This window comes from Diadema setosum, chromosome 21 (genome assembly GCF_964275005.1).
Source record: "Diadema setosum chromosome 21, eeDiaSeto1, whole genome shotgun sequence".
NCBI classification, from domain to species: domain Eukaryota; kingdom Metazoa; phylum Echinodermata; class Echinoidea; order Diadematoida; family Diadematidae; genus Diadema; species Diadema setosum.
The window spans coordinates 25,925,801-25,995,629 of NC_092705.1; the positions used below are offsets into that span (position 1 = coordinate 25,925,801).

At 40.0% G+C, this 69,829-nt stretch overlaps 2 protein-coding genes across 2 annotated transcripts; both read left to right on the top strand.

Annotated features, from left to right (window-relative positions):
* Positions 1-8,460: 8,460 nt before the first annotated feature.
* LOC140244604 (uncharacterized) lies at positions 8,461-24,569 on the top strand. The gene is made up of 5 exons (XM_072324226.1): positions 8,461-8,676; positions 9,195-9,335; positions 10,985-11,154; positions 11,852-12,072; positions 22,375-24,569. Exons 1-5 carry the CDS (start codon positions 8,618-8,620, stop codon positions 22,744-22,746), a joined length of 963 nt encoding a protein of 320 aa, XP_072180327.1. The 5' UTR covers positions 8,461-8,617; the 3' UTR covers positions 22,747-24,569.
* Positions 24,570-58,815: 34,246 nt separating this feature from the next.
* Positions 58,816-61,848, top strand: LOC140244666 (uncharacterized). The gene has a single exon (XM_072324286.1). It carries the CDS (start codon positions 58,816-58,818, stop codon positions 61,228-61,230), a length of 2,415 nt encoding a protein of 804 aa, XP_072180387.1. The 3' UTR covers positions 61,231-61,848.
* The last annotated feature ends 7,981 nt before the right edge of the window (positions 61,849-69,829 follow it).

Consider the following 69,829-nt stretch of genomic DNA (forward strand, 5'->3'; position numbering starts at 1 on the left):
ACTCTTCTTCAAAGTTCATTTGTAACCCTGCACCACAAAACAAACAAAAAGTTGTCAGACATGAATTTTTAGTTAAGGACAGATTCTGAAAGAGCAGACTCTAAGCTTTAACATGATGTATAACTCAATTGAAATGGACTCTCCTAACCTATCCAAATATTGGAAAGAAAGCGCACACTCTGGAAAAGTGTGAACCGAGAAAAGAGGCTTTGAAGTACAGGGTCTATAGATCTGTCTATTCAAGTGCTTAATCTTTACCAAACCGCGCTAGCTGTGTGATGAATGGGACAAAAGACAGGATGTAAACCACTGGAGCAACAACAATGAAGGGATTATCAGATTAAATTGAAATTGAGCATGCTCTATTAACACATTCTGTCCATGATTAATACCAGCTTTCAAAGCAGTTAGCGTTATCCCGTCAAAAAGTTATCAGACTTGAAAGTGAAGAGTGTGCAAGGGGTTATCATGAAAAAAGGCCTCCAAGACATACCTGATCTCACTACTCTACAAAAACAGGGTTGTAGAAAAACTACTGAAAATGCACTTTCCCATTCGTTTTATGACCTCAAACTTAAGAATAATGTAGAAGAAGGACAGCTCTTTAAGAAAATATGAAAAACTAAATATTGACTTTGTTGACAAATTCCACCTTTTTTGAGTCCTCACGTGAAATCAAGGGGTGTGACTTTTTGTTCGTTTTGCGATGCACGTTCACATTTGATAGTGACACTGCCAAGTAAGAAAATCCCAAACTGGTTCCTTCTCATTCACTCCGTCACTTACAGTGCATTTCTATTGTAATGAACACAGAACTTTATAATGAAATTTTGTGATGACAAAGTAAGAATTCAGGTCCTTAAATTATTACAAGAGTTGCCTGTATCATCTAGATGGAGTAAGTACTCTTACTGAGAGCTAATTATACAAAAATCATCCACATTCATGAACTGGTTTGAGGATCATACTTTAGTAGGAAATCATTTGTTACAGAAATATAAATCTGAATAGATGAGAAAGCACTGAAAAAGATGTCAAATTTCCCTAAAAACCTAGAATTGTTACTACTAATACTAGTGTCGAAGTTAACTTCAGATCCACTTAATCATCTAATCATGGAAAAAAATACACAAAATGCAACTTGTGTATCGTGATTTCACATGAAATTAGACACATTTGTCTTCAAAGACAAACTGATATTTAACATACATGTACACCGAGTGTTATACAGATTATACAAAGATACAGAGTGACAATGTGCGGCAATTGAGAAAATAGCATTTGATGCACAAATGTATTAATTAACACAAATTATGCTTCAGTTCTAGGCAGGATTCATGCCAACAAATTGCTGTCAGCTAAACAGTAAACAATTCAAGGTCCAATGTTTAAGCTGTCACCATGTAGACCTCGTGAAAATTCAAGATACAGTTACACCTCACATGCTTCACTCTACACTCTAATGCATGCTTATCCTTGGGTTTACTGGGAAAAAGAATATCACGTTTAATAGGCTAGTAATAGGCTGCAAAAATCATGTAACAGAATGCTTGTCAATTCTGGTTGTCATCTCATGTACAGACAAGGGAAAATAGTGGAAATTGTGCATCTTAAAAACTGAAACACGAAAAGCGGCCTACCTGTGAAGCCGCGGAAGAAGAGAGCGAGCGGGACAGTCGTGAGCTGCTCCTCTTGCGGGGACTCCTTGGGCTGACGGAGATTGTCGGGGGTGGGGAGCAGGGCGGGGTCGATGACGAGGGGGATGCGCTCCGCAAGAGCGGGGAGGCGGGGCTCCCACCGTGGGCGCGGAACTGGAAGCTGTTCGGAACAGGGGAGGTAAGGACCGCGTCCCCCTGCACCACAGAACGCAGGTCATCACGTAGGCTCTTCTGAGTGTCCGGCTCACTGAGCCAACGGAGAAAGAGCTCGTCAACCTTCAGCTTTAGGACTGGCCGCAGCGATGACATGGCTACCACTTGTACAACCATGGAGTTTCGGTAACGGTGTTTAGCAGCCGGAGTATTTGAAGAGTGAGTTCTTTTTAACACATGTGCTCATAGGTAATGTCCATATACTTGTCATCCTCTTACACTTCAAAATAGTTTAATATTTTCATCTCACTGGCTTTAACTGCCAGACGCTACTCACAATGGGGAGTTGCAATTCCTTGAGCAGTCTTGTTCCCTGTTTTCAAGGAGCAGCACAACAGTAATCTGTAAAACAATAGGAATACATGTGATGAGTAACATTCTCACAATGATCATGTGTGAAGCAAGTTTTGAATGCTGTCTGACACCCCATTTACACAGGGTAATTAGAGTGCTATACGAGTACTCCTACACAGCCCTAAACTCTGTATAAACAAACTTGCTCTGAAGCGTTCTAAGATTATATTCATGCTCCTCTTGAGGATAGGTTCAGGAGTGCTCCTGCAGTGCTCTATTCCCCTGTATAAAAGGTCTCCAACATTTCTAGTGCTCTGGAAGTAGTATGCAGCGCAAGCTGTGATACATAGTGTTCAAAGTTCCCATCAGTGCAAAAGTTTCCATGATAGTAATCCCTCTCTCTGCCTCTCCATGTGATTCTCTGTATGAACAAACTCAAAGGGGAATAAGTTGAAGCATTTAAAGAGCACTCCTGTGCCTGACTTCGTGTATGAATGGGGCATGAGTCCTGCTGTACTATTGATAAAGCTCACCTCTTTAACCTGTTTGTGTACTGTAAAATGAGGAATGTTTGTGTGCATTTTAATTTTTGCGAATTTCGTGAGAGCCAAGATTCACAAAATTAAAATGCACATGAAAGTTCTTGTCTACACTATACGCATTAAATGTTAGCGGCAACTCGCAAAAAGTTCATGCCACGAAAATGGCAGTTGGATCCAATTCACAAAAATTTCATGCCATGAAAAATATCATGTTTTAGAGGTTTTAACTTCTTGGGACATGTCCTCATCAGATTATGTATACAACTATGTTCCATGTAAATGTATCTTTGTGAATGATCTGATCTGAATGGAAAAAAATGTATTTGAATTGAACTGAATTTGAATTAAATTGCCATCAGCAGCTTGTTTGTACACGTGTTAATGGCATTTTGAGTTTAGTGTGGGCCTGATCATGAGAATGATAAGAGTTCAATGGGAAACATACAATGTAGTAGAAGGGCTCAAAATGCATTTTCCACCATTTGGAATTTGCTTGCAATATATCGAAAGGGTCTACCACGATGCTTTTCTGGCTAATGCAATTTGCTGGGATAATAATGAATAGTTTTAGAGTATTTTGAGATCAAAAGCATCGAATCATTTTGACTGTAAAGTAGCTATACAACTTTTATTCCCTGAAGAGCCCTTTCCATGAAGTACCGGTATTGGGTAGTCCTGTAGAACCTTACATGAAGATCGATTGCACCCTAAGCTCAGTAACGCAAACTGCCCATGATTCAAATTCAAATGCCATCCAAATTTTGACCACCTGCTACATGTAGAAACCTATATACTTTTGTGCTTGGTTGAACCTTGGCATGCACGGGGGTGGGGTGGGGGGGGGGGTGAGCCTTGTGCAGGTGCCAATATATTCCCTAAGTGTACACCACCATCAATTTTGACATGCTACAGTACCACTTAGTATTTCCCAGCAGCAAGCTGCGTGCAGTTCATTGTTCACTCTCGTGTGGAGGACTGACTGATACTGCTATGGGCCACGATGGCCCAATTTGCTGATTTATGGATCGAATATCAATTGTAACATTGAAAATCAAAACATTGTTGTACGTAGCAGCCACAATTGGGCATGTTCACATCACAATAACAGCTGGATTGCAATGCTGTCGGTCTAACTTTTTGGCTATTGTTTAGACAGAAAAATCTGTCTGTAGTGTTTGGAGGAGTCTTTTTTTTTTTTTTGACGTTATCACTCTCCTCAGTAGACAGACAGAAGGTTGTCCCATACCTCGCTGTAGTGAAGGTCTTAACCACTGTCTCCAAGGAGAATTGGGTGAGGTACGCATGTACCTCATCCTTCTTGATTGCGTCTAAATTCACAGCCCTAGATTGGCAAATTTAACTTGTATACACGAGTAGCAAAATCAACATTTCAAGAATGCATTGCACCCACCAGTTTAATGAATTATCCAACATTTCGGTAGAATTTTAATGAAAAAAGACACAACTACCACCCTGTTGATACAGTCGTAACATCTTCAACATGCATACATTGAATGAATCCATTAGCCCATCACATGTGAGGGAGATTTCTACGTGTTTTATTAATACACGTACCTCACATGTGATTGGCTAAGGGATTCAAAATGGCGACTTACAGCTAGCGAAAAGCAATGTTGCGATATGGATACAAATTTCTGCGATCTAACCTACAAATTGTAGTTACTGTATTTCGATTTCACAATATGACTTGTGAGAAAGTTACCCAAAAATTGCTGCATGTCATGTCAACAAACTTGTTTGAATGTAAAAAAGCTGTAAATGAAATTGGGTTTATTGTAACGTTTGGTCTGTGCGTGACCACTGGCACAGCATCAATACAGCCTACAGGAGCCAAGCCAGTATGATAGCCTCTGGTCAGTATAGGAGGGGATCCGTGAAGCCAGACGCAGTCTCCGCAGAACATAAACTTTACAGCATTATCGTGAAATTTGTCACCAGTGACAAATTTCCACGGCAGGACAATTTCGCCTTTGACAGCTCGCGTATTCTGCGAGAGAGTGACTCGCACAATCGTAGTTGATCGCTGGAGGTCGCAGCGATCCACGACTGTTTCCCTGGTTCTTTTCGCTGTTTTGTCACATATCACTTCCGAACAAAATAAATCGTAATTAACCTGTTTATTTTCCATCAACCCCACTTTTCCCTTCTCTTCAAGACCACGACTCTACCACTTTTAGAATGTTATCTTATCCAACATGAAAAAAATATAGATCACAACCCACGACTTATTTAGTGTAAATTTAAGGAGACTTGGTAAACTCTCTATATACTGATAGTGGAATTTGTCACCAGCCCGTGTTAACTGCAGCCAAAATCCCATAGGTGGTGACAAATTCCACGATCAGTATATAGAGAGTTTGCCGAGAGTTTCCTATATATACTGATCGTGGAATTTGTCACCACCTATGGGATTTTGGCTGCAGTTAACACGGGCTGGTGACAAATTCCACGATCAGTATAAGAGAGTTTCCTGTGAGAATTATTATTTATACATAGTATTACAAGTTAAAGTGTCTGAGCATTCATCGTCCCGCCAGGAGAAAGTGTATCAATAGGTAAATGTGTGGTGGAAATCTGTCACCGCTTGCCTCTTGTGTGAGGAGAGCTTCGCACGCACCGAACAAAAGCTTTCATTCAAAATCAAGGAAGCGTGCAAGCGGTCTGATATTCGGGTACGTGTTAGAAGATGTCACCAGTGACAGAAAACACGATATGGCCAACTTTACTTTGTCTTTTAACCGAATATCCACGACGACCAGATAACACAACAGACCAATCTTTCGGTCAACATGGATGGTCAAGCTATGTTTTGCATTTTCATCACTTCCAAACTAGAATCGTGTTCATACTGTCATCACTGCATATTTCCACACATTTCTCATGCACATAGACCGTGGCGTGCAACCAGGCAGTCGGTTGTTGTGCTGTTGTGCTCACCACAAGACTCTACAAAGTCTCTACATCATGCATCACGACATTCGTGCACGTACGCACCCGTGGAGCGATGGTGGAATGGAACCCGGCACAAGTAACGAAGGATACTACGAGTGGGACTAAAGGCAACCGCCTCTCGCTGCGGGTCACTGAACTCGCAAATACGGCTTACTGAAACCTACAAAAGCGAGGTATGAATACCATATAACTCTCTCTATATTCGTTACAAGAAATTCTTCGTACGGATACGTTATTTTCCTTTTCTTTTAAGTTGTGCAAATTAGATTCATACAAATCTAGCGGTCAAAATCTTACCGTCTGTTGAAGTGTTTGCAGAACGTTCATGTTTGTATTTGGCAACCGGAAGCTGTATCGGTATGCCGCATAAATGTTGGATTATGGCAATTGTCGGCTGCTAATGCTTGTTTCTGGTAGTCACTGATCTCTACGGAAATATCATAGAGACCAGTGTTGTTAGTACACTCAGCAAAAAAAAAAAAAAAAAAGAAAGTAAACACTTTTTCAAGTTTATCTTTCTCATAGACTATATGGCTAAAAATTGTATTTTATATACAATGTTAAAGGTAATTTAATTAGCTATCAACCTAGTAGGTCAATGAAAATGTTAACTTTACGCATGAGCGAACACATTTGTTTTTCTCTTCCAAGGCACAAAAGTAAAAATTGCAAAATGGACAAGTTGTTATTCAAGCATATTTGCTCTTCCCTTTGATAATGAGAACTAAAGACAAATTCAACACAATAAAAATGCAAATAAATTTGCAAAGAGGCCTCATCGCTATGGGCCAGGCACAGTCGCACTTCGTGAGATTCGCCGCTGCCGGAAGAGCACCGAACTTCTCATCCGCAATGATCTCAATAATGTCTCTGTAACCCTCCAAAGATAAGAAAGGCAGAAAACAATGGAGGAAAATGAAGAATCTTCAGTCAAATCCGCAGTCAAAAGACATAAGAGAAAATTATGGTAACAAAGAAAGTTAAATTTGAAACGTTATTCCAAATTAAGAAAATTTAAAATAATATTTGGTTCTTGAATTTGTCTCGTGCATTCTTAAATTCCTTAATTAAAAGGCAAATGAAGAAGTTCTGTCGATTTTATCACCTTTACGGCTTACTCCTATGTCATTTAAAGTTTGAATTGATGGAAAATACATATGTTCCACCGTTCAGTTTCCCCACTATTTTTTGTTTTTAATATAAAGGGAAACAAGGGAACGGAAACTTTTTTCTGCTGTTTCATTCATGTCTCTCATTGCGTTAAATTGGTCTTTTGTTATCATTTGCCATCTTGGAGGGCAGTTGCAAATGAATTTCAATATGTCCAATTCTGCAATTTTTACTTTTGTACTTTGGAGGACAAAAATGAATGTGTTCACTCATGTGTAAAATTTCCCATTGTATAAACCTACCAGGTTGATAGCCCATTAGATAATCTTTGATGTGGTATATAGCACACTGATTTTTATCAAATCTTCTTTGAAAAATATTAACTGGAAAAAGTGTTTACTTTCTTTTTTGGCTGAGTGTATATTGCAGTAGTAATTAATTGAAGAAAATAATTTACCTGCAGTAGAGCAATGAACATGTACATTGTATAATGTTGTACTGTTTTTCCTCGTCTAAAAATGGATGGAAAGATAGATAGACAGACAGACAAACAGACAGACATACATACAGACAGACAGACCGATAGATAGATAGATAGATAGATAGATAGATAGATAGATAGATAGACGATATAGATATATCTGCTGCTTCGACTCTTGAAACGTTTGTGTTAAGGATCAGCAAATAATCAACCAATCAATAATCAATAATCAACGGTCTCATATTCAAGTAATGTGCAGATTAATGCCCCGTCACTGACCAGTCACGCTAACCTGGAAACATTAAACTGCACATTACTTGAATATAAGACCATTCTGAAGCAAATAATTTTCACACAACAATAGATATATAATGTACTCTTACATGAATCCCACAAGGATTGGAACAATCATCCTCCAGCATTCCCACTGATTCCCACTGATCAGTTACTAGCCATCCCCCTTTAAGGGGGATTCGGCGACTCCTGAAGTAAGTAAGCTCTGGGATTCAATGTTTCATTAATTATCTTCATGAAACAGTACTACTGATCGCAATCACGTAGGCCTACAGCAAGACAAGTTAGCTTTGGTTGTGATAGGGTGTAAGTTTAGTTTGAGGTATTAGGATAAGGGTTAGGGTTATGCTTGTGGGTAGAATTTATGTTTGGCTTTTAGCGTGCAGGTATTTCATGGGAGCATTTGTCGCAGAAGCAAATGTCATAAAATCTCCACAGATATAATATTATGGACATTCTTTTTTACATTATTTTGTGAGGATTCTATATTCAACAGACATCTCAGTATGGCTTAAGGAAAGCTATTAGGTTGACTTGCGCTTAAATCCTTCAACTAACCCTATAAGTGAATTGCATTTGTGATACAAAATTAATGTTACTGCATACAATCCTTGCATCTGATTGGCTGAGAGCAAATTTGTCATAGAAATGTGGCAGTTGTCACTGATAACAAGCTTTATGAAACGGGTCAGGTACACGCTCGTACAATAGAAGTCACGACTCTACCTGGCTAGTGCATGCTGGCTAGGCTGTATGAAATATTGCGCGTTAACATTATGACGTTTTATAACATTGGTGCGCGTCACCCTTGGAAACAGGAAGTTGTACCAGTAACCACGCCTGACGCGCATTTGGATCAAAACAAAGCGGCATGCATGGATCAGTCTGTGTTACTTGACTCAAACTCCACTGAACCTACACTATCATTATCAGTGGTTGTTTCCCTCTGTGGGTTCGTTTAATCGCAAATCTTCTTGCTCGCTCATTTGTTTTCACAAGAAGGTGCAAAAAGTACGGTAGTGACTGGCTTGAAGCGAGTCTTTCTCGAAGGCATGTTGGCTGCTTTTCATCTTTTGGAATTCTACCGCTTCAAGAAGAAGACGGACTTGAGGTGAGGTTGCTGTTAGTTCCCCTTTATAGCATTCTTCCGATTCAAGTTTCCTATGATTTGCCTGATTTAAAAAGAAGCCTGAGTGATAAAAGTTAAGCGACTTATATGCAAGACGATAAAAGGAGGAACAATTGACAGTAAAATAATTCTCTTCTTTTTATTTCCTTAATTCAAGATGTCAAAGTGAATTATGTTCTACTCATCACTATATGGAACAACTTTTTTTGTTTATTTTTTTTTTCGTCATTAATATGCTCAAGATCCCTTTTACGCCGATTTACAAGTCGCTCGCAAGTAGCCAATGTGAGCATCTTTACTAGGCCTATATTATGACGGCCATTTGGAAAATGATAATAATTATTGTTTACCGGCGTTGTTTTCTGGCATAAGAATATAGAATCTGACATTTTTACCGTTGAAAAACCGTCGGTATATAAAGCGCAGTCGTGAATTCATACTGTTCATGATTATGTTCATGATTATGTTCATGATTATGATGCCCCGTTTTCTTCGAACAGGTATGCGATATCGACGCTGGTACAAGGTCTGTATGAGGACAATTTAGACGACTATGAGTATGACCACGAGTCTGTGATCGATCAGCTCCAATCCGTCGTCAGGACCAGGGGAAGACGAGGTCAAGCGCTCAACAAATACAGGTAAAGGGAAGTTTATTACGGATGACAAAACCGCTGTACAGAGACACACAGCTAGAATCGTTTAATCTATCATACCTCTCTCCCCCTCTCCCTCTTAATCTCTCTCTCTCTCTCTATCTATCTATCTATCTATCTATCTATCTCTTCTTCTACCTATCCCTCTCCCTCTTTCTTTATTTCTTCCTTTCTTCCTTTCTCTTCCTCTCTCCTCTCACCTTTCTTTTTTTTTTTTTTTTTTTGAAGACGACCTTTTGTTTGGATTAAGGAGAACAATGAAGTTAAATCTGTCTGTCTGTCCGTATACCTGTCTGTGTCTTTTTCTCTCTTTGCGTATTTAATTTTTAATGTGTCTGTGTGTCATGGTCACTGCTGCATTGAGGCCTTGGGCATTCCAATTTATTGGATGTGTAGCGCGGGTGCTGTTCGTTATTCCGAAGGTTCGCTATTCCGAAGGGTCGTTATTCCGAAGGGTCGTTAATCCGAAACACGCAATTCCCTATACCAAGAGGTTCGTTAATCCGAAAATGAAAAAGGGTTCGTTAATCCGAAAATTTGTGGCGTTATTCCGAAGGTTCGTTATTCCGAAGATTGGTTAATCCGAAAACAAAATTCGGAACAATGAACCTTCGGAATAACGAATCTTAGGAATAAAGAGCCTTCGGAATAACGAACCTTCGGAATAACGAGCTGTAACCGTGTAGCGCAGACTGGAATTCAAACGTTGTTCTCTCACTTAATCTTGAGAGTTACATTAAAATAATGATAGTCAATGTACTAGAGGCCTTACGCAAAATATCAGTGTATATCAAAACAAAAAGAATAGCAAAATAGGCCTTATGAAATACAGTAATAGTAAACATATAGGGATGTGCCGTTATAGCATTAATGTATAGTCCTATATTATCTAGGCCTAGTAGTAGTGAATAGAAATGAAATAGGTGCAGCTGAATGGTCAGTAGCTAGGCCTACTTGCGAATAGGACAGTCAGTCGTGTGGATATTGAGGCATTCTCAATCAACTTATTGCAACTTTTGTAAAAGTTTATGAGAAAAATGCAATCCTGTACTTGTGTAGAGATAAACATTAAGAAGTTAGCCTCCATATTAGTACATTGAGAATAGGCCAAGCGTTGCTTCTCCCTGTCTGTGATGTTGAGGGCGCTGTTCGAGGTACAACACTATTATTACAATGTGCCATTCCAGTCACTGGAGCTAAATCCTGCCAATCTACAAACGAACTATTCCCTGCTGGCCAGAATTACAAGCAGCTCTGCGCAGCCTCTTTTCGGTGCACATATCCTTTATCCAACCAGGGAGGTGCATGTGAGAGACACCTCTCCCCGATCCAACCAGGGAGGCATCACCTTAATCCAATTATGGAGTTATCATGATATATTATCCACCAGCACCCTCAACTTTCCTCTTTCTACTACTTTCCTCCCACCTTAACAGAAGAGCGTCTTTCCCCAGAACACGATTTTGTCATGACTGGAGGCTCGAACCCTCCACCTCCTCACTTAGAGTTGCAGAGCTAAGACGACAAGACCACGGTACCTAAACCATTATGCATTATATTAGCAAAGTGTTGACAAACGAAGGTGTGAATGGAATTTCAAAGGAGTTGGCAAATCTTTTCCCCATTTATGTTAGGTTTATCAGAGATCAACTTCAGCTGGCAATCGAACGGCTGGCGACAGAGAGAGAACTTTTATTATTAGAGCGCCATCTACTGGCCGTGGCCGAAGAGCGCGAACGAGCGCGGAAGGAGCGTCGATTTTCTGCCCGAGCGCTGCATGGTATACTCCAAGCCAAACTACAAGGTACCAAGGACACATCATTTTTTCCCCCTGAATGACGTAAATTACAAAAGGATAGACTAATAAATAACTAATCCCCAACCCCCGTCGAGAGAAAACAAAACTATTCAACTGTCTGAACTGGTGTTTTGACGATGGCGATCGGCATTTTTTTGTCCACACGTAATCAAAGTTCGTCTAAGAAATCAGCGGGTTTTTTTTATGTTTCTTCCTCTCTCGTGATGCCATGAAGAAGCAAGACTTCACCCCAACATTGTATAAAACTAGTCATATTTGTGTCGACTTTTCAAATGACAGTAATTAGTGGTGATGAAGAAGGGATTGAACAGGAGAATGTGAAATAAGCCTCATTGCAAATCGATTGCCCGCGGTGTTATTCAGGAGAGCGCAGAATAACATTAAATCACTTTCGTATATAGTTGTACTGCATTTCTTCAACTCTCGCTGTAAGTCTAGACCATGCACAAACTTGCGAATATGTGTCTCAAATGGGTTTAGTAAATTAACGTTTATCAAACACAGACAAATTAAAAGATCTGTACAGTCTTGCAAGAATGCAAGAGGTTAACCATTATATATCGACATGAATTCTTTTTTCGTTCTTTTCGTCTGCACCTACGATATCATACATACTGACCGAAAATGGTTACTAAAATTTAATGACGCGCTATTTTCGATGATTAATCGCGTCTTATGAAAGGAAGACCGTCGGACCCGTCGATATACGAAGCCCTGGACGATGTCGACAACAATAACAATGAGATGTCGCTGTCCTCGTCGTCCGATATGAACCCCAGCCGAGAATTTCACAGCAACGTCCTTCTCGAAGATCGTCTGCATCAGCACTTCCCAAAACTTCTGAATCGATCGCGGAGTTTGTCCAGTCTCGAGGATGCCAGGGACTTACAACAGGACATCAAAGTGAGTGAAGATGTATAAGGAGATCGATTATAATGATATAGGTATGGTGAGGTACCCGTGCGCACCTCGCCAGGGCCCCTACTACGGGCCGCCACCCTGCGTAAAATGACTACAATCGAACTGAACAAAATGAACCCGCGGGACCGGGTGCATTAATGCCTGAAACTTGCACAGGGTTGATACCACAACCAAGCAAACTTTTTTAGCGCACAACTAAATGGCACCGTTGGCGTTTCACGCCGTGATAGCTACGAAATTCGGCATCGATCGCTAAAACTTGTGATTCCTTTAGAATGTTGAGCATCTTTTCTTGGTATGAGTAGAATTTCAGAATTTCATTGAAGCATTCTCTTCTTCTTCTCTGATTAAATCTGCCTCCTTCAAGAGGCGAAAATAGGCCAGTTGTTGTTGCTGTTTTTTTTTTTTTTAATCTTTTTTTTTTAATTTATTTAATTTATTTTTTAATTTATAGAAATGCATGTTAGGCTCTAGGTGTGCTTTGTCTATGGGGGTGCGGGATGGCGAGGGCGCCCCCCTTTTTTTAGCGCACAACTAAATGGCACCGTTGGCGTTTCACGCCGTGATAGCTACGAAATTCGGCATCGATCGCTAAAACTTGTGATTCCTTTAGAATGTTGAGCATCTTTTCTTGGTATGAGTAGAATTTCAGAATTTCATTGAAGCATTCTTCTTCTTCTTCTGATTAAATCTGCCTCCTTCAATAGATTGAAGATTCTTGCAGACTACGTTAAAAAGAAAGAAAAAAAAAAACACTTCTAACTATGGCGATGTGTGGGTCACCAAAATAATGTAGGAAGGTGGATGGAGAAAGGGAAAGGGGGGGGGGGGGGAGATGCCTCTTGTTACAATCACTTTTTACGCTTCAAAGATTTCTTGGCAAAGAGCTATGCTCGAGTAGTCAAACTCAAACCATTGTTTCTCGTGTTTTCATCGACCTGTTTACTTTCATTGTAATTGAAAATGCTTATTTGTCACAGATGTTCATATAGATGAGAGATAGATTCGTGAATAGATATAGAGTATAGAAGGAAAGGTGAACACAAAAACAATCACGATAGGAATATAGTTAGATAATGTACACATATAGGTAGATGAATATAAGTAAATGGACGTACCAATCAAAAGATGAATGAATCATCAACATTATCAAGATAGGACACAGATAGAGGTCGATCGACTGACAATAGATAAAAGATAAATGGATTGACAAGAGACAGGTGTTGGTGTATCTAAATAAACAAACACAATTCATGAGATGATAGGAAATTTGGAATCTTTCATCAATGGGCCCCACGTAATGACACATAAGTCCAATACCTACAGCTACTCAAACAACTAACTGTGGATAAAATTCTAAGATATTAAGCCGTTGTATATAATTACGAAGAGTTTTGTTGCAAAATGAGCTTAGTGCCATTTTTTAACATTTCAAAGTAAGTCCATCACCAGATAGAGTAAAATTAAACATTTCCAGTAATACCTCACTTGTGACATAACAGGGAATATTCTATTCTTTTACTTAAAATATTTTACATTTTCTTATTGTGATGGATTCGTATGCAATCTCTTCAGATGGACACGTTGTTGCAATAAAGAACAAAGAAATCCTCGGTTTAACGTGATGTGGGTTCTTTATTCTGTTACACAGCATGTATCGGCGATGTGTAACTGTGCATATACTGCAAACTTGCGCTTGCTAGTGTGATACGTAGTTATATATATATATTCAACAACTGTGTTGGAATGAGTGGTTCCTGTAAGATACAAACAAGAAGAAAATTATTCATATAGCACGCCATACAAATCAGTATACTCTATTTCAATTCTACACAGAAATAGTAAGACGATAATGAATATTTTCTTTCTTTCTTTTCTTAAAGAAGCAATTTTGGCCAGAATATTCAAACAACATTTATATCCATTTTTACTAACTCAATGAGGGTGACTGTGTTAACTATCATCATGAGTATTGCCATTATGTATCTGGTGTAATCTACAAGCAGAATAAACATAATGAACTTTCAATATTCTGTCTAAGTCAGACAAATCATCGTCGGTTAATAAACTTATTTAACACAATCAATATATCTTGAATCTTATGATTGTAAACGCTCAATGCCACATCTCACAACAATGTCACTATAAGACGTCCTGTAGCAAATTGTGCATTAACAACAACGAGCATTAGATTCTCCCTAGCAACGCTTTTTGTGGTCTTAAATGAGACTATCACAGAATCTACAGCTAGACATATCACTATAACTTCAACTTTAATATCCCTCCGCGTGCATGAACTTCGTGCGTGGAGCGTTCCTAACACAACTATCGTAATGATATACATACGCGAAAAGATATAATCCAACTTATACGTTTTAACGTGAGCAATACATAATACCAGAAAACCCGTTTGAAACTCCACGGATTCACATTCACAATACTATCATTTCGGACCGTTCTCCGATAGGGAGAGGTCTTTACAAAGACCGTCCAAAACGTTCAACGTATTCGCATTAACACTTTCCACACCGCGGACCATGCACCACGCACGCTACACTGAACGTTAATGCAATTGAACAATACACGGAACAATAGACGCTTATACGTAGTACAGCGTATACGGCGATGACCTTGACCTTGACCTTGAACATACATAATCTTATTTCTCATTTACGGTTTTTCCTCTTAACTCCCTGACCATGGAAGCTTTGTTTGTTCCTTAAATGGTGCACAAATCATAAAAGAACGATTTTTGACATACCTTGGATTGTTGGACTTCGTCAGATTGTCCAAGAAAACCAAACTATAAGCAAACTGCTGTGGCCAACTGCTGAGCAAACTGCTGCTCTTGTGGAACGATTGACCGGAACTCTTTGCTAACAGTCTATAATTCAGACCCTAATTTTGAGACTCGTAATATACTGTATCATTCCATGACATCCTGCCCCCTTGAACGTGACGGAAGTCACTTTATAAACACTCAAAACGTGTACAATAATGCGATTATTTACACAACAACGAACAGATAACTGCTCTAAGGTCGAGACCTAAATAGATCTAAAGTGAAATTCAAACCAGTTGACAAACGAACACTCAAATAGAATGTTTTCTAATGTCCAAACAGAGTAAAATTAAGTTTCACCGCCTCCATTAAGGCAAGAAATTGCTTGTTCGAGTTAATAACCAAATTCAAGAACTTAGTAGCCCAAAATGTTCTGATCAAACGAGGAAAGCCAAACAAAGGCTACACTGAATCCTTTCTTCAGATGAACGCGATTATTTACTCAGTCCTTCAGTTACACTTTAAATGTCCACTCTCTCGGTTCTCTTCATGAGAAGAATCAGTTTGGTGACAGGTCTCTTTGCGACTGACTTGTCTGCGTATCTAAGCTCGACGACGCGAACCAGCTCATCGTCTCCAGGGAAGGTCTGCACGATTTCAGCCATTCGCCAAGTGCCGCGCCTCTTGTCTTCTCCGATGACGAGCACAACGTCACCCGCTTGTAGGTTCTCTGCTGCACGTTGGTTTTTCGAGCGCGGTGAGAGCTTCTGTATGCAGTCCATCCAACGCTTCCAGAACTTGTCGACCATTGCGTTGCACAGCTCTCTCCGCTTCTTGAAGTCTCCATTGTACTGCGCACAGGGAACATCTGGGCTCGGAAGATCTCCTCTCCCGATGAGGAAATGATTCGGAGCAAGAGGGGGATGATCAAGTGGTGAAGATGACACAGCTGTAATCGGTCGACTGTTGATCAACCCCGAAATCTGGCAGAAGACTGTTTCCCATTCAGGGAAAGGCAAACGATCGGCTTTCACAAGATGCTTCATGGCTTTCTTGACTTCTTGCACCATGCGTTCGACAGCGCCCTGATGGTGGGGTCCACCAGGAGGCCCAAATTTCCACTGCACCTTGAAGCTACTACAGTGTTCCCTCAGTTCTGTCTGGTCCAGTCGTAGATTGAGCGTGTTGATCGTGTTGTAAGCACCACGGAAGCAGGTCCCGTTATCACTGATGATGGTGGCCGGTGCACCCCTGATGCTGATGAAGCGATCCAGGGCTTGCAGGAAAGCTTGTGTCGAAAGGTCTTGGACACAAGTGAGATGAACAGCCCTGGTAGCCGCACATGTGAACACAGCACAGTAACCCTTGGCAGTAATGTTGCGGCTGACCTTCACGTTTATCGGCCCGAGATAATCCACGAGCGTTGTCTGAAATGGCGGTGAGAAGGGCTTCACACGACACTCTGGGAGGTCCGCCATTTTCTGTTCGACTGGTCTCCCTCTATGCCTGCGGCACACGATGCATTCCTTCACCACGCGTTTGGAGAGCCTTGTGTCACCGACAACCCAATACCTTCTCCTCACTTCTGCCGCAGTCCTGAGTTGTCCTCCATGGAGAGCAAGGGAGTGTCCATCTCTGACAATCAGTAGACTGATGTGGCTTTCCCTTGGGAGGAGATAGGGATGACGAATGTCGTATGATATCGGAGCATGGCGAATGCGACCTCCAACGCGATACACTTTTTCTTCTTCGTCGAAGAACGGATCGAGGCGCATTATGTTGGCATCTTGAAAGTTGATGTCCTTCTGCGCTTGACGTATCCAGTACAACTCGGCCTCCTTCAGGAGTTTGGCAGACGGCCACTGCGAAATCTGCTGAGTAAGCTTCTTGAACCACTCTTTCTTTGGAACATCTTTCACAGATAACACTCGAGCTGTGACCATCTTCAGCCTTTGCCAATTCGAGAAGCTGGTGGGATCAACGATTGCGGTAGTGTGAGCCACTGCATTGACTTTCAGCGCTAGTGTCTTCGCATTTCGAACGTGGAATTTCTTCCTCTCTGGATCCGAAGTGTCTTCCTGGATGTTCTGCGGTGTCTTTGGCCAGGACTCAGGTGGTTGCTTCAGGTAAGTTGGTCCCTTGATGACCTCAAGCATTCCTTCCGCTGTGGTGCCTCTGGAGACGACGTCAATGACATTCTGATCAGTCGGCACGTAGGCAATGTCCTGGTGAGGGTCGAACTCTGAGGTGATTTCGCCCACTCTGTATGCGACAAACGAGCGAAAGGACTTGGACTGTCCCCGCAGCCACCTTACTACAGTCAAACTATCCGTCCACATCTTCGAATAGGAGATGTTGAAACGAAGGGCATCTTTCAGGGCAACCATCAGTCTTGACAGGAGGAGAATGGCCTGAAGCTCCTTCCTTGGCATGCTTGTTTGTTTGAGTGGAGTGAGTCGGGCTCTTGCAGCGACGAAGGACAACTGCACTTCCGTTTGTTCAGTCTCTGACCACCTCAACCAGACGCCGATGCCCATGGCATCTTCAGATGCATCACTGGCTCCGTGTAGAGAAACCTCTGGCAATGGCCTTTTCCCTCGCAATGTCTCAGGAATGAGACATCGTGGGATCTCTATGGTAGATGCTGCTTCCAAATCCACCTTGATCTCCCTGACGATTCGACAGAGCTCAGGTCTGTCGTTGAGTGGCGTGTCCCAGTCGACATTTAACTGCCACAGTTGCTGGAGTAGAATCTTCGGCCGGATCAACATTCCAGAAAGCATACCAAACACATCATAGTATGATGCGGTGTGAGCCAACAACTTGCGTTTGGTTAGGACAACATCTTCCATTGGCTTGACTTTTTTCACACTAAGTGTGTCAGTCGAAAGGTTCCATTTTGTTCCTAACACAGATGCGGTCTGAGTGTCCTCCTCAGAGTCGCACACTTCCTGTGCGTTCGACTGCCACTTGCGAATGTCAAACTTGCCCTTAGCAAGCGCTTCTACAAGCTTGGCTTTCAGATTGACGGCTTCCTCGACATTGGTGACAGATTCACTCAGGTCGTCCATGTAGAATTGATCGGTGACGACTTTCTTCAGTTGCTCATCATCGGGTGCGTGTCGATCTATGACGTGCCTGAGTGTGACAATTGCTGCCGTTGGAGAAGGCCTGTCTCCGAATGTCACAGTAGTGAGTTCATAGACTTGAATGGGTTGGTTCGGGTTTTCTCGAAAGACGTACCGATGGAACCTTGCATCTTCCGGGCGGATCTTGATTGCCTGAAACATTTTTCTGATATCAGCGATGACGCCTACTTCGTTCTCTCTGAAACGCAGAGCCACGTTGAACAGATCAGCATTCAGGTCTTCACCCTTCACGAGGTACTCGTTCAAAGAATGACCTTGGAATCTTGCCTTTGCGTCGTAGACGATCCTGACTGGGGTAGTTGCTGAATCTTTCTTTACCGCAAAATGTGGCAAGAACCACATTTTTCTCCCAGCTTCTCTGTCTTGTCGAATTTCTGCGTCACTGACACGACGTGAGACACCTCTGTGTTGCAAGTCCCTCATCTGCTTGCAGTACACGTCCCACTCTTCAGGCCTGTCTCTGAACTGTCTCTCTAAGCCATGCAACCTCTTAACGGCGTAGTCGTAGTTGTCTGGCAAACTGTCAGGAGACTTCTTCCACGGCAATCTGACTTCGTACGAGCCGTCCTGACGTTGAGAAACACTTTGCTCCATGGTTTCGGTTGCTCCTCTGTTCAAGATCTCTGTTGAGCACTTACATCTTCTCGGTTGCAAGGCTGCTGTTTCCAGGCCGAGGAACTCCTCTAGGGGACCGATTGCCGACACGTTGACGTAGTTAAGCAGAGCTGTAGGGCCTCCTGAACGTCCTCCTTGGATAAACCATCCCAAGGGGCATCTCGCCGCCACTGGCTCGTCAGGTTTTTCCCAAGGATGTACTCCTCCCATACCATCAAGTGCGTGTTGTCAACGCCAAGCAACATGTCGACAGTTTCAGACGAGGCGGTGTGAATATCCACTTCCCGTAGATGGTGATACTGCTGGAGGTCTTCTGCTTGCACGACAGGGGCTTCTCCACAAGGCTTGTCTATTTCTGTGACGGAAACTGGGTACGACAAGTTTCCCCCGATGTCTTCGATGAAACAATCTAATAGTCGAAGCTTTCGTCTGATCCTGGTACCGCCAACCAGACTCAGATCATGATCCTGATAGATATCTTTCTCGGTCTTGGAGAAGATGCCCTCTCTTACCAGGGTAGCCTGACTTCCACCGTCTAAGAGAATCCGCACCAGCTGACGGTTATTTCCGTGTCGCAGATATCCCATCACAGTGGGAAGGACGCTCTGTAGTGCGCCTGCGTCCTTGTTCGCGACAGTCTTCACACTCGCTGAAGTGGTGTGTGGACGTGTTGGTGGCACATTGCGATCCTGTGAAGATGACGAGCCTTGATCTCTCCCTCCATATACGACAGGGCAGATAGCAGAGAAGTGGGAATCATCTCCACAACTCTGAACCTTGCATGGCGACGCAAACTGACATAACTTGTGGTCGTATGGGGATTTCCCTGCAGGACAGTTGTCATGACCACATCTGCTGCAGATGTCATTCTGTTTCATGACGTCATACTTTTCCTTTAGACTGAGGTTCCTGAACTTGATGCACATTTTCAGGAAGTGCGTATTCGAGTTGACATGAAGAGGACACTTGGGAACCCCGGTACGCTTCCCCTCTTTAGATTGGATCTGTTTAGGTGGATTCCACGCTGCTGCATTTGAAGACTTGCTTCCTCTGTTTTGACTCATCTCACAGGTACTCGTCTTCTCTGGGAATGGTGACTTCGCCTTCTCTTGGAGTAGGAGCTGTCTATGTAGCCATTTGACCAAGCCTCCAAGGGAGTCACTGATATGCTCGTCTCTGACATCTCTGTAGTAGGCGATGCGATGTCCCTCAGGCATCTTTGCTTGATCTGACTTAGCATGATTTTACTATTCAGCTCCCCAGAGAGGCCGATTGATTCGGCCTGCATCTCAAATACCTGCAAGGTTTGAACAAACCCAGTCATGGCACTTAGACTAATCTTGCCCTTGATTTCGTACGGCTTCAGGTTTTCCAAGTCACGAAGAAGACTGTCGACAACTCTGTCTTGGTCTCCGTACTTCTGATCAAGTACCTGCCAAGCCCTCTGCACATTAATGCAGCCCTTTATCATGTTTCGTTCACGAGCATTAATCATGGCTTGAGTGAGTTGGTAGAAACACTCTATCTCTGTGAGGTCAGCAGCACAATGTTGAAACAAGGTACGGAAACGCTGGTAGTCCTTGATATCACCGTTGAAAGTAGGAAATTTCATCTTCTGCATCTTAGGTGTGCAAGATGAATGTCGATGCATCGGAGAGGGCGGAGCTAAGGGAGCAATCGGTTCTGGACTTGTAGATCGGGGTTGCCATGACACAGTCTCGGCTTGCGGTGCCGGATCTTGAACAACAGATGGTGTAGAAGTTTGGGGAGTTGACGGCGTCACAGGCTGGGAGGTAGGCGGCTCACGGCAGCTTGCGGACCCAATGGACTTTCTCGCACGTACGATGGTCTCCACAAACCTACTCTCACACTCTCCCATCCAGGTCTCCTCTTCTTCGAATGTCGCTTCATCTGTTATATTTTCGACCAGCTCCGCATGCTTGCTTTCAACTTGTTTGAATTGACTTTCCGCCTTGGCTATGTATCCCTTTAAGGTGTCGACCTCACCAAAGGTGTCCTTTAATAGCCTGTCGATTGAGTTTAAGGTGCGTGTCAATCCCCCTTTGGTGTTTCTCCTGATCAACTTTAATTTCTCTACATCAGCCATGGTATGGTTCTGGAATCACAGCCTCTTGATGGTGAGTAAGTTGTTATAGCACGATAAATGTCAATAGTGCAAGTTGCATCCTGAATCCAATATATAAGAGTTGTTGAAGCTGTGATGGATTCGTATGCAATCTCTTCAGATGGACACGTTGTTGCAATAAAGAACAAAGAAATCCTCGGTTTAACGTGATGTGGGTTCTTTATTCTGTTACACAGCATGTATCGGCGATGTGTAACTGTGCATATACTGCAAACTTGCGCTTGCTAGTGTGATACGTAGTTATATATATATATTCAACAACTGTGTTGGAATGAGTGGTTCCTGTAAGATACAAACAAGAAGAAAATTATTCATATAGCACGCCATACAAATCAGTATACTCTATTTCAATTCTACACAGAAATAGTAAGACGATAATGAATATTTTCTTTCTTTCTTTTCTTAAAGAAGCAATTTTGGCCAGAATATTCAAACAACATTTATATCCATTTTTACTAACTCAATGAGGGTGACTGTGTTAACTATCATCATGAGTATTGCCATTATGTATCTGGTGTAATCTACAAGCAGAATAAACATAATGAACTTTCAATATTCTGTCTAAGTCAGACAAATCATCGTCGGTTAATAAACTTATTTAACACAATCAATATATCTTGAATCTTATGATTGTAAACGCTCAATGCCACATCTCACAACAATGTCACTATAAGACGTCCTGTAGCAAATTGTGCATTAACAACAACGAGCATTAGATTCTCCCTAGCAACGCTTTTTGTGGTCTTAAATGAGACTATCACAGAATCTACAGCTAGACATATCACTATAACTTCAACTTTAATATCCCTCCGCGTGCATGAACTTCGTGCGTGGAGCGTTCCTAACACAACTATCGTAATGATATACATACGCGAAAAGATATAATCCAACTTATACGTTTTAACGTGAGCAATACATAATACCAGAAAACCCGTTTGAAACTCCACGGATTCACATTCACAATACTATCATTTCGGACCGTTCTCCGATAGGGAGAGGTCTTTACAAAGACCGTCCAAAACGTTCAACGTATTCGCATTAACACTTTCCACACCGCGGACCATGCACCACGCACGCTACACTGAACGTTAATGCAATTGAACAATACACGGAACAATAGACGCTTATACGTAGTACAGCGTATACGGCGATGACCTTGACCTTGACCTTGAACATACATAATCTTATTTCTCATTTACGGTTTTTCCTCTTAACTCCCTGACCATGGAAGCTTTGTTTGTTCCTTAAATGGTGCACAAATCATAAAAGAACGATTTTTGACATACCTTGGATTGTTGGACTTCGTCAGATTGTCCAAGAAAACCAAACTATAAGCAAACTGCTGTGGCCAACTGCTGAGCAAACTGCTGCTCTTGTGGAACGATTGACCGGAACTCTTTGCTAACAGTCTATAATTCAGACCCTAATTTTGAGACTCGTAATATACTGTATCATTCCATGACACTTATTATTTTCTTTGTTTTTTAGCAGGTTTAATCACAAACATCTCAACTTGACAAGAATGGAGTTAGCGTATAGCTCGTTTTGTGATAAAACTTTCCATATGAACTAGCAAATTCTTATCTTGTCAGCTTCAACAGGCGACGCTCGATTGTCTCTACCTCAAAGTGGAGTCGATGGTCTACTCCAGGTCCTTTCCGAAACCGACGAATCCGAGTTCGACCAGCAGGGCTCCAAGAGCATCGTCTAGGAAGTCGTCGGAGGAAAAGAGTCGGAAAAGAAAACAGACGCCATTCACGGCCTTGACGTCGAAACCAACGTCGAAGAACTCGCGCGACTGTGGTCGTCACCCAACCGCGACCTCCGTCGACAATATCTTCCGCGACGTCATCTTCCAGACGCCGACGTCATTGGAGAGCCGACCGTTGTCACGCACGGCATCGACGACAGATGAGTTTCACTACGTGACGATCGAAATTGTGGATGCAACAAGGAATGTATGATTATATAACATTGATTTTCTCCCTCCCAAGTGAAATTGTTACTACAGACCTAGGAAATGGACAGGATACGGATTCTCTAGTAATACATTTACGCCACTATACCAAAGCGTAGATGAATTTCAGATCCGTCACATTGTGATCAATGTGTGTGATTAAAAGAAAGTTAAAGGGCTCGTATAGTCTTGGTTGAGATCTAACTTCAGGTTTTAACATAATTTTGGGTGAGATAATGAGAAACCTCTTATGAAATATGAAAGAGCATGTAATTCCACGAGGAATTCAACGTTTATTTGATGAAAACTGGTTATGAAATGGCTGAGATATCCAAAACAGAGCAATACTAATTCAATTCAATTCAATTCAACTTTATTTTCACTTCCATCAAATAAACAGAGAAATTATATACATTGCATATGTACAGGATATTTATAATACTTGCAGAACATAATTTGACAAGGTACATAAATATGAAAATGAGAAGTAGATGCGATTACATCTTTGTTAGTATATACATAAAGCGTATAATACAAGTCAACTAAGGATGAGGATGGAAGTGGAGGGTCCCACTATGAAGCAGAGCTTGTAATGAAATGTGGGACCCACATTTTATTACGATTGCTTTGTTTTACTTTGTTTTCGGATGTTTCAGCCATTCCAAGCCGATTTTCATCAAATAAACTTAGAATTCCTCTTAGAATGGCATGCTCTGCACCATTTCATAGGTGGTTTCTTGGTATCTCACAAAAAGTTAAACGCCAAATCCTCAGCTCCACCAATACTGCACCATCCCTTTAAAGTTACAAATAACCTGTCTACAGAGCATATTATTTGTGTTCATGTCCTTTGCAGATAGAAGGAAAGATGACCTGCATTTCCATATCAACTCGAAGATATTTTCAAGCAATATGGTATTTGGCCTTACGTTTACTCAAATGATCTGGGACACTGTGTTCTGTCAAGCAGGGGTTAAAAATTCCCTCAAATTACTCTTGTGATTACCAAACAGTGACCACTTTGTCTTTAATGGAATCTCACTCACGCATCACACTACGAAAATCATTTTCATTTTGACACAGAAGTCCGTCAATTATTGTAGGAATACCCGTGTCAAATCATTTTCTGGAAGCTTTTCTATTCAAAAGTTGCGTTGTTTTAAATGGGGGGGGGGGGTAGTTTCTTTTTGTTATGTCAAATTCTTTTCAAAATCTAATGCGTTTCACAGAATCAAGACCTACTAGATGCAATACTGTTTTGTTCCGTGAAAATGTTGACTTATACTGAGACCTTTTTGAACTTAAAATTATCCTTTCATGCCACCACAATATTGTATCAGGTTGCCCCTAAAAGTTACATACTTTGCTTTGTGGCGATGATCTAAAAAGAAAAAGAAAAAGATACATCTACTTTTATAACATCTGTTGCGCCAGCTTTTATGGCTGGTATTTCAAGCTGATATTGCTACATGCACTGCAAAGCGGTGTATGCAAAGAGATTTTATAGGGGTAAAATCTCTGTGAGTGTTTGTTATATCTGTCTGTACACCCGACTCCTGTTGTCCAATGATTGTTTGTATTATTTCAATGTCATCTCTGTACATCTGCTCTTGTTTGTGCAGATATATATTATTACTGCACAAACACATGTTGCTTCAGCTATTACAGTGGACATTTTCAATCAATGGGAAGGGATAATGTTTTGATCATCTTTGGGACAAAGTCTTGATTCAAATTTGTTCGGTATTGGTATCGTTATTATTTAAAAGGTATTTGGGGCTTGCGCGCGTGGTCATAGAAACACGAATTCATTGTCGTCAGCTAATCCGATAAAACACACTGATCAAACGACATTTGTAAAGGTATCACACGATTAGTGTATATAGTGGTTGTGTTGTGTGTATGTGTGTGTTGTGTATGTGTGTGTGTTTTTGTGTATGAATATAGGCCTATGTATTTGTTACGTGCGTGCGTGTGTGTGTGTGTGTGTGTGTGGTGTATGTATGTTATTGTATGTGTGTTTCGAGAGAGGGGGATGTCGGTGATCGATCGCATGATATTATTAATGACGTCTTGCCCTCTTTGGTATATCGATTGATCGATACCACCTGTCACGATCACACGGAGAGGTCTTGATCTATTCCCGCCAATTTGAGCAGGTACATCGGACGAGGAGACCACGGTCCTGTAATGGATCACAAGCAGCATGCATCGCCTCCATTGCGTCTCTTCTGGCACCTCTAGCTCCTTTTGTCTAAAAGCCACACACCTGTGGTTTAACATATTATAGATGATGACTGGCGGGGGAGGGAACATACCGAATGTTCCACCCGAAGGGTTTGAAATGCTGTTGAGGGAGGTTATAAGTCGAGGGACTTATAGCCTCCCGAAATAGCATTTCAAACCCTGAGGGTGGAACGTTTGGTACAAGTTCCCGACAACAAAAGTCATCATCTGTTGTATTACTAGTATATGGGTTAGTCAAATACGTCAAATACGTCAACGTCAACCACCAGCACAACGCACTCGATCGCTCGCTCGCGCAGAGCCAAATTCACTGTGCGCGCGTGATCGTAGGCTTTCTGTCATTTGTGACGTGAAAATGTTTTCCGATGGGAGAACATTACAAAAATGTCCGCCCATGGGCGAACATAACGAATGTTCCTCCATCACGTGACTGCGTTTAGCCAATCACTAACCGGTATTTGACTAACCCATTTCATTATCATATAATGCTGGTTGGTTTTAGTCTATTGTTGGTATTGTTATTGTGGAAACCTCTCTCCCCTTTGTGTATCATAAAGGACGAACTTACAGTGCATTCAGTGTAACATAATCATAATAACATATTATGTTATGCTTGTTTGATTAAAAAAAAAAAGACACGCGCAATTTTTGCTGAAATACAGCCGTTGCGGTCTTATAATTTCATTTGTACAGAGGAAGACAAGCGACAAAAATCTCTCATAGCACACCCTTACCTCTCTGCTATAATGGAATCTTGCTTTCTACATGAAATAACATATAGGAATACATCTAGATCTATCGAGAACTGGAAATGAAAATTAATGTGTAATTCTGCTCCATACTGAAATTCACTTTATTCCATATTTGAATTTACTTTAGTCATCAGAAGCGGATATAAAAGAGGGATGATGTGGTATATAATGTAAAATTTTATCTTCTCACCAAATATACACGCAAACCATAGGCAACAAATTTTGTTTTTGTCTGTACACAAAATCGTCATAACAATCATGGTATGGGTTGAAAATATAGCAATTGCAACCTCTTCTTCCCGAAGAGCCCTTACTGCCAGAATTATCACCTCCCCCCCCCCCCCCAAAAAAAAAAAAATAATAATAATAAAAAAAAAATGTAAGTACGATGCCAGCTTGAGGATGTAGTTTCGCCTAATATCACTGATTTTTGAAAATATCTGAAACCTCGTTAGATTCCATAACTTTCTTATCTTAATATCCAATCTTAATGAAACTACATTTGTACTATCATTTTCGATCATCTGATTTCTATACTCTTTTCATCAAAGCCAGCTTTCGACATCATAATGAATTACACTTTGATCTATCTATCTGTCAATCCCGATATTCTATCAAATATTCATCGAATCGGCTTCTCTCGCAGGCTGTACTGCATTTCAGTATTTCAGTACTTGGCGCAATCAGACACCAATATAGCGCAAATGCATACGAGAAGCTATTATATTATGCATTGAAGGTTATTGCTGATTGAAAAAAAAATGAGCTATTATGCGCTATAATAGTGAAAACTCGAACAAATTCAAACATCGCAGAATCGATGTCCCTGACTAATCTGCTGATTGTGCAGATACATTGAATATGTTCAGTGGCGGATCCATGGTGGGGGGTGTTCCGGTCGCGCGCCCACTTTTTTTTTCTTAAAAGAAATACAAAGAAAAATGAAAGGGGCGCTTGCGCCCCTCTTTATTTTGGATTGTAGTGAAGCGTTTTTTTTTTTTCTTCTTCTTCTTTTACTTGTCAGCCGATAAAACCCGGAAGTTGCACGAGAAACTGCACGGGAGCCCGTGGCACGAGAAACTGCACGGGAGCCCCCCCTCCCCCCTTTATTTTTGTCAGCTTATTGAACCCGGAAGTGGCACCAGGCCGAGTATTTTTTTTTTCCCACCCCCTCTTATGGAATTCTCTGATGTTGTCAGGTTTCGTGATGAAATATCTTTTCATTTTTTGATGGGGAGGGGTTTGGGTATAATGGTTTTCTAAGAACTGCGTAATATCAAATGCTTTCCCCACAGTCGGACTGTTGTGAAACAACCTGTCATTTTTTGTTGTTCCCAGAAAACAAAGCAGTGGGATTTAGTTTGTTTGCGTTAGTGTGTGTTATAGTGTGGACGAGCAACATATTTGGGGTTCCATCTTCTGTTTCGCGTTATTTAGTAAGAGTAAGAATGACATCGTGGGAGTTTTGTCTATGGATATGAGAGAAAACAACTGGGTACTCCCACAAGTATACCTATTACTAGTTTCTATGTGTGTTTGTGTGTGTGTGTGTGTGTGTGTGTGTGTGTGTGCGTGTGTGTGTGATATCTTGGTAAAGAGGGGTCTACATATGATGTGATGCACAACAATGCGTCTGACTCTGAGACTAAATTGTAATCTAGCACAAACAATGTCTGGGCGGGAGTTAACGGAATTTAACATAATGCCGTTTTGATGAAAACGTGATGGCAATACTACGACGGGCGATACACTGTGAAAAACAAAATCCTGGTTTTGACTTGTTGACGGCGACGCTCAAACTAGAATCATTTCGTCGTCGATCGAATACACATTTCCCATATTGGACTGCTTACTCAACAATTCTCATGCAACGAGTGAACGCTGTTGATGTTCATTGTCATTCCCCAATAACAATGGCAAAATCACTCAGACTGCTCGCACAGGATACAAACTGGTTTCGTGGTACATTTTCCATTGTGAGATAAAATTACGCTGTTTTATGTTGCATGTGGGAAAGGGACCACACAAAAGGAAAACCAAGCTAGCTAGAAGCCTGATGAAAATGGAATACAACGAAACAAAATAAAACTTAATGAAATCAGATTTTTTTTCTTTTTTAAAGGGAGGGGAAGAAGTTATACTTCTCGTTTTCTGTTCTTGTCCGCAAACCCCCTCCGATTTGAGTACGTGTGGTTTCGATTGATTTGTGAAAATATGAAAAACTTCAAAATTCTATGACTTTATTATGTTAGGATCGGATTTGGTGACACCAACAATCTGTTTTCCCCCGATTATTTACTCTTTGCACTATAAAGGAAGCCATCCCATATTTTACGTAAGTTTGTTCATTGAATGCAGAAATATTAGTGATGTGCGTATATACAGTATACGCATCAGTGAATTTTCAGGAAAATCGGACAATCCTTTCAAAAGTTCAGTAGTTATGAATTGTTAAAGTTTTAGTGAATTCATGTGCCTTAAGAAGAATACAACAATAAGCAAAAGGACGACAGCCACGTAATTTTATAAAGTAAGTATGAAGAGAATTCAACACAGTGCGATGGATGCACCTTGCACAACTTAGGCACAACACTCCATCTCTTCTTCGATTCCTTTTTTCTCACTACTCAGGCCATTATCATTTCAAGCACACGCTTACGATATATGGGTCTGAAGCATTTTCTCCTTATAAACATTTTACCTTTTATCTGGCGTCGATGATCATCGTTGATAATGAATTTGTAACTTTTTTTTTCTTTCTGGAAGAGTATTCAATACAAACACCTGCAATTACACATTTAAGGGAATCCCATAATATGCTGGGATTACATTCAGAATTTTGGTGATTTTGTTTAAAAGTTCCTATTGTATTTTTAATTAAATTTATAAAATCTGAATCATGATGAAGATAATGACTGTTCATTTTCCAAAAACCTTTTTCCTTTTTGGCTGATTATAATTAAAAGAAATTATGTTTGCACTGTACATTTTCTCGTCCGTAATGCTTAAAAATATTATCAGTGATGTTATTTTGTATAAAAAAATGTTTAGAGAAATACTATTCATGATCATGATGATGTTATTTTGAATCGATGAAAAATGCAGAAATAAAACCAAACCAAACAAACATATCTCAATTTTTCCAGCATAATGAAAGAGCGCTTGACTTACCTCCTTCAGGATAAGGCGAGGGAAATGATAAAATGTCAATAAAAATTGGAAGGAATGTGCTATGTACGCCCACTTTTCATTAAAATGTGATTTGTTTGAATCATCTTTATATTTTTATAATGTCTTCGTGATGTTATCAGGAACTGTTGTAGTTTTAGAGGTATGCGTACTTTTCATATTAAAGAGATTACGTTTTGTTTAATTCTCTTGACATTTTCTTTATAGTGTTGTCCTATATCTGTGTGATATCATGAACTGTTGTAGTTTTGGCGACATCGGAACTTCGAAGATTCAAAACTTCTGAACGGATCACTTAAAAAATGTATAACTTTTGAACGGATCATCAGGTTTTCCACTAACTCCAATCTTATGATATTATAACATGTGCTTCTGATTTTGCTCCTTTCACTCAATCCACACTTCATATTTGGTCTTTTAAAAAAATACATCCCTTTGAACCTGGTGTAAACTTTAGTGGAATTGAACCCTAAGCCAGTCAATCCCGAATAATAATTTTTATTAAAATTTATAGTGCTTAAATTGGCTTCTCTCAAAGGCTGCTTGAATGCTTGGCGTAATCAGACACTATGAGACAAGCGCGCAAGGGAGAGAGAGAGAGAGAAAAAAACCAAATGTATAGTTATTATTATCTGCATTGAAGGTTATAGCTGATTTGATAAAAAAAAAAGAGCAATGAAAAACCCTTCCAATTTTACATATCAGAAAAAATATGATGTCCTCGACTGATGTTTTAATATTGCAGCTTCATCAAACATGGATGGTTCCATGGAAAATTAGCTGATGCTTATACGATTGGACAATCTTTTTTAATGGGTCTTCAAAATGCTATGATTTTGTTTGTTGTTGTTGTTTGCTGTATGTTTTCCTGTTTTGCTTTCTTTTTTTTTTGCGTTTGTACAGTTTTCTGTTTGTTTGTTGTTGGTTGGTTTTTTTTTAGGATTAAGGGGATGATCGTTCGATGTACCTTGAACCAGCAGCGCTAATATATGTGGATTTGTAGACACTTCTAACCAAACGGTATAAGATATTGTGCTGTCCGTCTTCCCCCGACCCCACACTTCTGCGATGTTGAGAGTATAGTCATGCGAAGAAGAGTATTTTCAAGTGCGTTAACTGCTACGAGTCCCATTTATACCTATGTAGAAGCTCAGACGTGCGGCGAAATGGATCCACGTCACGAGTTCGACACCCACGAGTCATACAGTCCAGGAGTATCTTATATACAGCCCATGAGTCATACAGCCCACAAGTTATACAGCCCCAGAGTCATACAGCCTATGAGTTCGACACTAAGCCAGCAAGGCACGAGACCGTGACTAAGCTATTAGACACGTTTCATGTACAAAAGACGCATTACATAATTTGTAATGTTTATTGTACAGAACTAATTTATGATTTGTCAAGTTTGTCTGGATATTCATATGCGGCATTGTGAAACATTTTGATCAGTTAGATAGTGATGAGCCTCGGAGGTAACCATCAGATCTATTGTCTGCACCAGTGGCCCGAAGAGCATCTTTTGTAGATATAAATCAATGTCGCAGACGGCAATTAATTCAAAGTTGACTCATCTGCTGAAAAATATTTGGGCTTCGTCAACGAGTCAGGGGCGCGCGACAGACCCGCAGACAGCATTCCGTAGTCAGGTCGAAACAACACTGTTTGCTTGGTAAATACCCACGGCCTTGGAGGGATTCGAGCACGTTCGTGTGGATGTACCCCGAACATTTCGCCATCGGTGCGTCTTTGCGTCGCATAAATTCATTACCAAGGCCGGATGCATGCTGTCTGCCCTGAAATAAACCAATAACAGCTCTGTACACATTATACATAATACATTCATAAGCCCCATGGGGTCTCCCTATTCCCCACCCCCCCCCCCCCCCCTCACTTAAACCATCCATTGATATAAATCAAGTTATGGTTTTGCCTTTAAACAACTTTTGAGGTCACATAATGCATTAGTCAGCAGCAGACCTTCGCCTAACAGCTAAATGGCGCGGAAGGGTATATGTGGTTTTTCGCTGACCCCAAAACAGAAAAACAGAGCAACGCTATAATTTTGAACCTTTCACTGGATTGCTGTCTCTACGCGTTCATTAAAACGTCGAGCGGGATAGATACCTTTTTTTTTTCTTTCTTTCTTTTTTAGGTTGCGAAGACTTCTCCTATTCTGTGAGGTTTTAATTGCTCTCCTTGTCACGTTTAATCGATAGATCAATTTTTCTGCAAGCCTATCCCCGTGATGGTGATTGTCTTGTACGTTGGGACGCGCGTGCCGTCGTGTCGCTCGGCTCGATCAAAAATGGGACACAGCCTGAAGTCTGAACAATTATGAAGGCGTGAGCTTCTCCTCTTCTTCATCATGCTCGTACTGAAATACATCTTCTTCAGCGATGTTGTTTTTATCGGGCGTGACAGTTTTCGGTGCAATGTCAAATCTGAATAATTGATGGGGATGGGTGTCTGTCACCATGGGCGGAAAAACATGGGATCAAATCATACAAGGACTGCACAACGTGACCTGTCCTTTGATTACAGCTTACTATTATAAATGCATCGAAGCTATGCGGTGGAAAGATGTCATACCATGTGAACAGTAACTCGAAAATTATAATGTCCTTCACTTAGTTAAAGAAGCGCAGTAATCCTTCCATAATTATATGAAGGAATAGCTCCAGATGCGCACCATACGTGCTAACCGTCTTGGTTGTCGCTTAACAACTAATATGCGAGCAATTATTCAATACTAACGAAACTAACTTCGACCTAAAAAAAAAAAATGCAACAAAACAGAACAAACAAATCTGTTGATAGACTGGGCCGGGAACAACACTGGCTGCCGGATTTAAGAGATTACTCTTGAGGCCTAGAATTTGCTATATCCTTTATAGAAAAAAAGAAGAAGATAGCAACAACGTGAAATTAGAGACTATGTCTTTCCATTGTGGTCACGAATCATCGATATTCAAAGGTTTATTCGACCTTTGCCCCGGACGCAACGGCAATCGGAGGTGCGAACTCGACCCTACTAAAGCTATATAACCCTTTAATCTATTAAGCTTTCTCCGAACCGTACAACAAATGCTTGGCCTCACTCTAAATTCTTTATTGAGTGGTATACTATTACACAGGACAGGAGCATCCAGAGCACTGCAAAGTAGACGAGCAGCCGTGAACCGTTGGACATGCGTGGGCCGAAAATTCGACGTGTTCCATCAACCGGGAGGACGGGACAACAGCAATTAGACATTGCGACATGCGCTTGTCATAGCACCACTGCATATCAACATGGGAAACTAACTTTGCCTCTACTCCAGTATAGTCACGTATTCCAAACAAAGTCATATAAATTGAAAAAAAAAGGGGGGGGGTGGGGAGTCGTGGGATACAACTACTTTCACTTTGACATTGATGTACGCATTCTTAGTGATATTAGCTATCTGCATGTTCAGCCGTCATGGCTATAGTTTTGCTCCAAGGCTGTTATAAATAACAACGTCCGTATAGCATTAATAGTTCTACTTTGGCGGCTGCCATAGCTATCATAAATACCTCATTTAGAATGGCTGCTCAGTAACAGTTGTCATTTTAAATGTATTAAGCCGTGACAGTCCCTATCGCAACTCCCTTCATATTTCTTTGTAGTAAAAAATATGTGTGTGTGTGTCTGTTATTTTTGTTTGTTTGTTTGTTGTGTTTTAGTATCTTTGTGTGTTTAGATCATATTTTCACTCGATTAAAATTAGGTTTGATAACGAGTGAAAGATATGGAGGCGAATATCTCTGGTCTGTAAGGAAGGTTACCGCCCTACAACAGTCTACGTACGGTAACAATTGGGTTGCGATGACGTCACCTTTTGTTGGGTCATTTTTAATTTCGACTAATGTGCTGGTACATGCATCAATTATTTCGTCCTATCATATTTATCCTGTGAAGAGAATGATATCGACAAGTCTGCGCAATAAGATATTATATCTCCGTCCTGTCATAATTCACGCACATTCTACACACACACACACACACACACACACATACACGCATACATACATGTATATATATATATATATATATATATATATATATATATATTTATATATATATATAATAGATAATCAAACGACGCCAGCATTTTTGATGGTTGCCACAAATTTTCAACTCGGCACGGGTCTTCAGTAAGCCAGAAGAAGACGCGTTGAAAATTTGATGCACCCATTAAAAGTTGTCGGACGTTATATGGTAATACATTTCTGATCTCTTTTTTCCCTTCTTTTCACTAGAACCAATACGTTGAATAAAATCCTCACTATAAACACATTATTTATTAATGATATAGACTACGTCAGCGGGAAACGGCGCTCCGTTTGTTTTGTTTTGTTTTTGTTTTGTTTTGTGTGTGTAATATTGTGTTGTTGCTGTTGTTTATAATGCACTTCAATTCAGATAAAATTATTCTAAGGATTTGCCTTCGGGAAGGGGAGGGGGAAGGAGGATCAGCCCATGAATATCCATTTTAGTGCGGATGAAGTAACATCTATTCATTCCATAATCTTTGAATTGATGATATCTTCTTATTTGGGCATGATTATCCGATCAAACGTGGCTGATGTTGGGCTAGCTTGCTCTTGCGTTTCTCTGTTCATATCTTACGTAGATGATTGCACGGCGATTAGGTGTGTGGGCGTATTACATGGTGTTGCTGTCACAATGAAGTGGCAAAACTAAGTGAAGAGTTTGATCGTAAAACGGCTTAAGCGCCATTTTTTAACATTTTAAAGTAATTCCATGAGATATATCAAAATAAATTCTTTGCAGTAATACCTCACTTGCTATAAAATAAGCAATATTCATGAAGTTATGAGTAAAAACATGCCATTTTTTGTGTAATCGTTGTCTTTGTAAGCAGTTTAAGTCACAAATATATCACATTAACAAGAATGGAGTTGCGCATGCGATCAAACTTTTTAAGAGGTCGAGTATAGCCGCTGAACATAATATTATGTAACGCCGAAGTCTTCACTTTCAATAACTATGTTAAACATAGTCAATAACATAAGAAAAAGTAGATATGTTTTAAAACGCATTTATCAGAACCAACCTTCCCCTTTTGTAACATTGACAACGAGAAGACCACACAAAACAAAACAAAGCAAAGCAAAGCAAAGCAAGACAAAAGAAAACATGATAATGAGGAACTGATTCCATTAAAATAATCTGCATTGTAGGCCGTAAACTGTTCTTAGAGTAAACGAGCAATCGCCATTTATTAACATGCTTAACATGAAGAATATTATGGAGATTATGGTAATTGGTAACGTAAGTTGTGATTGGTTGAAATGGTAACACGTGACTTTTTTTCTTGAGATATTGCACGATCGTGCATTATAACCATCAGTTATTTCCTTTGCTGTTCTCCGTCTCTCCGGATTTATGGATTTCGGTCCATCACATAATTTATATGAGGTCGATGTTTTCCCGCGTTGCTACTGGAGAAACATCCGCCACATTGAATTTCAGCAGACTTGTTACGAGAGTAAAAAAGTCTGGCAGGGCAATTAACAGATTGACTACACTTCGTAGACAGGCATGACTCTTACTACACTTCAGAGATCATGCAAAATGGCATTGGTTTGCAAGGTCGTGAGCAACGTTTGCTGATGCATACTGCTGTAAATATCACATGATGATCAGAGAGCCGGCAAAGTTATCGCTTAAAATAGTCCCTGTTAAACTGGGATGAATATCAGACACTATACTCTACAATCAAATAATCTGAGAGCCGATCTCCTTAGTGTCGATTTCATTTCATTTTTTTTTTCCGGTTCAGGTAAGCCTTCATCTCACGGTGTATCTACTGACAAAGCTCGCTGCAGTGTATATCGAATCCATACAACGACTAACTTGTGTTTACATTCTGTAGCATCATTTCCCACATCCCGTTCCATTCATTTTCGTTTTCCCCCTTTTTTGAACAGGCCCCGAAGGAGGGATATTCGAAATCCAACGCAACATTACAAGTGGACGTTTTCAAATAAATATATTTTTAATCGCACTGCATGGTGTTCATGGGAGGTCGTGACGAAAATAACCGTATAACTATTGCCATCAATCAAGTGTATTGTCAATGAAGAGCTCGGGCGTACCATCTAATTATCTCCGAATACATCATGACATAAAACCGCTCAATATCGGCCGACACGTGCAGCGCTGAATGTATTTGTGACCGTTTCAATACAAAACGGAACAGCCGACCTGGGAACTTTTGTCCTCGCGACGTCGACTAGGCGATGTTTTTATTAGTGTTCGTTGCATCACTATAATCACAAAGGCCGTGAGCACTTTTTTTTGATGATGATACCCGTTTTCGATTTCTCAATTTGACAGGACTTGAGCGTCAAAGCTGACCAAATGCAGTCATGAGTTACGGAGGATGCGAATTGTGAAAAGCTATGGAGAGATTATAGCAAATGTAAATTGTGGCCTGATTAATCACTCAGAGTAATAAAGATAATGTTCCGACTGAAATCACGTCGACTTTTGTTTTGGAATGAAATTATCTCTTCATTTCCCGTCAACTGATATCAGAATCTATATGTCTGTTTATCTATCTATCTATCTATCTATCTATCTATCTACCTATCTATCTACCTATCTATCTCTATCTATCTATCTATCTATCTATCTATCTGTCTATCTATCTAACTAACTCTAGCTGTCTATCTCTATCTATCCCTATCTATCTATCTATCTAACCCTATCTATCTATCTATCTATCTATCTATCTATCTATCTATCTATTTATCCATCTATCTATCTATCTATCTATCTATCTATCTATCTATCTATCTGTATTTTGTTCTCCCGAAATCAGCTGATATTTAGCAATAAGTCACATTATTCAAATTATATAATGGGCGAGATCAGTTTAATCAACATTAACTTTCCAAAGGTCGACGCTTGCGCGCGAGACGTAACTCATCCTCCGAACCATTGTTTCGAAACCCGGTTGTATCGTATCGATTTTTGGTTTCTCACCACACCTTGTAAAAGAAGAAAAAAATGGTGAGGACCTAGAAATTCATGCGTCGCTATCGTCGCAAGTGGTGATATAATTTATATGTGCTATCAGAGAGACATATGTAGTTTAATTCATACTATCCTACTCGACAAGAGAGGATTCCACCCTTCCGTGTCTACTCTAGCAATCTTGGCAGAAGGTTAACGACAAACACACACACACACACACACAAACGCCCGTGCACACACCCAAACACCCCCTTTTGTTTAGTGAACTGCTTTGTCATGCTTGCGTTGATCTGAGCTTTCAGTACAGATATTCAGCTGCTACCAATTTTTTTTTTTCATAACATAACGGAATATGTGAGGGCATAATAGATATTTTGATTACATAAAACATTGTGTGTGCAGAGAGTTTATTGTTAATAATGTCACTCTGTGACTAGTGGAACTTGTGATTAATGATTACGCACTTTTTACGTTATTTGCCTTTAGGTCATATTAAATGATCTTCATTTTTTTTTATAACATCGTTGATTCAATCATGGCGCATGTATTTATTATACAGCTTGCCATTATAGCACCAATCACACTGTTTTTAATCGCTGCTTTAGTAAACCTACCCTCATTATTCAATCGTTTACCACTTGTATCAGCGCTCATTCTATTTATCGAACTTTAGTGCATTTGATTTCTTTTTTTCCTGTGTCTTTATTGGAGAAATACTAGTATGAAGGAGATGAAATGACTTAAAATGCTACAGGTGGAAAAGAAAACTTCGTCTATTATACTCACATGAGCGTCTAATTAGGAGGGGGTGTTGCAAGAAAGTTGCAATTGATTGCAACCCGACTTTCTTGCAACACCCTCTAAGTCACTCTTCTTTATCAACGTTTAATAGCCTTGAAAAAAAAAAATCATACTTCTTACGTGCAACGTTTGCCACTCTGGCAGAAAATACATCATAGTAGAAAGTTTTATGATGCTGATGCCAGTGATAATGACGAATTCTCCATTTTACACCAAAGTAAGTAACTCGGAAAGCCACGCTGTACAGCATGCTGTCCTTTCTTTTTATTTTTTAAAGTAACTGAATGTATGAAGCCAACGCCAACATCCGTTTGCTACGGTAAACATAGCAAAACCATAACAGCAATACATTGTTTGGACACGCTGCTAGTTGGCAATGAAAAGCGAAAGCATAGCACATTAATTATAAAAAGCTAGAGAGCAGTCCTCCAGATGGTATTTTCTACCTTCAAACTCGGGGATTATCTCCCGCAAAACAATTATACATCGACACAAGGCTATAGGTTTTTGTTTTTTTTTTTCTGAGTACAATAATTTGTAGAGGCTGCAGGGGGTGCTATACTTGTAAAATAAGTAAAACATCAGAAAGTGGAGAATGTGGAAACGTGCGGTACTTGGTTCCGTTTCATGAGGGGGTTTTTTCTGAGCAAAAATGTTAAAATACGATCAAAGTGATGATGAACTTTGAAGCAAAATTTGAATTTATGGTCAAAATGTCTAAACTTACCGTGTTTTATCCGTTGCTTATCGCTGAAGGTTAGTCGGTGAACAAGTGTATAGGGTGAGCTATGACCGCGCGTAAAGAAAGGACTTACGTTGAACCCACATTCTACAAGCTCTGTCTTTTTAGTGGGTCTCTCCATTTTTCGCACTTTAAGCAAAGTTATACATGTACTTCATTTCGATCACTTCTGTTTCTTTTTTACAACAATGTATAATTACTATAAGGTCCTCAATTGTTGTACATTCTTTTCAATACATAATGTTCTGTTTACCTTATTCTCTGTTGTCAAAAGAAGTGTAACTTATGTTTTGTCGGAAAATGAAATAAACTTTGAATCGAATCGAATCGAACCTTAAAGGCTTCACAACTTTCAGATTCCAGCTTGCTCTTGAAGTCAGAGCAGCACTAGCAACAAATGCGGTTTTGAGAGCGGTGATAATTCAGAGGAAGGGGATGAACTTCGAAGGAGGAAATGACCCCCCCCCCCCCCCATAAAAAAGTTCAAAATGCAAAAGATGCAAAAGAGATACTGATGACATATAAATTGACGGTTATGAAAGAAGGTATAGGATGAAAATAAAAGACTTCGTATATACATTTTATATGATTTTGACCAATTATTGAACGGCAGAGAATGCATGTTAGTCAATCCCGCTGGACTTTATAGTTCAAAAAAACTCGTTTAAGCGCAGCATGCTTTACGAGGAAATGCCAGTCAAAATGAGGACGATTTGGACCAACATTTCGCTAGTCCAGCGATTAGTCCGTCTCCGTTTAAGTTAATCCATCGTAATTTACAAGCGCATAGTCCAGCATGCATGACTGATGTCAAGCTAGTCCTCCCGGTTAGTCTGGCGAGGCAGACTACTATCGCAGCTAGTCCAACAGGTTAGTCAAGCAGGACTGACTAGATTTCACTTTAGTCAAGCATTGCTGACCAACTTGCATGCTAGTCAAGAGGGGCACAGCCTGCATGGAAAAGCATTTTTATTAGTCAGGCCGGGGAGATGAGGGAAAAAAATTGTCTCACCTCCCTGGTTAGGCGGACCAATTTTAGTTTTCAGTGCAATCAGAAAGGGGAAGGGAAGCGAAAAGAAAGGAAGGTGAATGGGTTTGGAGAAGAAAGGAAAGAGAGGGAGGATGGGGGAGCTAGCTTTATCGGGAGACAGAATATAATGGAGGGGAGATAAATGGATATGGAGAGGGGGAGGGGAAGGGCGAAAACAGAACTAATTCGATCAATTTTCGAGGCTTTGTATTTGCGCACTGCATCGACAGGTTGATGGATGCGAAAGTGCGGAGTCGGGGTCCAGTCCCCCAAAACAGTGCGCAAATATTTAGCGTAACACTTGTCCCTCGTATGTATAGCTTGCAATTTTGGGAGGTTTATAGTCAATAATGTGTGTTCAGCATTTTGAGCTCCGCATGCAAGCGTCATTCGTAATGCATCAATTTTACATTCTTCCTTGTTTTCATCTACAAAACTGGTAAACTAATGCATTTCTTCGAGATGATGCAAAATAACAGACAGAAATAGTATGACATTCCATGGAAGAGGAATGAGGAAGAGAGATTGATAGATTGAAAATACAGCGACGGATAAATAATATTTATAACATATACAGATAATGTAAATGTATAATAAAAATCAATCAAACTATCATTCATCCAATCAATGCAATTGCAATGAAATAAAGAACGAACAACATTAGCATACAATTAGTAAGATATTGAGAAAAGTGTGTGTGTTTGTGTGTCCGTGTGTCACACTTTATGAGTATAATATAGACAGGTAATATGCATTGCGAAACAACAAGTTTATCTTTACAGCTACAATGCCAACTGCTGTCGTTCTTTTTAATTAAAAAAAAATTAAGGTACTTTTAGGTATATTATGAGGCAAAAAGGTCAAGCACTTCATGCTTACATTAATCATCGCTTGTTTTCCTGATATATTGTACTATTGTGATTTTGCAGAGAAAAAAGTACTAAACTTTGATTTAAGTAGAAACATAGTGTATCATAATATATATACGTGCATTTAAAAAATAGATGTAATATCTCTTTCCCATATATATATATATAATATATCAACGGCGTAAATCCATACTGAGGAGTGGGGGGGATGGTCACCATCACCACGATTACAAGCCCATAACCGGACCGGCGCAGCCTTTTTTTTTTCTTTTTTTTTTTTGGGGGGGGGGGAGAAGCTTTGTGCCCCCCCCCCCCCCCACACACACACACACTTTACAGGGATCGGATGCCCCACTCTTTTGCATGAAATATAAAGTGGGAGAAGAGTGGCAGCAACAACATAAAGACTTTTTGTTCTTGTTGCTTTTTTTCAGACGACTTTCGCCGTAAAATCAGACCTTAAAAGTATGAAAACATTTTTTTTTTTTTTTTTTGGGGGGGGGGGGGGATATCTGTGAGAGGGAGCGGAACGACCGAACGGGGGAAGGGTGTGTATGGGGGGGGGGGGGCATCCCTCTCCCACACGAGGAAGATTTTGCATTTTCAGACCTGAAATTCAGCGATCTGGTGCTCACTTGTGGTGAAAATTTTGTTTTCTTTTCTTTAAAAAAACAATAAGAAAATGAAATATTCACAATATATTATTGAATGACAAAATCGTGGTAATTTAGCTCTTGCTGTGCGACATCACTCTGAAGGCCTACTAAATAATGGGGCCTATCATCGGCGTAGACAGGATTTGATCTTAGGAGGAGCGGTTATGTGAGGGAACGAATCAAGCGAGGGGGGAGGGTATAGTAGGGGGGTTTCCCCCTCCTACGGTGAAATCTCTTTGCGTTGAAAATTTTGACATTTTTCAGTCCAAAAACTGCCGTTTGTAGCTATATTCTTCGCTTTGGAAATTAAGGGGGGCACACCAGGCGCAACTGCTGTCAATCACTGGCAGCAACATCAGGAGAATGGCATAGCGATTAAATGCGAGCGAGCGGAGCGAGAGAGCATGAAAATTTTAACATTTTACAGTCTAAAAACTGCCGTTTGTAGCTATACTTTTTCGCTTTGGAAATTAAGGGGGGCCGCATCAGGCGCAACTGCTGGCAATTACTGGCAGCAACATCAGGAGAATGGCATAGCAGTTAAATGCGAGCGAGCGGGGCGAGCGAGCTTGAAAATTTTGACATTTTACAGTCCAAAGACTGCCGTTTGTGGCTGTATTTTTTCGCTTTGGACATTATGGGGGCACACCGGGCTCAACTGCCGGCGATCGGGCAGCAACATCAGAATGGCATAACGATTAAATGCGAGCGAGCGAAGCGAGTGAGCTTGAAAATTTTGATATTTTACAGTCCCACATGTCCTTTGTGGCTGTACTAGTATTTTTTCGCTTTGGAAATTAAGGGGGGCGCACCGGGCGAAAACTGCTGGCAATTACTGGCAGCAACATCAAGAGAATGGCATAATGATTAAATGCGAGCGAGCGAAGCGAATGAGCTTGAAAATTTTGACATTTTCCAGTCCCAAAAACTGTCGTTTGTGGCTGTATTTTTTCGCTTTGGAAATTCAGGGGGCGCACCGGGCAAAAACTGTTGGCAGTTACTGGCAGCAACATCAGGAGAATGGCATAATGATTAAATGCGAGCGAGCTTCAAAATTTTGACATTTGACAGTCCAAAAACTGCCGTTTGTAGCTATATTTTTCGCTTTGGAAATTAAGGGGGCGCACCGGGCGAAAACTGCTGGCAATTACTGGCAGCAACATCAGGAGAATGGAATAATAATCAAATGCGATCGAGCGAAGCGAGCGAGCTTCAAAAATTTGACATTTTACATTCCCCAAACTGCCGTTTGTAGCTATATTTTTCGCTTTGGAAATTAAGGGGGGCGCAACTGCTCACAATCACTGGCAGCAACATCAGGAGAATGGCATAGCGATTAAATGCGAGCGAGCAGAGCGAGCGAGCTTGAAAATTTTGACATTTTACAGTCTAAAAACTGCCGTTTGTAGCTATACTTTTTCGCTTTGGAAATTTAGGGGGCACACCGAGTGCAACTGCCGGCAATTACTGGCAGCAACATCAGGAGAATGGCATAGCGGTTAAATGCGAGCGAGCGGAGCGAGCGAGCTTGAAAATTTTGACATTTTACAGTCCAAAGACTGCCGTTTGTGGCTGTATTTTTTCACTTTGGAAATTAAGGGGGCACACCGGGCGCAACTGCCGGCAATTACTGGCAGCAACATCAGGAGAATGGCATACGTCTAATGCTAGCGAGCGAAGCGAGTGAGCTTGAAAATTTTGACATTTCCAGTCCTAAAAACTGTCGTTTGTAGCTATATTTTCGCTTTGGAAATTAAGGGGGGCGCACCGGGTGCACCTGCTGTCAATCACTGGCAGCAACATCAGGAGAATGGCATAGCGGTTAAATGCGAGCGAGCGGAGCGAGCGAGCTTTAAAATTTTAAAATTTTACACTCCAAAAACTGCCGTTTGTAGCTATATTTTTCGCTTTTGTTTGTCCCAGTTTTATTTGAGAACCATCCCCCCCCCCATCGACGCCTCTATACATATTAGGTTGCTTTTGTTAAGTGAAAGATTTGCTGCACACTCTTTGATAATTATATTAGGGAATATACGTCTATGTCAAAAGTGTACAAAGTTTATCCCTTATCCTGTATAGGTGTATTAGCGGACCTTTTGCATGTTCATGATTGCAATACAACGATCTGGTGCATAGTTCTGGCGATATTTGGACAATTTTCCATTCAGAAAGTTCAAGATTTGTCCTCATCTCGGGAATTGCTTGGGGGATAAATGATTTGTCTGTCTAAACACTTCCTTTGGGGCGGGGCAAATGCCCCTTTGCCCCCCCCCCCCCCCCCCCATAGATTCGACGTCCCCGATCTTCCCTTGGTATGCCCATAGATGTATCCTGACTGAGTCATCAGTCACTGTCGTTTCTCAGGAATGATTCAGGAAATGGAGGGGATTCAATTATGGCGATAAAGTTGTTGTTATTGTTTGTTTGTATGTTTTCGTACATATTTTGCAGATGGTCCCCAGTTACTCGCGTCATAGCATGTTTACATGTAGACCTACACTATTTGACGTTGTCAACGCCTGATCGAGCCATACCTTACAGTGTATGTCGATGTTACTTACTTCGCGAGCGAGCGCTTGAGAAAATTATACATTTTCCTACAAGATAGAATACTGTTCAGCTCTGTTACCTGTCTGAAGGCCGGCGTACAAACGTCATGCAATATGCCAAAATTGATACAATCACATTTCTGCTTCCTCCATTTTTTCCCCTCAAAATTCAGGGGGGATGATTGTACAGGCCATCCCCCCCTCCTCCATTTCAGGGGGGGATATATCCCCCCCATCCCCCCCCCCCCGGGATTTACGCCCATGATATATATATATATATATATATATATATATATATATATATATATATATATATCATAAACTATATCACAATGATGTTTATCAAACTCACAAACTAACAATTAAGAGAAGCAGGAAAAAGAAAAGGTATACTAAATGTATCTAGATCACTCTTTCGTTGATTTGTGTAATTAAAAAATGCTGATGCAAATCACATTATCATCATCCTTTCGACTTGTATCACTATGATCTTCTATCCTTCTTACAGCACTGTGACCACTATACACATGACAGTGAATCTATGCTATAACTTTGAAAAACAGAAATGATTTTCAAAGATGCGGGCCAAAGACACAGCTAGTACATGATTCTTTTCGTGTAACAGCATTTGCTTTATGAAAATGAACATGATATCATTTTTTTAACTTTATTTCTCACACAACCAGTCTCTGTTTACCGCCCATACATCATAACAAAGTAATGGCGAGAACCATCGATACTCATTAAAATACCGCCGTTATAATATTATACTGACATTTCATGCACTGCAACTGAAACGGAGAGAGGAATTAAAAATAAAACGCGATGGGCGTTGCTAGGGACAAATATAATACCCGCCAAATGAATTATGTGTCTCTCGCCCGCTCATCAATAATTCTAGTTAATAAGTTGCTGCGCACACAATCTCCCACACACACACACACACATCCACACACATTAACATCTTCTACGATACCTCTGCAGACGAGCTTGAGCGCAGGCGCTAGGCGCGCACACAGATACCAACCTATTTACCAGTGAGAGTCAACTGCGGCGCCACACAACCACTGAGCTCCAAAACGGCGTGTGGCGTTATCCTGTCCTCACTGTAATTCTTTACTTCAGTCCGCGGGTGGTGTTCCGCACTGTTCGGACCTGCTACGATATTTGACGATGCTGTTGGTAATAACGCTTGAGCCGACTGGATTGGCCTCGGTCATCAATTCCGGAATTGCTTTTTCCTGGTAAAATGAAGCGTACGTTCCGCTGTTGACGCATGATGGCACTCGCAGACAGTAAGTATGCGTAACGATTTTTAAAATGCACAATTTTGATTGAAAAACCGACAACGATTTTGGTTATGTTGTGCAGACTGAATTGCAGTTTCTTGTCATTTGGAAAAATTAGTCCAGTAGAGGATCTACGCATCAACTGCATTTTTTGTGGTTCTACTTGAGCGCGACGAAAGGAACCATCAGAGGATTCTTAGATATGTCTAAACCAATGCCTGCTAGTCGTTACGTGAATATCGTCAATAGTTTTCAAAACTGCAGATTTTCTACCCGCTATCTCTGTAAGTCCTTCCTGGAACAGGATTTACGCTGGAACATTTTTATTTGTACAATGTAATTTGTCACTTTGAATTGTGATAATGAGTCGTAGATGGAATGTTACAGGGGCAGTGCTGAGATTACTAATAATTTCGGCATTTGTAAATGCCTATATTTACAACTTCATGAGGATTTTGTCTTTAATCTTTCTCATCTTTACCTTATAGTGTTGGTCTCCATCGCACAAATTTCGGATGTCTGTGATGCTTCTATAGAATTAAAATTAAAAGTTAGTGTCTCCTTATTTCAGCATCATCCTAAGACGCAGAGCAACCCTGCACAGCCTTCCCCCATTAAGTCTTGAGATAATTTTGGTGCAAAAATTAGCATCCTGTCCTCATTAGGCTATATTGGAAACTCCAAATTTCACTGCGTATCTTAGAACAAGCTCGAACAGATTTGATGCATCAAATCCGCACAAAATCGGGAAAAAATTGGGAGAGAAAGTGAACGCTGGACTTCTTCATGTTGTCGGTTATAAATTCAGTGGTGTAAAGGCTTTTCATAATTCTACAACAAAGAGAAAGACTCGTTAATGACCAAAATAGGGTTTAGTCCTTTTTTTTTCCAAGTTTTTATTCGAGCTCATGAGGTACTTATATCGGCTGGTAGAAAAAAAAATAACGTGAGGACACTTAAAAGTAATTACAAATTCAGAAATTAAACCACAGGAGAAAAAAAAAAGCCAAAAAAAAAGAGTGTTTGTAAGCTAAAATGACATCTCCAAGTGTGCCGAAAATCGGGAGAAAGATTTTTATCACTTGTAGTGTCTGAGAGGAGGTAAGAATGGCAACAGGTATAGTGAATCAGAGACCAAACAAACTCAGACATCATACAGTCAAAAAGAGCTAAAACTTCAAAAACGAATATTCACAGAAGTTCAACCTTGGGTCACAGAAGAAAGGCACTGGAATGTAAACAACACAGGAAGCGAGCCTTTCGTTTTGTGTGACCATTCGCGATGTATCATACAAGCAATGAAAATAGAAAAAGCGTGACCAGACCCCGAAGACAACTGGCCGTCTAATCAACATTTGATTTGTGTATCGTTTTTCTTCCTTAAAATGGCGCCAAATTGAAAATGCAGTTGCTTCATGCGCAAAAATCCAAAGAAGCAACCAAACAAACTAACAATAAATAAATCGCTTCGTATTTGGATAGATACAGAATTATATTTGTCATCTGTGGTTTAGCAGAAAATGATCTTGTTCATGTTCTTTTGTTTGTTTGTTTGTTTGTTGTTTCTCCGAGCAAAAACAAGCTAGTCTTCATAAATAACTTGTATTGCTTCGTCAAACTCTCTTGGCCTCTTCCGTCTCTGTAGAGGTACAAAAATGTTGTATAACCTTTATGATTTACCGAAGAGAAGAATCTTGTTCGTCTTCAGCTTTACACAGATAGAAAGAGAGCAGGACAACCTAGGAAAACAGTTTGATAAACTTTGACCATGTGATATTTCACGTGTAGAGCGCAATACAATACTTGTGCCTTGAGCCTTGAAGGAGTGATATAATCCCAGGCTCCAGCCGTATTTCAGAATAGGTAAAGAAACAATTATTTTCATCTTATTTCATTCCATTTGCTTCACTTCAGCAACGTTTTCTTAAATGGAAATGATTAAAGTTGTTTTCCGTAGTACATTATGATTGTAGCAATAATCGTAGCAAACAGATGACAATACTAACTTACATACTGATTGGTAAAAAGGTAATTCTCATCAAAGCAACGTATCAACACTAAGAACTATCGTTTGAATCCTTCAGTTTCATAGAAACACTCATAGATGAAAGTAAACAAATTTAGCGGACATTTCTTCATGGCGTCGATGAAAGGTGCTCGGTGACTGTATAATTATGTGCCTTTTATAGAAATGTTGCAACTTTTGTCTATATCTGAATGCACACTGTCCATTCTGACATAAGAAATATTTTTACTTCTGGAACAATGAAGGGGAATTTACCCCAAATATACACGTAAATTGAGTGAATGTCGCAATATTAGTAGAACACATCAATGAAAGTTTGAGGAAATTTGGACAATCCGTTCACAAGGACCGCTGCATCAGAAGACCACTACAGGCCATGACATCACATTATTATGTACCATACGAGCTAAAAAGAAAATACAGCTGTATAAAGAAAATTCCACAAAATATTATTTCATATGAAAATTACGCATTCTCTGGATTTGTTACATTATTATGTCAAGGGTAATATCGTTCCCCCTCGTTTCTGAAAGAGGCAAGTCGGATGCTCTTTCATTATGCTAGAAAAGTGTAAAAAAAAATGCAATTTTCTTACTTTTTTTTGTATGGTAGTGCATAATAATGTAACTCAGTGTTATGATCCATAGTAGTCTTCTGATCCAGCAGTCTCATCACCATAACTTTAAAAATTCACAACTTTTGAACGGATCGTAAGATTTCCTCAAACTTTCAGTGATGTATTCTACTAATATTGCTCCATTCACTCAATCAACGTGTACTTGGGGGTTTTATTCTTCTTTGATTTAAGGAAAATGACTCCGTCTTGTATGTCTCTGTATTTTGTCTATCCCAATAGAGAGAGAGAGAGGGAGAGAGAGAGAGAGAGAGAGAGAGAGGAAATGTCATGTCTGCTTGTTTCATCATTCCCTGAAATCGCGCGCAAATCTCTACGCAGTATAGACAGTGCATAATTTCTGTCCGAAACCAAGGATACAGTCATATATCATGCAAAGGAGAGATCGATATTTCACAGAAAGTGACTTGCTACTTTTCATCATGGCTCCCGCCAAATAATTCATGTCAGTTGAGTAATAGAGCAGCAGCACATGACAGATATCAACTCATGCACATTAAGGTAAAACAGTGTCGGGAAACACAACCACCCCCCCCCCATCTTTTTTTTTTTTTTTTTTCCGGGCGCATTTAAAACAATTCTTACGTAGGAGCATAAGGCAAATTGCACTATGTGGCATAATGCACGACGCGTCACAATCAATAATGTCGTGAGTTACTATGGAAACATTTACTCATGGATATATAGCAAGGAAGCACTTTTATCCCGCATTATGTCCGGTTAATTGTGCAGCTTTTCTTTCGAAATGTGTAAATTGTCAAGGGTTGATAAGGGATGAGCCAAAAATTGTGTATGTATTAACGTCTTCTTCCAAATACCGTTTGTTTGTTTGTGTTTGTTTTTATTTCCAAAACAATAAAATCATATACAAGATAAACAGTGTGAACATGACATAACTGAAACATGAATCAAGACTGAAGTATCAAAATACAATGAAAACAAGTTGACATGTGACAATGATGATAACATGTAACGGTGGACAGCCCATTTCAGATCTATCAACGTGATAGATCTCTTCTTCCATGGGGTCCAGGATTTATAAACATATAATAACTAACATGTCTTTAATTCATACCAAACATAATATCTAAACCCATATCACAAAACAATCCCTCAAACACCCCCTCCCCCCCCCCCCGACTCATCTTAGATCTCTGGTGACATAGGGTAATATACATATAAACACATACAACATAATTATATATTCATCAATTACTTTCAATTATTGTCCCCGCCGAACGAGTTCGAGCAGGGGCTGATGAAACGGGCTCCGTACGTGTGTGTGTCCGTCCGTGTGTCCGTGTGTCCGTGTGTCCGTCCGTGTGTGCGTCCGTGTGTGATCAAAATGTTCAAAATGCTACTCCTTCGCCATTTCTAACCCGATTTTGATTCTGTTTGCTTTATATGATAGCACTACATGGGAGCTTTGAAACTTCTATACAGAATATCAATTGTGACCTTTGACCTTGACCTTTGACCTATATTGTACATTTTGCTTCAAAATGCTACTCCTTCGCCATTTCTAACCCGATTTTGATTCCGTTTGCTTTATATGATGGCACTAGGTGAGGGCTTCAAAACTTCTACACAGAATTTTGACCTTTGACTTCTTTGACCTTTGACCTTGATTTTTGACCTATATTGTACATTTTGTTACAAAATGCTACTCCTTCGCCATTTCTAACCCGATTTTGATTCCGTTTGCTTTATATGATGGCACTAGGTGAGGGCTTCAAAACTTCTACACAGAATTTTGACCTTTGACTTCTTTGACCTTTGACCTTGATTTTTGACCTATATTGTACATTGCCTACAAAATGCTACTTCTTCGCCATTTCTAACCCGATTTTGATTCCGTTTGCTTTATGTGATGGCACTAGGTGAGGGCTTCAAAACTTCTACACAGAATTTTGACCTTTGACTTCTTTGACCTTTGACCTTGATTTTTGACCTATATTGTACATTTTGCTACAAAATGCTACTCCTTTGCCATTTGTAACCCGATTTCAATTCCGTTTGCTTTAAGTGATGGCACTAGGTGAGGGCTTCAAAACTTCTACACAGAATTTTGACCTTTGACTTCTTTGACCTTTGACCTTGATTTTTTTACCTATATTGTACATTGGCTACAAAATGCTACTCCTTCGCCATTTCTAACCCGATTTCGATTCCGTTTGCTTTATGTGATGGCACTAGGTGAGGGCTTCAAAACTTCTACATAGAATTTTGACCTTTGACTTCTTTGACCTTTGACCTTCATCTTTTTACCTATATTGTACATTTTGCTACTAAATGCTACTTCCGGCGGGGACATATATTACGCACCGCGTAATTTCTACTTTTCCTTGTTCTACTCTTTTACGGTTCAAAATCTACATATACAATTTTTGATTTCTCTATTGAAATCAGTAAGGCTGCTGGACTGTCTAATAGACAAAGGTAGATCATTGTACAATGTACTACCACGATATAAAAATGTACGTTTGCAATTTTGAGAATTGGGTTTCGGTAAAATCAATTTCTCACATTGCCTTAAAGAGTAACCGATTTCTTTGTAAATAAATTTATCACGTAAATAAGTAGGTGCCATTTCATGAAGAATTTTGTACATCATCAAATAAACATGCCTTGTGCTGCGACTTTGTAAAGTTTCTCTCTCCAGATTTATGTTCAGACGACTTGTCGACTTTGAGTATTATCCTGCCTGCTCTGTTTTGTAGTTTCTGTAACGTTTCTACATGGGCTTTGGCTGCTGAGTGCCAGATCATATCACCATAATCAAAATGTGGTAGAATTACGGAATTATACAGTAATTTCATAATTGATTCGTTGACGAATCCTCTCACTCTGCCCAAAGGGGCCCCACATTCTACAAGCTCTGTCTTTTTAGTGGGTCTCTCCATTTTTCGCACTTTAAGCAAAGTTATACATGTACTTCATTTCGATCACTTCTGTTTCTTTTTTACTGCAATGTATAATTACTGTAAGGTTCTAAATTGTTGTACATTCTTTTTGATACATAATATTCTGTTTACCTTATTCTCTGTTGTCAAAAGAAGTGTAACTTATATGTTTTGTCGAAAAATGAAATAAACTTTGAAACTTGAAAACTTGAAAAACTTATCATCTTACTAATCTTTCTACACAATTGCCCAATATGTAAGTCCCATTTTAACTGCGAATCAATGATAATGCCTAGATACTTGAAACTTTCAACTTGAGATTTGTTCTTTATTCTTAAGTTGAGTGTACTATGTTTATGAAGCATATGTTTTGTACCGCTTAACATAGAAACAGTCTTTGAACAGTTTGCTTTCAACTTATTATGATTCATCCACACGCTTAATTTCTGTAATTCTTCATTAAGTACATGTTCTATTTTTGGATCTCTATTTGAAATGTAGATGACAGTGTCGTCTGCATAAAAATTACACGCACAACTGATAAAAGGTTCTCATTGATGCACACGGTCTCGGCGTAATAATAATAATAGATAGTTATGGTCTATGTACAAAAAAAAAAAAAGTGTTGTACACATGTGTACTGTATACGCTGTTATATTTGCTTACAGATTATCTTCGCGAATGTGGAGGATCACGGACATTTTCGCGAGATGTTGTTTTCGCAATTTGACACTGAGGCTATCATAAATGCGCTATTACCCGTGCATCCTTGGGGAAGCTGTCCCTGTGAATAATCTGTTGACCCAAATGACCCAGAGGCATGTGTAAATCGACAAGTCGGGTGCATTGTTATTATTCTCTAGGAAACTGCAGTGATTACACTGGAATGAATTATGCCTTTATTGTTATTATCCTCACTGCTGCTGTCACTTTTATTATCAATGTTATTGTTGTTATAATCATTATTGTTATTATTGTTATTATTATTATTATGATTATAATTATCATTATAATCGTCATCATCATCATAATCATGAATAGTGATGTATTGTAACCATGCCTTGGCATATTATAGGAGCATAAGCATTACTTTTGATGAACGCATGGAGGCGGGAAAATATCATTTCGTGAAAATTCGAATGAAACCGACTGAATATCAAAAACATTATGTACCTTAATTTTGATATCAGAGAGTAGAATAATGTAAATGGTGCGCTACGGGCACTTATAAGTGGCTGGTCACGCCTGAGTGATCAAGACGGCCCTTATCTAGCATTTTATTCATGTGTTTTAATTTACTCATTTTTTGTCCCCGCCGAACGAGTTCGAGCAGGGGACTATGAAACGGGCTCCGTGCGTGTGTGTGTCCATGTGTCCGTGTGTCCGTCTGTACGTCTGTCCGTGTGTGATCAAAATCTTCAATTTGCTACTTCTCTGTTATTTATGAGCCAATTTTGATTCTGTTTGCTTTATATGATAGCACTACATGGGAGCTTTGAAACTTCTACACAGAATTTCAGTTGTGACCTTTGACCTTGACCTTTGACCTATATTGTACATTTTACAAAATGCTACTCTTTCGCCATTTCTAACCCGATTTCGATTCCGTTTGCTTAATGTGATGGCACTAGTTGAGGGCTTCAAAACTTCTACACAGAATGTTGACCTTTGACTTCTTTGACCTTTGACCTTGATTTTTGACCTGTATTGTACATTTTGCTACAAAATGCTACTCCTTCGCCATTTCTAACCCGATGTCGATTCCGTTTGCTTTATGTGATGGCACTAGTTGAGGGCTTCAAAACTTCTACACAGAATTTTGACCTTTGACTTCTTTGACCTTGATTTTTTGACCTGTATTGTACATATTGCTACAAAATGCTACTTCCGGCGGGGACATGTATTACGCACCGCGTAATTTCTACTTTTCCTTGTTTTTTAATAGAGTGAGTGTGAGAAAAGGAAAAACAGACATAAATTTCACTTTGGAAAATTGAGTAAACACTGCTTCCACATAATAGTCATGTTAAAACAGTTACATCTGTCTTGATCCCGCCAGCTATATAGATAATTTGCATTTATAGCAGAAAATTTTGAAGTTGTCGTAACATGCCTAAATCGAGGAACATTTTCTGTTAAGAGAGAACGCTACTCATGGCCCAGATTATGCTCTTATTTTGTCTTTGAAAACAAAGGGACATAAAACGTAGGACCAAATTCAAACGGAGCTTTCTTTACCAGAGATAGCTCAATCATGGTTGTCGGCAGCGGCCCTTATTTACATGGCTGAAGCCAAAATTACATCATTATCATATTGTAATATATCAAATGTAGGAGCGTTGTCGCTGCAAAACCAAGCTTCAACCACTACAGACATGAGGGAAAACTCCTTCATTGCTATTCCCAGAATTTTGTCCACCCCGACTGGTCATCACATCCTGTGGTCAGTTTACACACCCTACCTCCCTAGGAGCCTAACCTCTCCCATAAACATTTCTGGATAACTTGTCTCCCCATTGTCTACCAGTGCTAAGTTTCTCCCCCATCATCCCCATCATGTAAAATGTGAGTCACTGGTGTCAGTGACCCATGGATTGACAGTGGTCACTATTAACCTACACCTTTATTTTATTATAATTTGAATCCCTCTATTTTGAATATTTGAATATTATCTAGATTAAGCCCCTCCTTCTAGTATACATGTAATATAAAAGTGACCATGTGCTTTGAAAAAGGAGTTCTCTCTTTCACCCTCTTCGGGTATAGACACAAAGCGTTGGTCTCCCTTGTCATCCCTCTTTAGGGGCAATATATGGCCGTTTGATGGGGAGTACCTATTACACATGTTATACCAAATATTGAATCTTGTATCCTCGCCTGGAATATTATTCCTATGACTAAATAAAGAGCCTGGATTTGGATGCTTATATGAACTGGTCTCTTGGTCTCTTCTGTGTGCTGTCGAGAAACATTGCCAATGTAACACCGCCAATCGTACGCCATCGAAGAATAACATCAACTACAAAACAAAGGTGTTACAATATCATAGTCCACTCTAAGAAAAATGGGTTCAACTTTGCACCTGTATACCACGTGTGACACTATAGCACCTTTACGGGTGCAACTTTGTACCTTTCAGACCAATGAGCCCGTTTAGAAGTGCAAAGTTGCACTCGTAAAGGTGCACTGTGTCACACGTGAAGGTGCAAAGTTGAACAAATTCTTCTTAGAGTGTATAGGTGAATGAATCTTCTGGCACTTTCGTGATCTAAGGTCCGCGATATTTCGTTGAAACAATACGTTTCCAAGGAACTCGATTTTCCAGCTCCTCGAATTGTAATGCTTTAGACTTTATGTAGGTCATTGCCGCGACAAAGAGGGACCGGAAGTTGAGCCCTGCGAAGCAATCGAAGAAAATGTAACGTGTTCTTGAAATATACTCTCTTCATCTACTTTACTGGGATGCGGATATATGAGTGCAATCATAATAATGGCCTGAATAGAGATCCGTATAGAAACACACGGGACTGCCATCTTTCAGTGGTATTAGTTGCTTACGTGCCTGAAGGATTAGGCTAATGAATTAGCTCATGTCAAAGCCATGGTATAATGCTATGCAGCTGTGACAAAATACATATATCATCGTCACGTTGTTAAACAGGTAGACAGGTAGAGGCGAAAACATACAAGGCCAGCTATCATTAGGTGATTGAATCACACGAGGTGTCAATAAATTGAAGTGTGCTAGAGCAGTGGCATTTAATTTATTGTTCATCTCATTTCACGCGAGCACTTCAAGGCAGCAAAAATAAACGGAAGATAACAGACGTTAATGGGAATTAACTTTCCACGTGCTGCATATACTTCATTTTAATTGTTCTAACAGTGCTGGTAATGAGGATAAGAATGAATAAAAAAAAATCATGTTAAATATAATCATGATGGTAATGATTAAGCCTAAACACAAAACACATAAACCACCATATTCGCTATGGCCATACCTCCAGTCCCAGTACTGTTACTAGATTATTCTTCCCAAAGCAGAATAAAAGTTAATGTATAATTCCGTGAAAGATATTAGGACATCTTTGTGTTCTACCTATGAATTATCCTTTATCATTACTTGTTTGTTCAAATTTCCACCAAAACATTACACACGTAAAAGGAGAGTATGGTTTAAGATCGATCCAGGGAATAAGACAAAGTCATGTCGGTGTCATAGAGCGTGTTTATACAGAGAAGCAAAATACGCACTCATGCCGGCTCATGCCGGCTCATGCTGGCTCATGCGAGAGGACCTCTCGAATTTTGCTCTGTATAAACACGGCGTATGCCGGCATACGCCGCCAAATGCAGGCTCATGCGAGAGGTTCCGTCCGCCACCTTTTGAGGTGGCCGATGCGAGAGGAGCCTCGCGTATTTTGCTGTGTGTTTATAGAGACGACCGAAATTCGAGAGGTAACCGGAAAGCGTGTATTTTAATATCTGTCATGATCGAACCACGTCTTCTCCTTCTTACTGAAAAACTGGATGTCAATTGATCATTTGGCCGGGTGGTTGTCAAGAGGAACGTTACAAGAATGACCTTCAAGCTTGGTGGTCCTGATGACTTTGCCGGTGCCATCTTGCTTTTTTTCATTTTTTCCCATCATGCAATAAACTGCACTGCGAACGTGACCTATGCTTGACCCCAAAATTCGAGAGGTCCGGTTCAGCTGAGGTAGGTCCGCTCGCATCGGCTCGCATGAGCCGGTATTTTGACTTCTGTATAAACACGAGAAATAAGCGCTCATGCGGGAGATAAAATACCGGCTCATGCGCGCCGATGCGAGAGGCTCCTGTATAAACACGCACATAGACGGCCGAAACCTTTGTACTCGTCACTAGATTTTTAAAAGTATAGTTTATGAAGGTGCAATATCATACTAATATAACATGCACTTTCTGCAACAGCACCTGGGTGTCCACCATTCGGCAGCGAGTATCTTGTGATCATAGAGACAATAGTAATGATGGTAATGATGATGATAATAATAATAATAATAATAATAATAATATCATTATTATTATTATCATTATCATTGTTATTATTATTATCTCTATCTTCACAAGATATCTCTTGGAGATTGATATCACGTCAAGTTCCATCCTGGAACCTTAGTTTATTATTATTATTATTATTATTATTATTATTATTATTATTATTATTATTATTATTATTATTATCATTGTTATTATTATTATTATTATTAATAGCCTATGGCCTTCATTATCCAGGGTAGCCTCTTCACTGTTGCCACTACCATAGGGTCCTGTCATTATTACTGGTGCTAGGTGGCCATTTAGGGTTGAGAGGGACATAATCATAGTGGGTGAAACATCCTGTCCAAGGACGTAGGCTCTTGACAGTATTAGACCTTGTGACCTCCGATTGAAAGTCAAGACTCTCGTACAATAGGGTAATACTGATCTGCCATCATTTTGGCCCCTATCATCACCTAATGTCTTTCTCTTTTTTTTGCCTCTTTTTGTCTTTTTTTTTTTTCGCTTTTTCAAATCATGGCTACTATCGATAGCAAATTAATGGCAGGTGAATTTTAACATTGACACCTCAGTTCAGTTAAACGAGTAAAATGAGAGCTTAAGGAATTGATTTCACCTGTTTTCTTGCTCGGTCATCCCTACAGCTGGATTTTGTTTGCATTTCTAAGTTGTATACCAGCGTCGTTGAGAGAATTTTGGTTGCTAGGGATATCCTAAGAGACGCGGGAATGCACAAACTCGAAACTATCGGGAAGTCAGTTTCTTGAAGACCAAGCTTCATGTGTTTTATACTCGCCAGGAATACGTGTAGATGGCAGACGATAATCAATAATGTAAGGTTGCCTTTGGCAAAAAAAAAAAAAAAAATATCGACCTATTTCAATGTAAAGGTCACACTTTGCTATCCGTAATCTTGAGCACCCATAGTCAACCATGACAAGACGCAGTTGAGTACGAGATCCGGCGCTAGTTAGAATATCCCATTTTGACGTCACTTTCTGGCCCTACTATCGAGTATAGATGTACTTTTATAGTACATCTATACTCGAAGGAGGGGCTTAATCTGTGACATTCAAATATTCAAAATAGAGGGATTCAGATTATAATAAAACAAAGGAGTAGGTTAGTAATGACCACTGTCAATCCATGGGTCACTGACACCAGTGACTCACATTTTACATGATGGGGATGATGGGGGAGAAACTTAGCACTGGTAGACAATGGGGAGACAAGTTATCCAGAAATGTTTATGGGAGAGGTTAGGCTCCTAGGGAGGTAGGGTGTGTAAACTGACCACAGGATGTGATGACCAGTCGGGGTGGACAAAATTCTGGGAATAGCAATGAAGGAGTTTTCCCTCATGTCTGTAGTGGTTGAAGCTTGGTTTTGCAGCGACAACGCTCCTACATTTGATATATTACAATATGATAATGATGTAATTTTGGCTTCAGCCATGTAAATAAGGGCCGCTGCCGACAACCATGATTGAGCTATCTATGATAAAGAAAACTCCGTTTGATTTTGGCCCTACGTTTTATGTCCCTTTGTTTTCAAAGACAAAATAAGAGCATAATCTGGGCCATGAGTAGCGTTCTCTCTTAACAGAAAATGTTCGCGATTTAGGCATTTTACGACATCTTCAAAATTTTCTGCTATAAATGCAAATTATCTATATAGCTTGCAGATCAAGACAGATGTAACTGTTTTAACATGACTATTATGTGGAAGCAGTGTTTACTCAATTTTCCAAAGTGAAATTCATGTCTGTTTTTTCTTTTCTCACACTCACTCTATTAAAAAACAAGGAAAAGTAGAAATTACGCGGTGCGTAATACATGTCCCCGCCGGAAGTAGCATTTTGTAGCAAAATGTACAATACAGGTAAAAAAATCAAGGTCAAAGGTCAAAGAAGTCAAAGGTCAAAATTCTGTGTAGAAGTTTTGAAGCCCTCAACTAGTGCCATCACATAAAGCAGACGGAATCGAAATCGGGTCAGAAATGGCGAAGGAGTAGCATTTTGTAGCAAAATGTACAATACAGGTCAAAAAATCAAGGTCAAAGGTCAAAGAAGTCAAAGGTCAAAAAGGTCAAAAAAGGTCAAAAGATCCGGCGCTAGTTAGAATATCCCATTTTGACGTCACTTTCTGGCCCTACTAACAGCTTTGTGACTCTGTCAGTAATGTCAAAATGCATCTCTTCTCGACTTCATTATCAGACTTGTCATATAGCTCCCAAGAAAAATACTGATATAGATGGAAATTAAATGTCATGTAGGTAAGCAGACGCGATACTGCATTTTATGGGGATTTCTCAAAGGGAATGTTGCCTTGGTTACTCAATGGAAGATTCATGGAAGGTAGTTTTAATTTATGATTATTCGAGATATAAAAGTCATTTTAGACAGAGCACTCGCGCTATTCCTAAAATTTACAGTCAAGATTAATGTTTGATACTGTTTGCGTGTATCTGTGTGTGTATGTGTGTGTGTGTGTGTGTGTGTGTGTGTGTGTGAATATGTGTATGTCAGTTCTTTGCGTACGGCTCATTGGTTCATGCGTTTGTTCTCTGCTGTTGTTAGTGAATCAGGAATTTCATGCTGGAACTTAAAGCTTTAACACAACAATTTAATCAAGAAAACCGGAGCATAGATAAACAGGGATGTATTCTTGCGCTTTCCAACAACTCCAATAATATATCTCCTCCGATTGCTACTAGTATATGGGCCTCTGCTATACTCAAGCTGCGTTCAACCTTGCTTTTTTATCTTGTGAATTCATCCCTCGGACTGTTTGGCTATTGTAGTCACGTTGTTACTGTAATTGGTTCCCTATATGCTTGTCACTACCTGGGCGCGCTCATGCGTGGTCCTTCTCGATGAAATTGGTGTTCAGAGTAACCAGAAACTGGGATGAGAAGGCAGATATATCACTCTTTAGATCAGCGTGATCATGCTAATAGATTAGATTTCCGCTGGCTCTCCATAATAGTTTGTAATTTCGGAAATCCTTTTATGCGTCTGCTCGCGCATTTTGTTTGAGTTAACATGGATGATAAAAGTCATGTTATGCTACGGATGGATTATTTTACATCATCATGATAGCTAGTAGCACTTCGAGAGCGCAAACATTCGCCAGGGATGGAGGACCACTGATATCAAAGAACTGTGCACGAACACTTGAAAAAATATCCTGAATGAGGATCATCATCATCATTATCATGATAATAATAATCATTATGTAATGATAAATTAGTTTTCGCTAAGGGTAGCCTCTTCAGTGTTGCCACTGCTCTACCAGAGGGCCCTGTTATCATTACCGTAGAATTGCCAGGTACCCATTTATAAATATGGGTCGAGAGGGACATTGGGTAAAAACATCTTGCCTAAGGATGTTGGCATTGGGCTGAATTCCGACTGAAAATTAGGAGTCCTATCCACTCTGCCCTCTAGCCCTCATATCATCATGATGTGGATCACAATTTTTAAAAACAAAAATCGCCAGTTGCTGTTACCACAATAGACTTATCCGTCCATAACGTTTTCGAATATTTCTAGCAGACATACAAAGAACAAAACAAAGGAACAAACAATTATTTAATGCCTGCCCAAGCATAACCTCCTTGGCAGAGGTTAAAGTAGTAAGACGATATTCAAAGGGATATGTCAGACTAGTTTAAAGTTAATCTGATAAGACAGAGTACAATTTATTCGCACAACAGCGAAAGTTTGATCAAAATCATACAAAATATATTAAGTTATGGAAATGCGAAGGTTCGCTTATTTTCATAAAACCCCTACTACTTGAAGAGTCAATATATCATGAATATGCAAATTAATGGGTTGATGATGTCATCGTCTCACAAAATGCCATATTGCCGTATAGTTTTTACACAAAATCTTGAAGATTCCAGTTCATTTGTTCAAACACAATCACATATTCTTATCAATTGTTTGACAACTGTTTTGTAAAAAAAAAAAAAGAATAGTGAAATTTCACAAGAGACATTCTCAATAATCTAATTTTTACACCTCGAGCACTCAAGTTTTTTGTTTTAAATTTTTCGATTGAAAGTCATGCGAATAATCGATACGTTGAGGCATCTGAATTCCTTCTCGCAGGCAAAAAAAAAAAAATCAACTATACAATGCCAAGAAATGGTGAATCCCACTTCGTCTGTATTTTATCATTTCTCTCTCTTGACTTTTGCTTTCTTCTTCCAGATTCTCGGTCGGCTGTTAGAGTGATATTTACCTCCCCGCCGTGATAGCGCTCATCAGCAGGAACCAAAAGAGAATAGTTGCGGACAGCTGGGAAAGAATGGCGGACAAAGCTCTAAACGCGAAGGAGCGCGATCTCATTCGTACCATCGGTAATGAGGACGTGGATGCTGTACGTCGACTCATCGAGGAAGACGGCGTTGGCGTCAACATCCAGGACTCCCTGCAGCGAACACCGATACTGAGGGCGTGCTTTGTTAGCGATAAGGCCAAGCGGATGGCCATCGGTCAACTCCTGATCGACAAGGGAGCCGACGTCAACCTGGCGGAGCGGCATGGTCGGACAGCGCTGATGACGGCGTGTATGGAAGACGAGAAAGAGGACATGGTCGCCATGATTATGGGCACCGACAACGTCGACGCCAACCGGCAGGACGAGGAAGGCAACACGGCGCTCATGCACGCGGTCATGATCGACAACGTGGCTGCCGTGCAGGTGCTGCTGTCGGATGACTTTAAGAGCAAGATCAACTGCGACATGAAAAACTTCCAGGATCACACACCGTTGTTTGTTGCCGCCAAGCAGCAGAGCACCGAAATCTGCGAGCTGCTTGTCCGTGAGGGCGGGGCGCAACATGAGGAGATCCCATCCTACCTAAAGCAAAACCTACCGGAGGAGTGCCAAGAGAAGAAGCAAGGGAAGGCTACTTGGGATAGCCTGTTTAAAAACTATCGCGAGAATTCCCTAGAAGCAAATATTGTGCAGCGCTCAGCAATGCAGTGGAAAAACAAGCAGAAGAAAAAGAAAAAACCCGACCAGAAGAACGGAAAGAAAGCAGCACCCAAGGTTGAAGATCGTAAGTCCGGCGCAGTGCCGCAAAAGAAAGAAAAAACCCAGAAGGAGAATGTTGAACCACCTCCAAAAGTCAAGAGTACTCCTGCAGAAGTCAAGAATGCTCCTCCAGAAGTCAATAATACTCCTGCAGATCAAGACAAGGAAGAAAAAAGTAACAAGACAATGAATGAAACTCAGCTGTTTTTTAAAGTAGATGTCGAAGGCCAGGAACGCCGGAAATCCACTCGTCGCAGGTCTGGAGGTGAAGAACTCGTGGATGACGAAAAAAAGGAGGAGAGGCGATCTTCCTCGGCAGCCAATGCCCCAAGGTCGTCCACTCAGGACAAGGCACCACCGTTTCGTGCCGAAGATAGTGACAGGACTACATCAAAGGTTTCAACGGAATCGCAAAGACTAGATGATGACAGGACTATGTCAAAGGCTTCTAGGAACTCACAAAGACAAGATAACGACAGGACTGCGGCAAAAGCTTCAAAGGACTCACAAAACCGTGACGATACGAAATCAAACTCGTCTAGAGAGTCTACAGAAATTAAAGAACCGGGAAAAGAAGAATCTTCGAACACCTCCACCACGCAATCGACGGCGAGTAAATCCCGAAAACGTGACAGCGTTACGTCTAACTCTTCCAAAGAATCCAGGGAATCTAGAAGATCGAGTGAAGAGGAAGTAAAGCAACATGAGCAGACTAACCAATCGCGGCAAATAGTGGAGGAAGAGGTGATCGTAGCTTCACGTGTTTCTGAAGTACAGCAGGTGGCAGTTAAAAGTGATCGTCAAGAACCGCGAAAAGAATCCAGCAGAATCTCCACTGCAAAGTCGGTGACCACACAAGAAACGGTGGAGACAAAAGGTCAGAAGAAAGAAAGCTCTGCGACCTCATCCAAATCGACAAGGAGAGTAGAGGAGTCGGAAACACGCACAGAGATTAGCAAGGAGGAGGGAAGAAAAACAGCTTCTCCGAAAAACGAAAAACGTATTGACAAAGTCTCTGAAACCCCGCGAAGAGATGCAGAAACTGAACGAAATGTTGCGCAATCCGCAAGCACAAAAGAATCTACGGAACAGGTAAAATCCGAACCATCTGGACGTGTTAATGACTCAAGGCAATCAGTGAAGACTCATGGCACCGAGAAATCATCTGTGTCATTAAGAAGCAACGACACTTCTACCAAGAGGAAGGCCAGTCCGACATCGCTAGGGGAGGAGTTCCTGAGACCAACCACGACGAAGAGCACGAAGTCGGTGCGGTCGAACAAGAGCAGGTCCAGCGACGGCGACGCGGCGTCGCTGGCCCCTACGGAATCGTCCGTGAAGCGCGGAGCTTGGATCAGACCTCCTCCCGACATGATACGGCTGCAGGAGGAGGCCGACGAGAAGGCATCGCTCAGCGGCAAGGTCAGCAAGAAGGTCAAGATCAAGAAGGAAGACCAACCCGTCTACGAGACCAGGTCCGGTCGAATAATCCGTCCCAATGTTTGCTCCGATCCGCAGTACTTGCAGATCCAAGCGGCGAAGCTCAAGGTCGCCGTCGACGACAAACCGGAAAAGCCCCGAGAACAATCGTCGGGTCGAATGGATGCGCCGTCTTTCGAAAAGCCCAGACGCAAAAAGAAAGCGAAACGGAAACAAGAACCAAAGGGAGAGAATATATCATAAAAAGAACTGGTGGACACATGTAAAGACGATGGTGAGAAAGACAAAAGAGGCTAAAATCATATAAACATTAAGATGGTAAAGTGTCGCATTTGCAATCCCCTATAACAACTGATTGCTTGCTGTTGTGTCATGCGTACGCAAGTAGTGAAACGTTAAACCACATCCATTTAGTTTGGCCCTGAATGACTGTCGACGACTACATATCTCAATTCGCTCTTTATGTGATTATCGCAGAAGACGTAAACATGTTCTGTGCCTCTGAGGTGTCTCACAATCCTGCTTGCAGTGCTTCAACCGTCCTACAATTGTTACTCGCACAGACCAAACGACATCAAAGGAACTGCGTCGATTCATTGAAGACATGGTGATGTTTATAGTAGCAGAAATGTGTACATGTAATTTGTGTTATCAATGCAGAATACCATTTTATTTTTATTCATTTTATTTTCCCCCTTGTGACAAAAATAAGCAAAGGAAGCTGCATTATATTTAGCAAATGAAGTATTCCTGGGAGCATTGTTTTTGGTCATGCTTGGAATCGGAGGAGGTTGACGACTTCTATAAATAGAATATTCTGATGAGATCATATTTTTTTAAGGGTCGTGTGCAAATTTAAAAAAGAAGATAATTTTAAGGTACTGTTTACCATTGGGAGCAGTGATTTCAAAAATGTTCGAGATATTACATTGATGCATATGTGCAGGTAAGTTGAATCACAAAACATCCTACCATATAAAAATTTTGCAATAAAACCTAAGATATGACTATTTTTCTCAATGAACCATAACTGTAGACGGTTTAGTCTAGAAACATTTTTGTTATAACTATTGTTCACATTTTGTATATTGAGCAATACTTAACATTGATTATACTGATTCAAATCCTTACATGGGTTGTTTATATCCCTTACTCACATTTAAGAGCTATTTTGAAGCACTAAAGCTTGGTTTTTTGTTTCATCTGCAAATGGTAAATTATGACTTTAACAAAAGCGACCGTCACGTATGTCGGAGAATGCGTAATAGGTTTGATAGTAATCTTCAAACTTCGGCTTACGACAAAAAAAAAAAACAAAAAAAAAACAAAAACTGGAATGGGGGGGGGGGGGACGCTGTCGCTGACTTTTGCAAGCATTTTAGCAAAAGCCTTCAGTGCGCATCCTTTACCTTCCACCCAGTTCGATCATCGTCATCTAAAATGATGCGTAGGCCTGTTACCCGATGAATTCAAATCTATGGCTAATTTTCCCTTAGGGACTAAATATTGATCTCATCAATTCTCCCGTTCCTTTGAGATAGCTATCAAAAATCTGGTATCCAGCTGCATGGGCTGCAAATAAGTGGCTACCACTAATTGCAGACTGCAATTAGTGGTAGCCACGTCGGGCAAGTCTCGGGCAAGCTCTTTGGTTTTCGGGGAAAAACCTTTGTAACCAAAAAAAAAAAAATCCATAAGATTTGAATATAATTAGTAAACTCTTTCAATTAAAGGGATAGTACAGTATTGGTGGAGATGAGAAATGGGCCTTTAACTTTTTGCGAGATACCAAGAAAACACTTACGAAATAGTACAGAGCATGCCATTTTAAGAGGCATTCAAAGTTTATTTGATGAAAATCGGGTTGGAATGACTGAAACATCCAAAAACAAAGTAAAACAAAGCAATCATAATAAAGTGTAGGTCCCACACTTATTAGAATGGCTCTGTTTTGGATATCTCAGCCATTTCAAAACCAATTTTCATCAAATAGACATTGAATTCCTCATGGAATTACATCCTCTTTCATGTTTCATTAGAGGTTTCTCATTATCTCACCAAAAATGTAAGAAACCTGAAATTAGGACTCAACCATAACTATACGACCCCCTAAGTTCAGTTCAATTCAATTCAGTTCAATTCAATTCAGTTCAATTCAATTCAATGTTAAGAGAGTCGCATCATTTGCAGGCATTGGAATGAGAGCACTGTATGGGAGGCAGGCATTTGAATGGGTGTCGAAATGGGGACATTACATAACTATCACTAGGCTATATAGAGATGCCCTGCTCCCCAGATTTGCAGCTGTAAACCATTTTGAAATACCATGTTTTCTGCTGCCAGTGCGAGCGTCGGAGAAAGGGCTTCGGCATGCCAAGTATCTCTTCGCCGAGAGGACATACCCGATGGTTTGATTTGCTCACGTAACATGATATTCATTATTCAGTCGCAAAATTATTATTCCCATATCGTCTGTGTGCTTTCATATTAGCCATTACCGCAACAATCTTCGGACAAAATTTGTGTTTTATGGAGCCATGCCGCAGATGATTAAGTATGAAATTAATGTTCGACAGAAGAAAAAACAATTGTCAGATTGGGATTTATTTCCATCATCAACAAAAATAGTACATAAAAGTATGCATTTGTCGGTTCATGTTAGTGAGCAATCTGAAAAAAAGTCTCCACCTTCAGGTAATGCATACGAGACAAAAGATAACTTGGAAGGGAGGAAAGACATGAATCCATTACCTAAATCGGCGACCAATTTTTGTAGATTATCTAGAAAAACACATCAAGATTGCATCCTTCGCTCCGACGTTTTGTGTTCGGTATCCATTGGAAATGAACGGAAATTGAACTTGAAATTGAAAATTGAATTGAAATTCTTGTTTAGTGCACACCGGAAGCTCATGACTTTCAGTGTGGGTCTTTAAATATCTCCCATCGACGGCTATGATTGCCGAACGGGTTAATATCATGATGGCAACCCCGTGATTGCTGAGATTATTGTCCTGTTAGTTTTGAACGCGACCATTATCTCATCCAAAATTTATCATTTAATCTGCGCTGTCCCATCCCCGTAATGAAATGACTTCACATGCCACGGACGCTGAGTAGATACGGGGCATTAATAATGTAGTTAATCTATAATTCATAATTTCAAAGTAGTTTGAAGAGTCATCGCCAATTTGTGTAATGACATACATATTTTGTCCAGAGCGCTCATATAGTGTTCTATAGAATGCTGTTCGTTATTCCGAAGGTTCGATATTCCGAAGGTTCGTTATTCCGAAGGTTCGTTAATCCGAAACACGCAAATTCCCTATACCTAGAGGTTCGTTAATCCGAAAATGAAAAAGGTGTTCGTTAATCCGAACATTTGTAGCGTTATTCCGAAGGTTCGTTATTCCGAAGATTTGTTCATCCGAAAATGAAATTCGGAAAAACGAACCTTCGGAATAAGGAATCTTCGGACTGAAGAGCCTTCGGAATAACGAACCTTCGGAATAACGAGCTGTAACCGTTCTATAATATGTTATCTTTTTCGAAATGTTGCCGTCCATGTTTCACGCACGTGAAGCAAGTGTATAAAAACCAGTATTGTGGCGTTTGCCTTCTTTGTTGAGAAGTGTGTGTCTGTATGACGTGTGTGCGACAATCTGTATACGTTTGTACCTTGTGAATATTATCGTAAAAGTATATGATGCCTTTGCTTTGGTATAAACTAAGCATCGGGAGGTGATAGTTCATATAAGGCTAAATTGTATATCACGTCCATTTTTCGTAGAGCTATACATCAGAACATTGTACCGCATTATATTTGTACTTCAAGGTTGATACAAGTTTTTGAACGATTGAAATTAAAGTATATTCATGACGTATGGAAATATTAATGTTCCTTCCCTACTCGTGGCGAAAAGTTTAGTTCGAATGATAACAAGGCAAGAAGATTCGTTTTTGTTTTGTCTGGGGTTTTTTATTTTGTTTTTGGGTGTCGTTGGTGTTGCCCTGCTGGCTCGGGATGAAAATTTCGAATTAGAATAGGCAAATTTAATCTGATAAACATCACTTATCAGCCGTGACGTCATAGTCTGACCTCTCCTATACCTATAACTCACTGACCGTGTTACCCAGTTAACGACACTCAATGATTGGTTTTATTCCACTTTCCCTTGCTCTCCTTGATTGAGTAATCAGCCAGTGTTTGAGTCCCCCCCCCCCTTTTTTTTTTTTGGGGGGGGGGGGGTATAAACAGGTATATATGACGTTGAAAGGGGAGGGGGCAGTAAGGACGCTCCTCCCCTGGATATTCAACTGGCATCTTTCTGCTACAAAATCATACGGTTTGAAATGCATTATGCAATCGAAATGAATCATTAATGTGGCAAAAGATTATCTTTAAGAAACAAGTGGTACTGGGAATATTCATTGTAATAGATGCCGTTTACGTCGTAAGAGTGTATCTGCGTATACGTACGGCCGTGACAGGACCCGTAATACAATATCGCACTGCGCTATTACAACAACTCTTTGCATTCAGATTTGTGCTGGGTTAGCTAAAATGGTCAAGCAGTATAAACTGGAAGCTTGACAATAGATAATGATCATGACACTTGTATACCATTAATCGAGAAGTGAATCTATAGCAACAGTGGCTCTTGTAACAAATTGATATAGTCGCCATGTCTCTGCTCCTAGAGTTATACATTAGTTCCATTGATTATGTCCTGTCCGCCAAATTAGAGCCTATGGTATGCAATATTTAAAGAAAAAAAAAACGTCCGAATGTTACGATGTTGTCTAGTTTTCAATTGGTATGTAATATGCAAGAAGTGAAAGTGCACTTAATGGTTCAAGTAATCCCGAAGTTTATGACGCCCATGCTTATCAAGAAGTCGACAACACTTGCTTGTAACATACGCCCCATTTATCAGAACTACATAATCATTGCGCCTTCTTGTACACAGCTAAATAGCCTACTCGAGTGTTTCCGGACAAGAGACTCTTTCAGACACACCAATTTATCCTATATCCAACCTTACGTCGTATGGATATCGTATACGAGAACTCTCCAGTGTGAAAGGGGCAAGTCCATGAGGGTATCTTGAGTTAAAAGTTGATTATCTTTCTGATCTCTCCTTGGAAAGCGCGAGTGTTCCACTTCTGACAAAAACTTTATCATTATACCCTCGGTAATAAAACATGCAAGGTCTTCGATTATTTTCAGCTTTTGATTCTGACAAGAAGCTATGATAAAGGTGAAGGATCATGACACTCGCCATAATTACAATTATGGTAATGAACAAAATTCCTCCTCGCTACTTCTCGGTACTTTGTCCTCGAAATGAATACATTGTACTTGATTTGTATTATTTTGATCAGTGCTGATGGTATGTATGGTAATGATAAGAAGGATGCATTGAGGTAAGAGCTGTACAACGCTATCGCGTTTTACCCCAATATCTAGGACTGTTCTCGTGTGTACTTAACTCCACATCATTGCGCTTTGGAATATCACAAAATATTCTACTAACAAGTTTGTTGCTGATGTTGCTGCTTTTTTTTTGGGGGGGTGTTAAGTGAGTGGCAATCATGCTCTCAGAAACTGGGTCGGAAAAGGGCGGTTTCAAGACCAAGTTTGCTTTGGTCATACCTGTAGTCGCACAGTCCCTCCCTCCCCTTCCTTCTTCCTATATTCGTTACGTCATATTATACGTAACAATATGATTGGTGTTAATAGACACGGGCAGAATGTTGATGAGATACACCATGTAATTGACATTTTTTTTTTTCCGAATTGGTGTCAATAATGATCGTGACACTGTATGTAACAACGACGAGGAGTTGCAAGCATGAAGCCCAAGTGTCATACGTTTGCCGATGTACTGTAATCCTTTCTGTGTTCTGAGTGCTGATTGGCACATAAATCCTATAGCATTGTACACAGTGGCTAAAGTCTGTGACAAAGAAAGGGTTAAAGACAGCAAAAATCGTATGGTTCAATTTTATATTACAAAACAAGTCATATTTTGCCTGTTACCCTCAACATGCTCAAGTTGCTGTTTTGCATGTTTCATTACGATGAGCATTCTCCATGATGGCTGACTCCATGTGTTTGCATAATGATTGATACATGACATAACTTGATATCTTTTACAGCTTGAGTTGTGGAGCGCTACTTGCTGGTGTTCATCTTGTATGTCTCCTTTATACAAAGGATATCGTAACTTTAATATCCCTATACTCTACTTATAAGTGTGACCATTTTAGAAAGTGCCTGTATCAAGACTTGATGATAATTCTCTCTCTGGTTAGTCATGAGACATGGACAGTTACAACATTTATAAAACGCCAATCTTACTATTATACATTGTCATCGGTCAGTTATACACTTTAATGCAATAAATTTATGTGCCTAACACTAACTTGTGTGATGCGATCGTGCCACAAATGAGAATTACTGTTTTTTTTAAAGAGATACCTACAACTGACGCAGTTACATCTTACAATAATATCGCTACAAGACGCTCAAGAAATATCCTCAGACCAAAGCTAAAGCTATTATAGACTCGAACGAATTAATACCGATCTCGATATCGAAGAGCAATTATCATTGACGTGATAAATAAAGTATCGTCGATGTGGTATCAACTCAGTTTATAGAATACCAGACAGTTCCTATTTATATCGCGGAATATAATTAACAGAACAAACAGCGAGCGCAGAATTATAGGCAGTTCGCTGCGGTATTTGTAAACCTATCGTGATGGCGTGTGAGAAATTAAGTCCACTCTGCTCTGCCTATTATCAATATACAGTGCGGCAATGATTGAGTTCAGCAATGTCAGTGGGCGCTTGTCTGCATCCTATTATCTCAATTGAATAAAGAGTATTATGATATCATTATCTTCCTTTGTTTCCCATATTATCTCGAATAGCGATAAGTTTATTTGGTAAAACGCGGGGATGCAGACCTAAAATGTGTCAAGATAAATGACTTTAAACATAGTAAACTGGTCAGATTTAGTAGGTCTAGTCCTGTTTTGATATGTCATAATAAATATTGTCATGTGGTTGGCAAGCTTCGGTCATGCGACAGAAATTTGACGAAGAATGATGATAGAAATCGACTGAGAATAGGACGTACTATTGTCACTGGTCTCCATGGAGACCAGAGTTATCAACATTATCACCAATTTCAATGTTTTGCAGATGACAACTCGGAGAATGTATCATCAACGGAACATGATAACAGTATAAAGGCCGAACGTCTCTATACCTGAAGTTTCTCTGTGATTGAATACGCCGGATTGTTCACGACTGCGTGTGATCAGAAAATGTACATGTATATGCCCATACGGCTGGTTCTGTAGATACAAACTTTTTTTCGAGTCCCTTCAGCATTGCTCCTAAAGCAGGATATTGTTAGGGATGACAAAACTCCAAAAGTTCGAACCTTACCTGACTTTACTCTTTTAGACCGGATTAAATTCGGCAATATACGTAGAAAAATAGTAAGAACATAATATCGCCTCGTTGGTATAGCATAACCTTTCAAGTTTCAAGTTCATATGAACTCAACCACCCGATTGCGGTATGTGACTTCAAGTAAAAACATAATACAAGATAATTTAAAAGCAACTCACGTACAAAATGGCAGTGGCAAGATCAACTTGACAAATTTTTACAAAGATAATTTTCGCGATACAAAATTTGGTAACGGAAAAGCTTACAAGTATACGTACATTACTAAACTCTGTGTAACGGACTACAGTATGGGTACGAAAGAAGAGAATGTTCTATAATATACTGTACAACAAAGAAAAATGCTCAGCCCACGTCCACATCTATTCGCTATAAGATCGACCTGAGCTTATTGGCAAACAAACAAACAAACAAACAACAAACATATAAACAAACAAACAAACAAAGTAGTTATAGAAAAAGTCATCTATGAAGTATGCGAGAGCATAGAAAATTCGATCGTGAGCGCGGCAAATTGCAATGGAGAGAAACAATGGTTGCGTGTCTACCACATTGATTAATCTAGTACAGAACTTATCAAATTGTCTCTATACAAGGGTGACTTACATTCGATATGTCACGAATAGAGCTCGAAGGCCGGTGTGCACACGTGCTATTGGTTGCCCCTGACGACGATAGACGCTTCTTTTTTTTATTTACTGCATTTCACTGTTTCACGCATTTAGCCGCTGGAATGGCTCTGAATCTCTCTCCCTCTCTTTTTCTTCCTATCTATCTATTTATCTATCTATCTATCTATCTATCTATCTATCTATCTGTCTGTCTATCTATCTATGTATAAATCTATCTATCTTTCCATCTGCTATCTATCTATCTAGCCATCTATCAATTTACCCATCTATCTATCTATCTATTATGGGGTAGATCTATCTACCTATCTATCAGTCTATCTGTAATATTTATCTATCGATCTATCTATATCTAGCTAGCTAGCTAGCTATCTGCCTATGTATCTACCTATCTATCTATCTATCTATCTATCTGTCAATCTATCTATCTATACCTATCTATTTATCCATCTACCTATCTGTCTGTCTATCTATCTGTCTATCTACATATCTATCTACTTATCTATCTATCTATCTATCTGTCAATCTATGTATCTACCTATCTACCTTTCTATCTATCTACCTACCTATCAATCTATTTATCTATCTGTCTCATCCTGTCATTCTCCTTTCTCTATACTCTAAACTCTCTAATCCCGCACTCTATTTATGTTTCTATTAGCTATTATCTCTTCACTTACCTTCTAAGTAATATATCTATTTGCCTGTCACCTATCAATTGACTA

What these genes read in the sequence shown, in the direction of transcription:
- LOC140244666 (XM_072324286.1), top strand. Translation starts at nt 58,816, where the DNA reads ATGGCGGACAAAGCTCTAAACGCGAAGGAGCGCGATCTCATTCGTACC.
- LOC140244604 (XM_072324226.1), top strand. Translation starts at nt 8,618, where the DNA reads ATGTTGGCTGCTTTTCATCTTTTGGAATTCTACCGCTTCAAGAAGAAG. An exon ending in CAAGCGCTCAACAAATACAG is followed by an intron (nt 9,336 to 10,984) that starts GTAAAGGGAAGT and finishes CATTTATGTTAG; the next exon opens with GTTTATCAGAGATCAACTTC. An exon ending in ACTCCAAGCCAAACTACAAG is followed by an intron (nt 11,155 to 11,851) that starts GTACCAAGGACA and finishes GTCTTATGAAAG; the next exon opens with GAAGACCGTCGGACCCGTCG.